A 72089-nucleotide genomic window follows, 5' to 3' on the forward strand; every position below is an offset into this window, starting at 1 on the left:
GACCGAGCCTCCTCCTGCAGCAAAAGCTTCAATTTTTTCTACAGTTAGGGGAAAGAAAGCAGCACTCTGTTCAGTAACACAGGTAAGTTCAGCTCCAGTGTCAAATAAAAAATCGATATAAATGCCTCCCACTCTTAATGAAATATATAGTCCATCATTTTTTTGTTCCACAAGTGCATGTAGAGAAATGGAGAGAATCATCAAGAGTGGGTTCTAGTAGTTTTTTGAATTATCATACAGAAAACTTCTTTGAGCTGGAGGACAGCTGTTTAACATTTCATTCACAGCATTATCATCATCGTATAGATTCCTACGTGGGTACAGCTAGTCCCTACGTGGGTACGGTTCCTCCCTACGTGGGTACAGCTCGTCCCTACGTGGGTACGGTTCCTCCCTACGTGGGTACGGCTGGGAGGGTCTAGAATCCCTGTACACAAGTCTAGGTGTGTCTTGTTGGAACGTAACCCTAGGTGCGTCTTGTTTGTGTGAGTTACGTAATTGACCACGAGGTGGGTATGTATTGTAATGAATATTTTCTACTTCATTATCATCTCTTGAATCCAACGAGGTCCGTTGTTTTTGATAGCATTTTGCCATCCAGTGCCCTACTCTACCACAGAAAAGACATTGTGGTATTTCCTTACGTGATTTTAATGGAGCAAGGGTACATGTTTGCTCTGGCGCTGGTGGTGAAATTGTAGTTACTGCTGATATTCCTGCAGGTGCTGCAACAGCCGCCGCTGGAGCAGCAGGTAACATGGGCTGGATTTGAGCAATAGGCTGCATTTGAGCAGCTGCAGTGTTAAAAGTTGCCTGATTGTGCAAACCACGATCTATCTGAATGCATCGGTCAACTATGTCTCGGTATGTGCCAGCTGTGGCCCAAGCTGGTAAAACCAAATTCAAGGCAGCAGAAATTCCAGGTTTAACACCGGCTATAAAAGCCGTTTTTAATGGACTTAAAGTGCTTGCATCCCATGTGTCATTTTCCTGGTCGAGTGTCATCCCTGAATATTCCATCCAAGTATGTAAAAATCTTTCCTCAAAATCCTGAATATCTTCATCATTTTTTTGAATGCAAGCTGTGATCTTAGACCAATTGGTCCTCGGGGGACGGAATTTTAATAGCCAATTCTTGACTGCTTGCCAACCAGCTTCTAAATTTTGCAAATCGTCTCCAAGGGCAACTTCTACTTCATTTTTAAGGGTTAAACTTATACGAGTACCTAGCATGATAGTCAGAATTTGTACTCCATCAAGTGGGTGGAGACTGTAAATGGCTTGTAATCTGTGAATTCCATCCCATGTGGTCATACCACCCTTTTTAGGGTGTGGAAGACCCTTGGACCATTCGTCAATTTTAGAAGGATCAATTTGTTCATGAACCCATTGGTGGTCAAATATGTTTCTAGTGATAGTTTCACCATCTTCTTCTATTTTTTTGCTTCCAACTCTAACCCGTTTGCGTTTTAAAGGGGCTAGTCGAATTGCTTTAGTATTTTGTATTGTAGGAACACTATCTTCGTCTGATTCATCCGACAGAGAAAATGATTTATTTTTAACAATTGATCTCGGCTGTGCAATTGCCGATTGTGCCACTAGGTGGGTGGCTTGGACTGCTTTCTGAGTTTGTTCAATCTTTTGTACAGAAAGCATGTTTGTCAAAGATTTACAATGTTCATTCACGCTGGTTATATTTCTTTCTAAAACACATCTTTCTTTCACTAACTTGCAATTTTCAAGTTCAATTCGCTCAGTTTTTAATTGCAATTGTCGGTATTTTGACTCCACTTCAAAGACTTGATTTTGGAATTCTGTTATTTGAAAAGATAACTGCTGGAGTTCAGAGGTTTTGTTTTGCAAATCTGTTTTAATTTCATCATGATGCTCAAGTTTGGATTTTGCAACTCGTAAATCTGTTTTAATTTCATCATAATGCTCAAGTTTGGATTTTGCAACTTGCAAACCTGTTTTAATTTCATCAGAATGCTCAAGTTTGGATTTTGCATCTTGCAGTTCTGTTTCAAGTTTGGATTTTGCATCTTGCAATTCTGTTTTAATTTCATCATAATGCTCAAGTTTGGATTTTGCAACTTGCAAACCTGTTTTAATTTCATCAGAATGCTCAAGTTTGGATTTTGCATCTTGCAAATCTGGGGCGAAATTCTCCGTTATCGGCGGAAACTCCGCCGATCGGCGCAAAAAACGGCGCAAATCCCACTTGCGTCACGTCATAAAAATGGGCCGATAGTCTGCGGCCCGAAATGGGCTAGCAGCGACGTAACGGGATCCGCGCTTGCGCAGTGGTTCACGCCGTGCAGCGTCATACGTGCTGCACGGCGTGACGGCTCATAAGGCCGCGCAGCTCCCCCCCACCCGACCGGAACAGCCGACCGCAACACCCGACTTGATGGCTGGCCGTCGCTCAGCCCCGAGGTTCGAGTCACGCGATGTGGAGACGCTCCTGGATGCGGTGGAGCAGAGGAGGGACGCCCTGTATCCCGGGCACGGCCGCAGAGTTGCCCCACGCCACAGCCGGCGTCTGTGGAGGGAGGTGGCAGAGGCCGTCACCGCTGTGGCCCTGACACCACGGACAGGCACCCAGTGCCACAAGAAGGTGAACGACCTCGTCAGAGCAGGCAGGGTGAGCGTCCCCCATATCCCCCATATCCCCTCTCCCCCAAATCCCCCCCTCCCCCATATCCCCCCCTCCCCCATATCCCCCCTCCCCCATATCCCCCCTCCCCCATATCCCCCATATCCCCCCTCCCCCATATCCCCCATATCCCCCCTCCCCCATATCCCCCCTCCCCCATATCCCCCCTCCCCCATATCCCCCATATTCCCCCCTCCCCCATATCCCCCATATCCCCCCTCCCCCATATCCCCCCTCCCCCATATCCCCCCCTCCCCCATATCCCCCCTCCCCCATATCCCCCATATCCCCCCTCCCCCATATCCCCCCTCCCCCATATCCCCCATATCCCCCCTCCCCCATATCCCCCATATCCCCTCTCCCCCAAATCCCCCCCTCCCCCATATCCCCCCCTCCCCCATATCCCCCCTCCCCCATATCCCCCATATCCCCCCTCCCCCATATCCCCCCTCCCCCATATCCCCCATATCCCCCCTCCCCCATATCCCCCCTCCCCCATATCCCCCATATCCCCAAGTGAATCCAGCCCTAACCTTAACCTCTGCAATGCACGCGCAACCGATGGCGTGCATTCATATACCTGCCTAACACTGTTGCCTTTTACCCCTGCCACCACCCCCCCCCCCCCAGGAGAAGCGCGCACACAACAATAGGGAGCATGTGAGGACTGGAGGAGGGCCCGCTGATGAGAGGCCACTGACCGTACACGAGGAAAGGGCCCTGGAACTGGCTGGCGGACCTGACGACCGGGAGGTTGCTGATGCAGAGGTCGGGGCCCCACGAGCAAGTGAGCCACCAACAGCCCGTCCCCATATCCCCCCTCCCCTATATCCCCCTCTCCCGTATCACCTGATCACTGCCTGATGTCTAACCATGCATGCTTCATTGTGTATCGCAGGACCAAACGTCCAGGCACCCATCCCCGCAGATGCAGACCGCCCGCAGGATGCCCCTCCGAGACCACGGGAGACGGAGAGACCCGCACCCTCCAGCATGCGACGCCCGCAGGATGCCCCTCCGAGACCACGGGAGACGGAGAGACCCGCACCCTCCAGCATGCGACGCCCGCAGGATGCCCCTCGGAGACCACGGGAGACGGAGAGACCCGCACCCTCCAGCATGCGACGCCCGCAGGATGCCCCTCGGAGACCACGGGAGACGGAGAGACCCGCACCCTCCAGCATGCGACGCCCGCAGGATGCCCCTCGGAGACCACAGGAGACGGAGAGACCCGAACCCTCCAGCATGCGACGCCCGCAGGATGCCCCTCGGAGACCACGGGAGACGGAGAGACCCGAACCCTCCAGCATGCGACGCCCGCAGGATGCCCCTCGGAGACCACGGGAGACGGAGAGACCTGGAGCAACAGGGAGACGACACCCCCGTCACGTGCGGGAGCGACCACCCAGCGATGAGGGGGGCAGCCACAGGCCCCCGTCACATCCGAGCCAGGACACCACTACCCAGGACACCACTATCCAGGACACCCCTACCCGGGACACCACTACCCAGGACACCCCTACCCGGGACAGCACTACCCGGGACAGCACTACCCAGGACACCCCTACCCGGGAAGACGAAATACCGGACAGTGACTCAGAGTGGATGGGTGGAGACGAACCCCCACCCCAAAGTGCCATGGACTCAGAGTGGGACGAAGAGCACGACACAACGCCACTGCTGTCACCAACACCCTCCACCATCGCAGAAACACTCACCACGGTTGGGCACTTTAGTGATGAGGCGTCTGGTACACTCACTGGTGCGCACAACACAGCCGTCCCGGTACAGCAGGTGGAGGTAGGAGCAGCAGAGGGACCGGGCGGTCGGAGGGCAGCCCAGGCCAAGCGAACATCTGCCGCCCAGATGGATCCCGGGTTCCTGCAGTTACCACACCCACACATAGATCCGATGCAACCACCGACACGGAGACGAGCGAATAGGGTGACGGGTGGCTTGCGGCGGCTGCGGTCGCAGGTGGAGGAGTCCACCCGCGTCCAGGAGCTGGGAGTGGTCCCGGCCATGCGTGCCACCCAGGCTGACACCGCACGGGTGGCGTCCGCGGTGGAGGCAATGGGTGCGACGGTGTCAGACATGGGGAACGGTTTGCGAGGCCTGGGGCCTTCCGTGCAGGCGGCGTCTGTGGCCTTCCGTGCAGGCGGCGTCTGTGGCCCAGGAAATGGCTGCCCTCTCACAGGAGGCCATGAGCCAGTGCCAGCGCCAGATGGCAGAGGCGCTCAACGCCATAGCCCAGTCTCAGCAGGCCATGGCCCAGTCTCAGCAGGCCATAGCCCAGTCTCTGCAGGCCATGGCCCAGTCTCTGCAGGCCATGGCCCAGTCTCAGCAGGCCATCTCTGAGGGCATCGGCGCCAGTGGCCATGTGCGAGCTGGCGTCGCACTGTCGCAGACAGGGTTCGACAACCCCCTGGGCTCCATGGCTGCAAACCTGCAGACCCCTGTCGATACCAGCACGGGCCTCCAGGACTGGCAGCGCCAGATGTCGGGGGCGCGTCGGATGGCCAGTCCGTTCGCATCCCCCACCCATGTAGAGGCCTGGGGGCCATCGGGCACCCCGAGGGAGGAGGAGGTGGTGTGGTCCGTCCCGGCTCCCTCTGTAGGGGAGGTCCCGGTACACCGCGACACCTCGGACTCCCCCCCTTCCGTCCCAGGTGCATCGGGTGGGCAACGGGCAGGACAGGCTGGCAGCTCGCCATCCCAGTCGCCCGGGCCGCAGCCTGGCCCATCTAGGCCAGGACGCCCCAGGAAACGGCCGCCAAAGGGATCCAGTGTCAGAGGGCAGGAATCACAGGAGTCCACCTCCAGTTCTGCTGTACCGTCTGGGGAACCACGTAGACGTAGTCAAAGGGCCCGTAAGGCCAAACAATTAGACACTGAGTAAGTTGGCACGGGTGCAGGGCACAGATGAGTTTTAGGCGCTAGGGCACGTGCATGAACTCCTTTGGTTATTAAAGTCAATGTTACACCTACCGAAGCTGCCTTTGTGCTCTGTCCAAAGTGTGCGGGGGTGTCATGTACGTTGAGCGCAAGTGTGTGTGTGAGGGGTGGTCTTACCTCAGCCCCAGGTGAGTCTGCCCCCTTCCCCCTGGGCCGCCATCAACATCCCCCGGGCAGAGGACGGGACCGTGCGCTGCAGTGTCACAGCCGCATGCAGGGATGGTCCGGGTGGATGGTGGTACTGTGGCCATGGGTCAGACATAGTCCAACGATGTAGAGCCAGGAGCTCATCGGAGGCGGGCTGTCATCATTCTCCATGGCCTGCGATAGACACGCGTCCACCCGCAACTGGGTGAGCCCGGCCCGTTGTGCCGCCGGTGGATCGGCAATTGGGAGTGGGGGGGTGGTGTGCATGCGGGTGGGGTGTGTGGGGTTGGGGAGGGGGGTGATGGTGCTGGGTGGATGGATGGGTGGGGGGTGTGGGTGGTCGGCTGTTGTCATGGTGTGCGGTCTGTGGCCATACTACCCGATTCCCACGCCCATCTAGTCAGTGAAGCGGGCGTCTATCAGTCTGTCCCGTGCCAGCTGGGCCAGCCGGTAACGGTGGACAGCCACCCGTCTGTGTCTACCCCGTCTGCCCTGACCATTGCCCCCATCCCCCTCATCTGGGGAGGACTGGGCCTCTTCCTGCTGCTCCTCCACTCCGCCCTCCTCTGCCTGCGGCACATCGCCCCTCTGCTGGGCTATGTTGTGCAGGACGCAGCACACCACAATGATGCGGCCGACCCTATCTGACCGATACTGGAGGGCCAGAGAGGTCCAGGCACCTGAAACGCATCTTCAGCACGCCAAAGCACCTCTCGATCACTCCCCTTGTCGCTACATGGGCATCATTGTAGCGGTTCTCCGCCTCATTGCGTGGCCTCCGTATAGGCGTCATCAGCCACGATCGCAATGGGTAGCCCCTGTCGCCCAGCAACCAGCCCCTCAGCCGGGGATGGCGTCCCTCGTACATGCCGGGGATGGATGACCGCGACAACACGAATGAGTCGTGTACACTGCCTGGGTAACGGGCGCAGACGTGCAGGATCATCATGCGGTGGTCGCAGACCACCTGTACGTTCATCGAATAGGTACCCTTCCTATTAGTGAACACGGCCCTGTTATCTGCAGGTGGCCGCACGGCGACGTGCATCCCATCGATCGCGCCCTGGACCATGGGGAACCCGGCAATGGCAGAGAAGCCCACGGCCCGGGCATCTTGGCTGGCCCGGTCCACGGGGAAGCGGATGTAGCGGTGCGCCATGGCATAAAGGGCATCTGTCACTGCCCGGATGCACCGATGCACCGATGTCTGCGATATGCCGGACAGGTCCCCACTCGGTGCCTGGAATGACCCTGTTGCATAAAAGTTCAGGGCCACCGTAACCTTGACGGACACGGGGAGAGGGTGTCCCCCGCCAGTGCCACGCGGTGACAGGTGTGCCAGCAGGTGGCAGATGTGTGCCACGGTTTCCCGGCTCATCCGGAGTCTCCTCCTGCATTCCCGGTCCGTGAGGTCCTGGTATGACTGCCGGGGCCGGTACACACGGGGCGCCCTCGGGTGCCTCCGTTGCCGTGGGGCCGCGACGTCCTCCTCCCCCTCCTCGTCCTGTCGGTCAGGTGTCCCTCCAGCCTGGGCGGCTGCCGCCTGCCCCTCTGCGGCAGCCTGCGCCGCCTCTCTGGCACGCTCCTCCTCCTGCTCCTCCTCCTCCTCCTCCTCCTCCTCCTCCTCCTCCTCATCCAGGGCAACATAGACATGAGCGGCTGCCACCACGGCGGCCAACATCGCTGGATGATCTGAAAACATGACGACCTGGTGGGGGGGAGGGGAACGACGACATGTCATCATTGCCCATATCCCCTCCTCCCCCCAGCCAGGTGGCATGGACCGCATGGGTCCAACTGTTGGAGGCTGGCACCTGGCCAGGTGGACCAACTCATTTGCCCTCCCATCACCCACCCCGGCACGGACCCCCCCCCCGCCCCAACCTCCACCCCAGCACGGACCCCCCCCCAACCTCCACCCCGGCACGGAACCCCTCCCCAACCCCCAACCTCCACCCCAGCACGGACCCCCCCCCCCCCAACCTCCACCCCGGCACGGACCCCCTCCCCAACCCCCAACCTCCACCCCAGCACGGACCCCCCCCCAACCTCCACCCCGGCACGGACCCCCTCCCCAACCCCCAACCTCCACCCCAGCACGGACCCCCCCCCCCCCAACCTCCACCCCGGCACGGACCCCCTCCACAACCCCCAACCTCCACCCCGGCACGGACCCCCCCCCCCAACCTCCACCCCGGCACGGACCCCCTCCCCAACCCCCAACCTCCACCCCGGCACGGACCCCCTCCCGGCACTCCCCCGGAGCCCAGCCTACTCTAACCACCCCCCCCCCCCCCCCGCCGCACACACACACAAGCCGAGACACACCTCTCCTCAGGCAATCAGTCTGCGGCCACGCCATTTCCTGCCCAGAGCCAACCCCCCAGGCCGTCACTCACCTCCTCGCTGGTCGGCGTGAGCCTGGAGCACCGGGTCACGCCGATGAAAAGGAGGTTTGATTGACGTCGACGTGAACGGTCATCACGTCGACGGGACTTCGGCCCATCCGGAAGGGAGAATATCGGCAGGCCGAAAATCGGCTGCCTTGCGCAGACCCGTGACATTCTCCGCGGCAGCGGCGCCATTAACGCCCCGCCGACTTTTCTCCCCTCGGAGACTTCGGCGGGGGCGGGGGCGGGATTCACGGCGGCCAACGGCCATTCTCCGACCCGGCGGGGGGTCGGAGAATGACGCCCCTGTTTCAAGTTTGGATTTTGCATCTTGCAATTCTTCAACAACTGTAATTAATTGCCTTTTAGTAGACCTATACTCATCATCACTTCGTTCAGTATTTAATTGCAGCTGTTGGTATTTTGACTCCATTTTAAAAACTTGATTTTGGAATTCTGACTCCACTTTAAAAACTTGATTTTGAAATTCTGCGATTTGAACATTTAACTGCTGGAGTTCAGAGGTTTTATTTTGCAAATCTGTTCTAATTTCATCATAATGCTCAAGTTTGGATTTTGCAACTTGCAATTCTGTTTCAAGTTTGGATTTTGCATCTTGCAAATCTGTTTTAATTTCATCATAATGCTCAAGTTTGGATTTTGCAACTTGCAATTCTGTTTCAAGTTTGGATTTTGCAACTTGCAATTCTGTTTCAAGTTTGGATTTTGCAACTTGCAAATCTGTTTTAATTTCATCAGAATGCTCAAGTTTGGATTTTGCATCTTGCAAATCTGTTTCAAGTTTGGATTTTGCATCTTGCAATTCTTCAACAACTGTAATTAATTGCCTTTTAGTAGACCTATACTCATCATCACTTCGTTCAGTATTTAATTGTAATTGTTGGTATTTTGACTCCACTTTAAAAACTTGATTTTGAAATTCTCCGATTTGAACAGATAACTGCTGGAGTTCAGAGGTTATATTTTGCAAATCTGTTCTAATTTCATCATAATGCTCAAGTTTGGATTTTGCATCTTGCAAATCTTCAAGAACTGCACTTAGTTGGTCTTTAGTGGACTGAAGCTGATGATCACTTTTATTTTTAACGATGATCTCTTGCTGACTGTGTATCTGTCCCGTAATTACCAGGGACCATTTTACACGTTCTGCACCGTGTAATCGTGTGCATTTTCCCCATGCTCTCTTGATATTATTGAAGGACCACTGTCCTCTGGGGATATCATACTTTGATTCAATTTTTTTTGAGGTTTCACATAGGTTAAAATGTCTACGAGTGAAAGATCTACAATCCCCCAACATATCTTCAACAGAAACATCTGGTATTCCAGCACCCCCCTTGGATGTAGTGGGGAGTAATTTTCTGTCTGCTAAAGGCTCTGAATCTACACTTTGATTAGGATCAGCCATAACTTTTCTTGATCGCTGACTGACGTTTTATTTTAGTTACTGCAGTGACTCATCTTCCAGTCACGTCTGATAGTCTGACCGACCGACTGGCACTTGATTTATTTAACACAGTCTATTAAAAATGTTCTTTTCAAGGGTCGAAGTACTGATTGATGCGGCTTTAAGACTTTTAATGGTTGAAAAAGATATTTCTTACCCCAGTCTAGCCGTGGGTTCCGGCTGTCTTCTGGTCCTCCTCCGATTATCTCCGAAGCTTCCCGAAGGTTCCCGACCTCCTCCGATTATCTTCGAAGCTTTCCGTCGTCACCTGGGCCTCCGAAGGTCGTCCTCAGTACTCCCCCCCCCGACTGCCTGACTACGCCAATTAAAGGAAACTATAATTTAAGGGAATCTTAACCTGTCGAACTACGCCAGGTTTGGGGGAAGCTTAGTTGATGAATCAAGTCCTGGCGCAATACGACAAGTTGTAAGATTTGTAATATTTGTAGACTGTGTTAAGTTGTTCGATTCCTTGTATTATTCGACTGTGTAAAGTTGAAGGAATTTATATCATCTCTGCTATTCGGTTATCAGTAGCACTTTGCGAATACTGGAACTCAGCAGAAATTTGCAGTATAAACTCCTCAGGTGCCAAAAAGAATTGTTTTATTTGTAGTCGCTTGATTACAATTTGAAAGTCATTTAAAAGGCAATTCGTAGACAATTCGAAGCTTTCAGAGAATTACAGACATTATCTTTCTTTGCTTAGGCAGACAGCTCGAAAGTAACTTTTAAAAGGTCAAAGTCTGGCAATGAAACATGAAAAGAGAGAGAAAGCTAATCTTCAGCTAAACTCAAACTCAAAGTCAAAAGTGGACTAACATCACTGACACAGACTGTTAGACTGACAGAATCCCCAAAAGACATCTCTAAAATGGAGACTAGAATCAAAGGCAAAAACTGACTAAACTAACAGAAAGACAAAACTTAAGCTAAAATGGCGGGGAGAAACTTTTCAGTTATACACTTTCATATCTGTCTTAAGTCGTCTAATTACACCCCAATATAATCCTAATTGGTTTGGGTTAGACTCAAACACATTTGATTTGATGGCAAGCCGTCCATCTTCAATGTGCAACATCAGCTTTTCTGACCCAGCTGTTATCTGCATTGTGAACAATGTTGCTGTGTATCCAGTCCCTGTCCTTGACAATTAGCACAAGACAGTGTCAAATTATCTTGCAACTGTGCTTTTTTTAATGTCACACTGTTTTTTTAGAAAATATGCATTTGCCAGAACAATGGACTTCAGTAAAAGTGAATTATGCTGTATAAATGGGTATTAAAAACTGGGGCTCAACATTTATGCTTAAACAGCTATCTTTTACCTATACTAGTTGTATTTGAAATACTTGGCTTCTACAGTAACCTCATGCTAGTTCTTATTGAAGGTGTTCTTTGTTCTTCTATTCATTGGCAACAAAGCTAAACATCTCTAATTCTTACATTCTACAATCCAATATTTTTCCATTCAATTTCCTCTTCAGAACTTCATAAAGACACTTTTCATCGAACCTTGAACTTTTAAAACCACAGGTTAATTCAACCAACACATTTCCTTTTTCACTCTCAGCCTTATTAAAATGTTCAAAGTGACAGAGCGCTAGAAAACATCTGCCATTTTTAGCCAGCAAACATGTACAATCATCGAATAGAATCCGGAAATTGTTTCAGCACAGAAGGAGGGCACAGGCCAGCAGTTCGCGCTGTCGGGATCTTCCAGTCCTGCGACGGCGCACCCGTGCGGTGGAATTCCCGCTGGCGAGGGGTGAATTCAACAGGAAATCCCGTTGACAATGGCAAGACCGGAAGGTCCAACCACCGGTCAAGGTCAGGCCTCCTCGGCCAGCTGTCCCATAAAGAAAGTTAGTAAAGTTAGTAAGTTGATGAATGCAGGCAGGTTCAGATAGCAGAGATTGTCCATGGTCGTCTGAAATGACCTAGAACCATAAAACCTGGGGACAGTGGCGGCATTTAGATCCACAGACAGAGCAGTTCAGGCAGATGAATGTGACTGCAAGCTTTTCTGCAATAGTTGATGTGGCTGTCCTTTTCAGGCGAAGCACACTCTTTCCATACATTTTCCATTCAGAAAGGACCAAGAGACCAGTTCTGTGCGTTCTGTGGGAAAGGGCATTCATATCTACTTGTCCGTATTCTCATTGAATGGATCCTGGAACTCTTCTCTCTGCATGATCGAGCTATTGCGCCTCCTCCACAATAATGGTACACAGATATATGTCATACCTGCTCCTGAATGTAGTATAGAAGGTTAATGTTAAATACATAAATATATAGTCACCATCATTAGTGATGTAAGGTCACATGACAACATAGCATGGATAAATCTCTGGAGAGCATTGCTCCAAGCCTGTGTTATACATACTTGGTATAACGTTCACTCAAAGGTAAAGTTTACCAACAGACTTGCCTCCAGCAGTATCCAACTGGGATAGATAGGAGATTCTGTGGGAACGAGAGAGACTCGCGGTTGGTGTGTTGCCTCCCAGGTGCCAGGGTGCGTGATGTCTCGGATCGTGTTTTCGGGATCCTTAAGGGGGAGGGGGAGCAGCCCCAAGTCGTGGTCCACATAGGTACCAACGACATAGGTAGGAAAAGGGATAGGGATGTAAGGCAGGAATTCAGGGAGCTAGGGTGGAAACTTAGATCTAGGACAAACAGAGTTATTATCTCTGGGTTGTTACCCGTGCCACGTGATAGCGAGATGAGGAATAGGGAAAGAGGAGTTGAACGTGTGGCTACAGGGATGGTGCAGGAGGGAGGGTTTCAGATTTCTGGATAACTGGGGCTCATTCTGGGGTCGGTGGGACCTCTACAAACGGGATGGTCTACACCTGGACCAGAGGGGTACCAATATCCTGGGGGGGAAATTTGCTAATGCTCTTCGGGAGGGTTTAAACTAGTTCAGCAGGGGCTTGGGAACCTGAATTGTAGCTCCAGTATACAGGAGGTTGAGAGTAGTGAGGTCATGAGTAAGGTTTTAAAGTTGCAGGAGTGTACTGGCAGGCAGGAAGGTGGTTTAAAGTGTGTCTTCTTCAATGCCAGGAGCATCCGGAATAAGGTGGGTGAACTTGCGGCATGGGTTGGTACCTGGGACTTCGATGCTGTGGCCATTTCGGAGACATGGATAGAGCAGGGACAGGAATGGTTGTTGCAGGTGCAGATATTTCAGTCAGCTCAGGGAAGGTGGTAAAAGAGGGGGAAACGTGGCATTGTTAGTCAAGGACAGTATTACGGTGGCAGAAAGGACGTTTGATGAGGACTCGTCAATTGAGGTAGTATGGGCTGAGGTTAGAAACAGGAAAGGAGAGGTCACCCTGTTAGGGGTTTTCTATAGGTCTCCGAAAAGTTCCAGAGATGTAGAGGAAACGATTGCAAAGTTGATTCTGGATAGGAGCGAAAGCAACAGGGTAGTTGTTATGGGGGACTTTAACTTTCCAAATATTGACTGGGAAAGCTATAGTTTGAGTACTTTAGATGGGTCCGTTTTTGTCCAATGTGTGCAGGAGGGTTTCCTGACACAGTATGAAGATAGGCCAACGAGAGGCGAGGCCATATTGGATTTGGTACTGGGTAATGAACCAGGACAGGTGTTAGATTTCGAGGTAGGTGAGCACCTTGGTGATAGTGACCACAATTCGATTATGTTTACTTTAGTGATGGAAAGGGAAAGGCATATACCGCAGGGCAAGAGTTATATCTGGGGGAAAGGCAATTATGATGCGATAAGGCAAGACTTAGGATGCATCGGATGGAGAGGAAAACTGCAGGGGATGAGCACAATGGAAATGTGGAACTTGTTCAAGGAACAGCTGCTGCGTGTCCTTGGTAAGTATGTACCTGTCAGGCAGGGAGGAAGTGGTCGAGCAAGGGAACCGTGGTTTACTAAGGCAGTCAAAACACTTGTCAAGTGGAAGAAGGAGGCTTATGTAAAGATGAGACATGAAGATTCAGTAAGGGCGCTCGAGAGTTACAAGTTAGCTAGGAAGGACCTAAAGAGAGAGCTAAGAAGAATCAGGAGGGGACATGAGAAGTCTTTGGCAGGTAGGATCAAGGATAACCCTAAAGCTTTCTATAGATATGTCAGGAATAAAAGAATGACTAGGTTAAGAGTAGGACCAGTCAAGGACAGTAGTGGGAAGTTGTGCTTGGAGTCCGAGGAGATAGGAGAGGTACTAAATGAATATTTTTCGTCAGTATTCACACAGGAAAAAGACAATGTTGTCGAGGAGAATACTGCGATTCAGGCTACTAGACTAGAAGGGCTTGAGGTTCATAAGGAGGAGGTGTTAACAATTCTGGAAAGGGTGAAAATAGATAAGTCCCCTGGGCCGGATGACATTTATCCTAGGATTCTCTGGGAAGCTAGGGAGGAGATTGCTGAGCCTTTGGCTTTGATCTTTAAGTCATCTTTGTCTACAGGAATAGTGCCAGAAGACTGGAGGATAGCAAATGTTGTCCCCTTGTTCAAGAAGAGACAACCCCGGTAACTATAGACCAGTGAGCCTTACTTCTTTTGTGGGCAAAGTCTTGGAAAGGTTTATAAGAGATAGGGTGTATAATCATCTGGAAAGGAATAATTTGATTAGACATAGTCAACACGGTTTTGTGAAGGGTAGGTCGTGCCTCACAAACCTTATTGAGTTCTTTGAGAAGGTGACCAAACAGGTGGATGTGGTGTATATGGATTTCAGTAAAGCGTTTGATAAGGTTCCCCATGGTAGGCTACTGCAAAAAATACGGAAGCATGGGATTCAGGGAGATTTAGCAGTTTGGATCAGAAATTGGCTAGCTGGAAGAAGACAAAGGGTGGTGGTTGATGGGAAGTGTTCAGACTGGAGTCCAGTTACTAGTGGTGTACCACAAGGATCTGTTTTGGGGCCACTGCTGTTTGTCATTTTTATAAATGACCTGGAGGAGGGCGTAGAAGGATGGGTGAGTAAATTTGCAGAAGACACTAAAGTCGGTGGAGTTGTGGACAGTGCGGAAAGATGTTACAAGTTACAAAGGGACATAGATAAGCTGCAGCGCTGGGCTGAGAGGTGGCAAATGGAGTTTAATGCAGAAAAGTGTGAGGTGATTCATTTTGGAAGGAATAACAGGAAGACAGAGTACTGAGCTAATGGTAAGATTCTTGGCAGTGTGGATGAGTAGAGAGATCTCGGTGTCCATGTACATAGATCCCTGAAAGTTGCCACTCAGGTTGAGAGGGTTGTTCAGAAGGCGTACGGTGTGTTAGCTTTTATTGGTAGAGGGATTGAGTTTCGGAGCCATGAGGTCATGTTGCAGCTGTACAAAACTCTGGTGCGGCCGCATTTAGAGTATTGCGTGCAATTCTGGTCACCGCATTATAGGAAGGATGTGGAAGCATTGGAAAGGGTGCAGAGGAGATTTACCAGAATGTTGCCTGGTATGGAGGGAAGATCTTATGAGGAAAGGCTGAGGGACATGAGGCTGTTTTCGTTAGAGAGAAGAAGGTTTAGAGGTGACTTAATTGAGGCATACAAGATGATCAGAGGATTGGATAGGGTGGACAGTGAGAACCTTTTTCCTCGGATGGTGATGTCTAGCACGAGGGGACATAGCTTTAAATTGAGGGGAGATAGATATAAGAGAGATGTCAGAGGTAGGTTCTTTACTCAGAGAGTAGTAAGGGCGTGGAATGCCCTGCCTGCAACAGTAGTGCACGCGCTAACACTAAGGACATTCAAATGGTCATTGGATAGACATATGGACGATAAGGGAATAGTGTAAATGGGCTTTAGAGTGGTTTCACAGGTCGGCGCAACATCGAGGGCCGAAGGTCCTGTACTGCGCTGTAATGTTCTATGTTCTATGTATCTGTAAGGCCAGACCATGAACAACCCCACCTAAGACCCATAATGATAACAGAAAACACAATGAAAGAAACAACAAATTAAAAGACCGAGTGACAGAAGAAGCAGCAAGAAAAATGACCGGAGGTGAAGGACAGAACGAGAAAATGGTCGATGGAACTCCAGAAAAGGCTACAGTGAAAGGAAGCCGTGGAGAAAATCCAACCTTTACCAGAGTGCTTTGACCACGTGGAAGGCCTGGATCAAGCTGAGAAGTATCAGAGCTGGCATCGCAAGTACAGAGCAGCTTCAGGACGAACAGAGAAGACTAGCAAGGAACAGGTCAGTATCTTACTCTCTGCGATAGGCAGTAGTGCAGATGATACAATGGTTGCACATTAAGGTACTGCCAGGGTGCCCGGGTGGGAATGCCAAGGTGCCAGGTTGGCAGCGTCAAGGTGCCCTGGTGCCAGTGGGAATGCCAGGGTACCACCCTGCCCTGTCCCAAACCCACTCTCATGGGTTGAACACAGATCCCACTTTCCCAGGTTACAGGTTCGCCAGGTCCCTCCTTTACCCCCCCCCCCCCCCCCCCCCCCACCCCCCCACCCCCACCTACCCTGCTCTCGTTGGAAAGGCCCCTGCTCTCACAGCTTAGCTGGTACATCCCCCGAAGTGAACTGCCATATAAATGCATGTTATTTTTCTTCTTTTAACGAACAACCCCCTGATAATGCTGCACTCCCTCAGGACTGCACTTAAGTAGCAGCCTAAATCATAAAGTTTAATGTCTCCAGGGGTTGAGGTTGCTGCCGACTGAGTTGTTTATCTTAACTGTTTCCTGTGACTCCATTGGCAGATCCATAGAATCCCTACAGAGCTGAATGAGGTCATTCGGCCCATCAAATCTGCACCGACTCTTTGAAAGAGCACCCTACCCACTCCCTCGCTCCCTCACAGCCCCACCTAACCGTCACATCTTTAGACACTAAGGGACAATTTAGCATGGCCGATCCACCTACCCCACACATTTCTGGACTGTCAGAGGAATCCGGAGCACCTGGAGGAAACCCACGCAGACACGGGGGGAAAGTGCAAACTCCACACAGACAGTCACCCAAGGCTGGAACTGAACCCGGGTCCATGACTCTGTGAGGCAGCAGTGGTAACCACTGTGCCACGTGAGACATCCAGAGACTAGCTTTTTCCCATAGAGATGAAAGTGTTAACACTGAAGGAGGTGTTTAACGATGAATGCTCTCAATGTTCACTGGAGAGGAACTGAAAAATTGCCCTTGGGTTGCTCCTTGTTTGCTAAGGTGGAGTTACATCCAAATTTCTCCTCTCAGTGAAACCTATCGGCATGATAAAGATGTTGAGGGATATGGGTTCAACATTGCACGATTACCAATCGGGAAGACAGGAACACGATCGTCCCTGATCAATCTGTATGGAGGTGCGATCTCAAGGGGCCCAGTGGTGTTCTCATGCTGCTCCTCCCTGTGGACCCAACTATCTGGTTCTGGCTGAAAGAACTCTCCGACCCCCATTGGAAGTAAGTGTGAGGGTGTGCGTGCATCCCTGCAGAGATAGGATTTGTCATTGCTTCCAAGTTGCCATGCACAAGGGCTTTCTGAGGGCTTGGTGATGTCTCAATTCTACATACAAGTTTCCCAGGCCACAGAACAGAATGCTGGGCAGGCTCTTATGCACACATCTAGGGCTCTGTATATTAGTGCAGTTTGGTACATGCCAAGGATCAGTGTCTCAGCTGCACAGAGGTTAAGTAGTGCAATTTAATTCAGCTATCATAAATCAAGGAACATTAGAGCAAAGAACAATGTTGGCAACTAGAGTGCAGCTGCGGCCTTCCCGCAAGCAGACGACTGAAAATCAATTAGTGAAAGAAATGTCTCTGCCTGGAATCTCTTAGTTGTCAGGTTGTCATGGATCTGTCTACCATGTCACACACTTACAATGGCTGCGACACGTGGGACCGCGACCATCTGGCCTTTCACTATCTTAATCGTCAAAGACGGTACATCTCGGTCCTCCATGTCTCCCTCAGGCAAGGCACCTCTCTTTGATGCAAAATACTAAATAATCAAGGGGAAAAAGTGGGGGTGGAAACAAATTGAGAAATTATCACTGGAGAAAATACATGAGGGAAATGAATGGGACGAAAGGTCGAGAGGTTGACTGGACCTGATTGGTTGTATCCCAGGTCATTAAAGGAAGTAGCTACAGAGATCGCGGATGTATTGGTAGTTATCTTCCAAGAATCCTTAAATTCTGGAAAAGTCCCACAGAATTGGGAACATCATGGACCGGAATCCCTATCGGCCGATGCCGAACTCGGGAAAGGCGATTGAGCGGAGAATTGGACTTGATGTCAAAATCGTGGCGTGCGCTGGGTATACGCCAAATCACAATTCTCCATTGCTTCGACAGCAGTGTCAATGTGTTCCACTCCACACGTACAGTTAACGCCGTTCGCATCCTAAGTGGGCCTTACCCGATATTCTCTGGGGCTTCTGCGATCCTCCGCCTCCGTCGAGGGAAGTTCCCGATGGCGAGGCTCACTTATGCTTTTAAAAATCGGGAAACAGGCACCATGGCTGATCAGGGAGAGAGAGGAGGTAGGACACGCAGAGATGCGACTGTGGGCTGCCAGTCCTGGCTGGTTTGAGGGGGGGAAGCCATCGGACCAGGGTGTCAGGCATGGACCGCCATTGCCGCTGCATGCAAGGCAGCCATCTTGTTGCACATCCCACTGTCCGCGCTCTCTGGCCCGTGCTTATGCAGAGTGGTACCGGCCGTGTGTGTGCCCACATCCCACCCTCCACTTCACCACCCGCGCATTCAGCCCCCCCACCCACCACTCCCAGCACGCCAGCCCCCACCCTCCATCATACCACCCGCCCGCTCAACCGACCACCACCCACCGACGGAGCTGCACGTGGCCCACCCAAGTGCAACGCCCACAGTGGACCGTACAATATCGCGTCGGACGGGGGCCGCGGAGCATACTGCTAGCATGGACAGAGCCAGCTGACGGTACATCTAGCAGCAGGGACGAGTGCCAGGGCCAGAGGCCTTAATGCGCCAGGCACCAACGGGGCCAGTGGTGCGGAGATGGGGGAGGAGAGGTTTGGAGGGGGCATGCGGATGCAGAGACCTCAGTGCCAACCAGAGCCACCATCTTGCCTGTTGCACCTGGTTGGATACGAGGGTAAGCACCGTGGTAGCATGTCAACCTTTCACCCGCTGCAGACAATGGATATTGTGGGATACACTGAGGTTGTACAAGCTGGAGCAGCTCAAGCAGGATCTTGCAGCAGTGAAGCTTGCCGCAGAGGAACAGGAGGCAGCTGGTGAGGATGGAGAGCCAGCCACCCAACAGGGCGAGGAGGAGGTGGGAAGGAGGTGTCGCATGAGGCCTCGTGTGTACAGGCCATGCCTGCCATTCGAGGACCTGCGAGACTGCAAACCGTCACGAAGACCCTCTACAACAATGTCCATGCAGCAACCAGGGGTGGGATCGAGCACTGCTTCGGCACCCCGAAGATGCAGTTCAGGTGCTAAACCGATCTGGACGGGCCCTCCAGTATAGCACTAGGAGAGTATCCCACATCGTGGTGGCCTCCAGAGCATCGGGCAACAGAGGGACAACGTGCTGGTGGAGGAGATGAACTCCAGTGCTCATCCGACGAGGAGGATTCAGGGCAGGGTGAGGATGGGCAGGATATGGGACCAGGCAGGCACAGGAGGCCTCACAACGTGTGCATCAGGGCAGACACGCAAGGGACGCTCTAATTGCCATACAGGGTCACCGGCTAGGAGGCCAGGCCAGCGGCAGAGATATCCCATCCCACCCTCACAATCCCCCGGCCAACCACCCCCGCCCATGACTACCCTCCCTGTGCCATCACCCCCCTTGCAACCCCCTCCGTGATTCCTACCTGCCTCACTACGAGGTGCGGACCCTGGGTTTGTTTAACAGCAGGTCTGGTTGATGAGATGGTGGATGACGAAAATCCACTCTGGGATGAGCTCTGGTGCTCCGCGCCATTTTACCTACTCATGGTAGTGCCATGGGAGTGTCCTTTTTAGAAAGGTTTTTGTCTTATCACATGGCTTCAGTGATGTCATTTTGTGGGTGGAGCTGAGCTGTGGCTGAGGTTTGTTATACTTTTGCTTTCAGTTTTGACTGCTGTTGACTGCAGACCGAGAAAATAAGTGTTTTGGCCTGTCTCTCTCTATTTTCATTTTGAATATCTATTCCAGTAAAAATGACCTTGGTGGTTGCTTTGAAGATATAATTGCTTTCCAAAAGGAATTTGAATCTGCTGGTTGAAAACCGGATCAGAATCACAGGGACCAAGACCAGTCTTAGTCAACTGAGAATGCAGGGTGCTGGGCCACACCTTTGAATAGGGGCTTTTTGTACTGGATTTTGTTTTTGAATTGGAACAGTTAAGGGGGAGTTCATTAAGTGTTATACATAAATTAATGTAGCTGTGTGGGGTCTTTATGTTTGTAGTTGATAAAAATTCTTGCTGTTTGTTTATATAAATGTTGACTAAATTCTTAGAATAAAGCTTGTTTTGATTAAAGTGTCTCGAGAAACTGTTGAATCACACCTGGAGGGAAGGCTCTTGTGCTCATCCTAGCCAAATTCAACATGAAGTTACAGGTCAGGTGAACTTCATAATACACTTTGGAGTTTTTTAAACCCTCGCCTATAACAGTAGCACTTTTCACCATCCACTTGGGTGACCCCTGCATTCAAGCTAGCTGACCATTCCATTACACGGTGCTACCAAACCCTTGGGGTGGGGGAGGTGGGGGTGGGGTAGGGTGGATGTTGGGGGATGGGGTGGAGAGGAATGGAGGTGGGGCACTGTAGAAGCCAGGTATTTCTAATACAAATAATATAGGTGTAGCTGTTTAAGCATAAATATTAAGCCCCAGTTTTAAATACCCATTTATACAGCATAATTCACTTTTACTGAGGTCCGTTGTTCTGGCAAATGCATATTTTCAAAGTCAGTGTGACATTAAAACACAAGCTGTACCAGTAATCAGATCAAGGACGAAGCAGGCACCATAGCAACATGAAGGCACCATTGTTCACAATGCAGATAACAGCTAAGTCAGCAAAAGACCAGTTTTTGTTGGTCAGAATATCACATTCCATAACATGAAGACATGAAACAATTAAAAGCTGATGTTGCACATTGAAGATGGACGGCTTGCCATCAAATCAAATGTGTTTGAGCCTAACCCAAACCAATTAGGATTATATTGGGGTGTGATTAGATGACTTAAGACAGATATGAAAGTGTATAACTGAAAAGTTTCCCCCCGCCATTTTAGTCTTTCTGTTAGTTAGTGTTGTGTTGTGTTGAATTGTCTTTTTCGGGGTGTTAGTCTGTGTCAGTAATGTAGTCTGTCTGTTAGTTTCTTAGTCTGTCCTTAATTGTCTATCTTTAATTCTCTTAGTCTGTCTGTTAATTTAGTTTGTCTTTTGGGGGTTCTGTCTTTCTGTTTTTGATTCTGTCAGTCTGATAGTCTGTTTTTGACTTTGAGTTTGAGTTTAGCTGAAGATTAGCTCTCTCTCTCTCTTCATGTTTCATTTCCAGACTTTGACCTTTTAAAAGTTACTTTCGAGCAGTCTGCCTAAGCAAAAAGATAATGGGCGTCATTCTCCGACCCCCCCAGCGGGTCAGAGAATGGCCGTTGGCCGCCGTGAATTCCGCCCCCGCCCCCCCGCCGAAGTCTCCGAAGGGAGAAAAGTCGGCGGGTCGTTAATGGCGCCGCAGACGTCGGAGAATGGCACGGGTGGGCGCAAGGCAGCCGATTTTGGGCCTGCCGATATTCTCCCGTCCGGATGGGCCGAAGTCCCGTCGACGTGATGACCGGTCACGTCGACGTAAATCAAACCTCCTTTTAATCGGCGTCAACCTGTGCTCCAGGTTCACACGACCAGCGTGGAGGTGGGTGACGGCCTGGGGGGTTGGCCGCTGGGCAGGCGATGGCGTGGCCGCAGTCTGAATGTGTGGGGGGGAGGTGTGTGTAGGGTTGTGTGTGTGTGTGTGCGGCGGGGGGGGGGGGGGGTGGTTAGAGTGGGCTGGGCTCCGGGGGAGTGCCGGGAGTGGGGTCAGTGCCGGGGAGGGGGATGGGGGGGTCCGTGCCGGGGAGGAGGATGGGGTCCGTGCCGGGGAGGGGGATGGGGGGACGGGGTCCGTGCCGGGGAGGGGGATGGGTCCGTGCCGGGGAGGGGTATGGGGGGGTCTGTGCCGGGGAGGGGGATGGGGGGACAGGGTCCATGCCAGGGAGGAGGATGGGGTGGTCCGTGCCAGGGAGGAGGATGGGGGAGTCCGTGCCGGGGAGGAGGATGGGGGAGTCCGTGCCGGGGAGGAGGATGGGGGGACGGGGTCCGTGCCGGGGAGGATGATGGGATCCATGCCGGGGAGGGGGGATGGGGGGGTCCGTGCCGGGGAGGAGGAGGATGGGGTCCGTGCCGGGGAGGGGGATGGGGGGGTCCGTGCCGGGGAGGAGGATGGGATCCGTGCCGGGGAGGGGGGATGGGGGGGGTCCGTGCCGGGGAGGAGGAGGATGGGGTCCGTGCCGGGGAGGAGGATGGGGTCCGTGCCAGGGATGGGGATGGGGGGGTCCGTGCCGGGGAGGGGGATGGGGGGACGGGGTCCGTGTCGGGGAGGAGGATGGGGGGGTCCGTGCCGGGGAGGAGGAGGATGGGGTCCGTGCCGGGGAGGGGGATGGCGGGGTCCGTGCCGGGGGGGAGGATGGGGTCCGTGCCGGGGATGGGGATGGGGGGGTCCGTGCCGGGGAGGGGGATGGGGGGACGGGGTCCGTGCTGGGGAGGAGGATGGGGGGGTCCGTGCCAGGGAGGAGGATGGGGGGGTCCATGCCGGGGAGGAGGATGGGGGGACGGGGTCCGTGCCGGGGAGGAGGATGGGGTCCGTGCCGGGGAGGAGGATGGGGGGAAGGGGCCCGTGCCGGGGAGGAGGATGGGGGGGTCCGTGCCGGGGAGGAGGATGGGGGGACCGGGTCCGTGCCGGGGAGGAGGATGGGGTCCGTGCCGGGGAGGAGGATGGGGGGACGGGGTCCGTGCCAGGGAGGAGGATGGGGGGACGGGGTCCGTGCCGGGGAGGAGGATGGGGTCCGTGCCGGGGAGGAGGATGGGGGGACGGGGTCCGTGCCAGGGAGGAGGATGGGGGGACGGGGTCCGTGCCGGGGAGGAGGATGGGGTCCGTGCCGGGGAGGGGGGATGGGGGGGTCCGTGCCGGGAAGGGGGATGGGGGGGCCGTGCAGGGGAGGAGGGGTTATGGGCAATGATGGCATGTCGTCGTTCCCCCCCCGCCCCCCAACCAGGCCGTCATGTTTTCAGATCATCCAGCGATGTTGGCCGCCATGGTGGCAGCCGCTCATGTCTATGTTGCCCTGGATGAGGAGGAGGAGGAGGAGGAGGAGGAGCGTGCCAGAGAGGCGGCGCAGGCTGCCGCAGAGGGGCAGGCGGCAGCCGCCCAGGCTGGAGGGACACCTGACCGACAGGACGAGGAGGGGGAGGAGCACGTCGCAGCCGCACGGCAACGGAGGCACCCAAGGGCGCCCCGTGTGTACCGGCCCCAGCAGTCATACCAGGACCTCACGGACCGGGAATGCAGGAGGATACTCCGGATGAGGCGGGAAACCGTGGCACACATCTGCCACCTGCGGGCACACCTGTCACCGCGTGGCACTGGCGGGAGACACCCTCTCCCCGTGTCCGTCAAGGTTACGGTGGCCCTGAACTTTTATGCAACGGGGTCATTCCAGGCACCGAGTGGGGACCTGTCCGGCATATCGCAGACATCGGTGCATCGGTGCATCCGGGCAGTGACAGACGCCCTATATGCCATGGCGCACCGCTACACCCGCTTCGACCGGGCCAGCCAAGATGCCCGGGCCGTGGGCTTCTCTGCCGTGGCCGGGTTCCCCATGGTCCAGGGCGCGATTGATGGGATGCACGTCGCCGTGCGGCCAACTGCAGATAACAGGGCCGTGTTCACCAATAGGAAGGGGACCTATTCGATGAACATACAGGTGGTCTGCAACCACCGCATGATGATCCTGCACGTCTGCACCCGTTACCCGGGCAGTGTACACGACTCATACGTGTTGTCACGGTCATCCATCACCGGCATGTACGAGGGACGCCATCCCCGGCTGAGGGGCTGGTTGCTGGGCGACAGGGGCTACCCATTGCGATCGTGGCTGATGACGCCTGTACGGAGGCCACGCAATGAGGCGGAGAACCGCTACAATGATGCCCATGTAGTGACAAGGGGAGTGATAGAGAGGTGCTTTGGCGTGCTGAAGATGCGTTTCAGGTGCCTGGACCTCTCTGGGGGCACCCTCCAGTATCGGTCAGATAGGGTCGGCCGCATCATTGTGGTGTGCTGCGCCCTGCACAACATAGCCCAGCAGAGGGGCGATGTGCCGCAGGCAGAGGAGGGCGGAGTGGAGGAGCAGCAGGAAGAGGCGCAGTCCTCCCCAGATGAGGGGGATGGGGCAATGGTCAGGGCAAACGGGCTAGACACAGGCGGGTGGCTGTCCACCGTTACCGGCTGGCCCAGTGGGCACGGGACAGGCTGATAGCTGCCCGCTTCACTGACTAGATGGGCGTGGGAATCGGGTAGTATGGCCACAGACCGCACACCATGGCAACAGCCGACCACCCACAACCCCCACCCATCCACCCACCCAGCACCCTCACCCCCCTCCCCAACCCCACCCACCCCACCTGCATGCACACCACCCCCCCATTGCCGGTCCACCTGCGGCACAACGGCCGGGCTCACACAGTTGCCGGTGGACGCGTGTCTATTGCAGGCCATGGAGGATGATGACAACCCGCCCTGCGATGAGCTCCTGGCTCCACATCGTTGGACTATGTCTGACCCATGGCCACAGTACCATGCGGCTGTGACACTGCAGCGCACGGTCCCGTCCTCTGCCCGGGGGGATGTTGATGGCGGCCCAGGGGGAAGGGGGCAGACTCACCTGGGGCTGAGGTAAGACCACCCCTCACACACACACACTTGTGCTCAACGTACATGACACCCCCACACGCTTTGGACAGAGCACAAAGGCAGCTTTTGTAGGTGTAACATTGACTTTAATAACCAAAGGAGTTCATGCACGTGCCCTAGCCCCTAAAACTCATCGGTGCCATGCACCCGTGCCAACTTACTCAGTGTCTAATTGTTTGGCCTTACGGGCCCTTTGACTACGTCTACGTGGTTCCCCAGACGGTACAGCAGAACTGGAGGTGGACTCCTGTGATTCCTGCCCTCTGACACGGGATCCCTTTGGCGCCCGTTTCCTGGGGCGTCCTGGCCTAGATGGGCCGGGCTGCGGCCCGGGTGACTGGGATGGCGAGCTGCCAGCCTGTCCTGCCCGTTGCCCACCAGATGCACCTGGGACGGAAGGGGGGGAGTCCAAGGTGTCGCGGTGTTCCGGGACCTCCCCTACGGGGGGACCCGGGACGGACCACAGCACCTCCTCCTCCCTCGGGGTGCCCTACATGGGTGGGGGATGCGAACGGACTGGCCATCCGACGCCCCCCCGACATCTGGCGCTGCCAGTCCTGGAGGCCCGTGCTGGTATCGACAGGGGTCTGCAGGTTTGCAGCCATGGAGCTCAGGGGATTGGCAAACCCTGTCTGTGACTGTGCGACGCCGGCTCGCACATGGCCAATGGCGCCGATGCCCTCAGCGATGGCCTGCTGAGACTGGGCTATGGCCTGCTGAGACTGGGCCATGGCCTGCAGAGACTGGGCTATGGACTGCTGAGACTGGGCTATGGACTGCTGAGACTGGGCCATGGCGTTGAGCGCCTCTGCCATCTGGCGCTGGCTCATGGCCTCCTGTGAGAGGGCAGCCATGTCCTGGGCCACAGACGCCGCCTGCACGGAAAGCCCCAAGCCTCGCAAACCGTTCCCCATGTCTGACACCGTCGCACCCATTGCCTCCACCGCGGACGCCACCCGTGCGGTGTCGGCCTGGGTGGCACGCATGACCGGCACCACTCCCAGCTCCTGGACGCGGGTGGACTCCTCCACCTGCGACCGCAGCCGCCGCAAGCCGGCCGTCACCCTCTTCGCTCGTCTCCGGGTCGGTGGTTGCATCGGATCTATGTGTGGGTGTGGTAACTCCAGGAACCCGGGATCCAAAAGGGCGGCAGATGTTCGCTTGGGCTGGGCTGCCCTCCGACCGCCCGGCCCCTCTGCTGCTCCTACCTCCACCTGCTGTACCGGGACGGCTGTGTTGTGCGCACCAGTGAGTGTACCAGACGCCTCATCACTTAAGTGCCCAACCGAGGTGAGTGTTTCTGCGATGGTGGAGGGTGTTGGTGACAGCAGTGGCGTTGTGTCGTGCTCTTCGTCCCACTCTGAGTCCATGGCACTTTGGGGTGGGGGTTCGTCTCCACCCACCCACTCTGTGTCACTGTCCGGTATTTCGTCTTCCTGGGTAGTGGTGTCCTGGGTAGTGGTGTCCTGGGTAGTGGTGTCCTGGGTAGTGGTGTCCTGGGTAATGGTGTCCTGGCTCGGCTGTGACGGGGGCCTGTGGCTGCCCCTCTCGTCGCTGGGTGGCACACGCCTGCGTCGTCGCACCCGCACAAGACGGGGGCGTCATCTCCCTGTTGCTCCAGGTCTCTCCGTCTCCCGTGGTCTCCAAGGGACATCCTGCGGGCGTCGCATGCCGTAGGGTCCGGGTCTCTCCGTCTCCCATGGTGTGCGAGGGGCATCCTGCGGGCGTCGCATGCTGGAGTGTCTGGGTCTCTCCGTCTCCCATGGCCTCCGAGGGGCATCCTGCGGGCGTCGCATGCCGGAGGGTCCGGGTCTCTCCGTCTCTCGTGACCTCCGAGGGGCATCCTGCGGGCGGTCTGCATCTGCGGGGATGGGTGCCTCGACGTTTGCTCCTGCGATACACAATGAAGCATGCATGGTTAGACACGCAGGCAGTGATCAGGTGATATGGGGGAGGGGGATATAGGGGAGGGGGTATATGGGGACGGGCTGTCGGTGACTCACTTGCTAGTACGCCCCCGACCTCTGCATCAGCAACCTCCCGGTCCTCAGGTCCGCCAGCCAGTTCCAGGGCCCTTTCCTCGTGTTCGGTCAGTGGCCTCTCATCAGCGGGGCCTCCTCCAGTCCTCACATGCTCCCTATTGTTGTGTGCGCGCTTCTCCTGTGGGGGGTGGTGGCAGGGGTAAAAGGCAACAGTGTTAGGCAGGTATATGAATGCACGCCATCGGTTGCGCGTGTATTGCAGAGGTTAAGGTTAGGGCTGGACTCACTTGGGGATATGGGGGAGGGGGGATATGGGGGAGGGGGGGATATGGGGGAGGGGGGATATGGGGGATATGGGGGAGGGGGGTATTGGGGAGGGGGGATATGCGGGATATGGGGGAGGGGGGATATGGGGGAGGGGGATATGGATATCGGGCGGGGGGGGGGAGGCTCACCCTGGCTGCTCTGACGAGGTCGTTCACCTTCTTGTGGCACTGGGTGCCTGTCTGTGGTGTCAGGGCCACAGCGGTGATGGCCTCTGCCACCTCCCTCCACAGACGCCGGCTGTGGCGTGGGGCAACTCTGCGGCCGTGCCCGGGATACAGGGCCTCCCTCCTCTGCTCCACCGCGTCCAGGAGCGCCTCCACATCGCGTGACTCGAACCTCGGGGCTGAGCGGCGGCCAGCCATCCAGTCGGGTGTTCCGGTCGGGTGTTCCGGTCGGGTGTTCCGGTCGGGTGGGGGGGAGCAGCGCGTCCTTATGAGCCGTCACGCCGTGCGGCGTGTATGACGCTGCATGGCGTGAACCACGTGAGCAAGCGCGGATCCCGTAACGTCGGTGCTAGCTCATTTCGGGCCGGAGACTTCGCAACATTTTTGGCGGCGTGATGCAGGTCGGATTTGCGCCTTTTTTGCGCCGATCGGCGGACTTTGCGCCGATAACGGAGAATTTTGCCCAATGTCTTTGATTCTCTGAAAGCTTCGAATTGTCTACGAATTGCCTTTTAAGTGACTTTCAAATTGTAATCAATCAACTACAAATAAAACAATTCTATTTGGCACTTGAGAAGTTTTAACTGCAAATTTCTGCTGAGTCCCAAAGTGCTACTGGTAACCGAATAGTAGAAATAATATAAATTCCTTCAACTTTACACAGTCGAATAATACTAGGAATCCAACAACTTGGCATAGTCCAGAAATATTATTAAATCTTACAACTTGCCGTTTTGCGCCAGGACATTGATTCATCAACTAAGCTTCCCCCAACTTGGTGTAGTTCGTCAGGTTAAGATCCTTTCACGTTAAGATTCCCTCAGTTGCAGATTCCAACAATTGGCATAGTCATGGCAGGAGGGGAGCAGTGCTGAACGACCTTCGGAGGCCCAGGTGACGACGGAAAGCTTCTTAGGTAATCGGAGGAGGTCCGGAACCTTCGGGAAGCTTCGGAGATAATCGGAGGAGGCCCAGAAGACAGCCGGAACCCACGGCTAGACGAGGATAAGAAATATCTTTTTCACCCATTAAAAGTCTTAAAGCCGCATCAATCAGTACTTCGATCCTTGAAAAGAACATTTTTTATAGACTGTGCCGGTCGTTGAAACTAAAATAAAACGGGACTGAAAAAAAATAGACACGGCAGTCAGCGATCAAGAAAATCTATGGCTGATCCAAATCAAAGTGTAGATTCAGAGCCTTTAGCAGGCAGAAAATTACTCCCCACTACATCCAAGGGGGATACTGGAATACCAGATGTTTCTGTTGAAGGTATGTTGGGGGATTGTAGATCTTTCTAGACAAATTGTAGACAATTTGACCTATATGAAACCTCAAAAAAAATTGAATCAAAGTATGATATCCCCAGAGGACAGTGGTCCTTCAATAATATCAAGAGAGCATGGGGAAAATGCACACGATTACACGGTGCAGAACGTGTAAAATGGTCCCTGGTAATTACGGGACAGATACACAGTCAGCAAGAGATCATTGTTAAAAATAAAAGCGATCATCAGCTTCAGTCCACTAAAGGCCAACTAATTGCAGTTGTTGAAGATTTGCGAGATGCAAAATCCAAACTTGAGCATTATGATGAAATTAAAACAGAATTGCAAGATGCAAAATCCAAAACTTGAGCATTATGATGAAATTAAAACAGATTTGCAAAACAAAACCTCTGAACTCCAGCAGTTATCTTTTCAAATAGCAGAATTCCAAAATCAAATTTTTGAAGTGGAGTCAAAATACCGACAATTGCAATTAAAAACTGAGCGAATTGAACTTGAAAATTGCAAGTTAATGAAAGAAAGATGTGTTTTAGAAAGAGATATAAACAACGTAACTGAACACTGCAATTCTTTGACAAACAGGCTTTCTGTGCAGAAATTTGAACAAACTCAGAAAGCAGCCCAAGCACCCCACCTAGTGGCACAATCGGTAATTGCACAGCCGAGATCAATTGTCAAGAATAAATTAGTTCCTTTGTCAGATGAATCAGACGAAGATAGTGTTCCTACAATACAAAATACTAAAGTAATTCGACTAGCCCCTTTAAAACGCAAACGGGTTAGTGTTGGAAGCAAAAAAATAGAAGAAGACGGTGAAACTATCACTAGAAACATATTTGACCACCAATGGGTTCATGAACAAATAGACCCTTCAAAAATTGACGAATGGTCCAAAGATCTTCCACACCCTAAAAAGGGTGGTATGCCCACATGGGATGGAATTCACAGATTACAAGCCATTTACAGTCTCCACCCATTTGATGGAGAACAAATTCTGACTATCATGCTAGGTACTCGTATTATTTCAACCCTTAGAAATGAAGTAGAAGTTGCCCTTGGAGACGATTTGCAAAATTTAGAAGCTGGTTGGCTAGCAGTCAAGAATTGGCTATTAAAATTTCGCCCCCCAAGGACCAATTGGTCTAAGATCACATCTTGCATTCAAAAAAATAATGAAGATATTCAGGATTTTGAAGAAAGCTTTTTACATACTTGGATGGAATATTCAGGGATGACACTCGACCAGGAAAATGACACATGGGATGCAAGCACTTTAAGTCCATTAAAAACGGCTTCTTTAGCCGGTGTTAAACCTGAAGTTTCTGCTGCCTTGAATTTGGTTTTACCAGCTTGGGCCACAGCTGGCACATACCGAGACATAGTTGACCGATGCATTCAGATAGATCGTGGTTTGCTCAATCAGGCAACTTTAAAACTGCAGCTGCTCAAATGCAGCCGATTGCTCAAATCCAGCCCATGTTACCTGCTGCTCCAGCACCTGTTGCAGCACCTGCAGGAATATCAGCAGTAACTACAATTTCACCACCAGCGCCAGGGCAAACATGTACCCCTGCTCCGTTAAAATCATGGGCGAAATTCTACGGAAATAGCACGATGTCCGCCGACTGGTGCCCAAAACGGCGCAAACCTTAAGGGGCTAGGCCCGCACCGGACGAATTTCCGCCCCGCCAGCTGGCGGGTAAGGCCTTTGGTGCTCCGCCAGCTGGCACGGAAATAACATCTCCGGGCGGCGCATGCGCGGGAGTGTCAGCGGCCGCTGACGGCATTCCCGCGCATGCGCAGTGGAGAGAGTCTCTTCCGCCTCCGCCAGGGTGGAGACCGTGGCGGAAGCGGAAGGGAAAGAGTGCCCCCACGGCACAGGCCCACCCGTGGATCGGTGGGCCCCGATCGCGGGCCAGGCCACCGTGGGGGCACCCCCCCGGGGCCCGCGCCCCCCCCTGGACCCCAGAGCCCGCGCGCGCCGCCTTGTCCCACCGGTAAGGTAGGTGGTTTAATCTACGCCGGCATTTTAGCGACGGGACTTCGGCCTATCCGGCCCGGAGAATCGCGGGGGGTGGTCTGCCAACCGGCGCGCCGCGTTCCCGCCCCCGCCGAATATCCGGTGCCGGAGAATTCGGCAACCGGCGGGGGCGGGATTCACGCCAGCCCCCAGCGATTCTCCGACCCGGCGGGGGGTCGGAGAATCTCGCCCCATGTAAGAAATTACCACAATGTGTTTTCTGTGGTAGAGTAGGACACTGGATGGCAAAATGCTATCAAAAACAACGGATGGATTCGAGAGATGATAATGAAGTAGACAATGTTCACTACAATACATTTCCACCTCGTGGTCAACCATGTAACACGTACCAACAAGGCACACCCAGTTTGGCTTCTGGTCAGCAACACTGGCTAAGCAACTACAACCATGGTTTGCTTTTACAGTTAATCAACAACAGTATCATAATAGCCCAACTGTTTACCACATGGCTTTACAGAATCATCTCAGGCAACTGCCTGTTCGGCCTTCCACCATTATCCAATATGAAGATGATGTTCTGATAACCTCCATCAGTAAAGATGATCATGACAAAGATTTACGGATGGTCTTGAACCACCTCAGTGCTAATAGTCACAAAGCTAGCTTTGCCAAAGCACAAATTCCCCAGAAAGAAGATGTTTACTTGGGACAAAAATTTCCAAAGTAAAAAGGGAACTTACTCAGAACAGAAAGGCTGCCATCAAAGCAGCTAAAGAAACCTCAATGTATCGCTAAAAAGTTGCCAAGAACTGTCAACTTAAGAAAACTGTCATTATTCTGAACGTTGCTTTATTAATTTAAAGAAATTAACATATCTTGTTAGCTGTGTTTCCTTTAACAGAATCGACAAATTCATCTACAGAAAATCAAGGTACAGCACAAGATGGTTCAGTTATATATTTAATAAGTTATTGTATTTGATATTTTAAAATAAATGTTTAAAATTAGCCTGGAAATTAAAACTTCAAACAATGTGGAAGCTGTTTTTTTTTAAAAAGCAACTCAAATCTATGTTCCAAAAGAACAGATCGTTCAAAGACATTTGATAACGGGAATTTGGCAGCAATCCAATTTTTACTCCCAGTCCATTTGAGTGACAAAAAAAACGTTTAGAGATGCGAATGGCATCATTCCAAGCTATACTCCCCTTTTTTGTTTCGGCAAGAAAATTAACTCTTTCAACAAGCTTTTGTGTATAATCCAGAAGATGTCAAAGACTTGACATCAATTTTGATAATCATTTTACCATTTATTACTAGATCATATGTTCAACCTTTTATTGTATAATCATTTTATTTGTATACATGAAGTTATTATTAATTGTTTATTGCTGAATTATGTAATCATGATATCAATTTTCAATCAGTATATCAATGTTAAGATCTGTAAAATGTTAACCGTAGTATTACAAAATCGAATGGCACTTGACTATGTGCTAGCTGAAAAAGGTGGCACCTGCGCCCTGATTGGTGCAGAGTGTTGCACTTTCATTCCCGATAACTCGAAAGAAGTTAAAGATTTGGCATTACATATCCAAAAAGAAATCAAAAAACTTGATCCACCCCAATTTATCTCTCTGGGATAAAATTTGCAGGTGGCTTGGACACACTGGTATGTCCACAATAAGAATAATCCTATTCTCCTGTATTCATCTGTATTCATCATTTACATAACATACCAATGTGCTAAGTGCATAAAAATCTATTCGCTAAACGCAGGGGACCAATTATCAGAATGATTCAAACTAACCCAACTGTACCCACAATTGATGAACTTGAGCTGAAATACTATTATTGAAATGTTACTGATCAATCAACTATTTGACTGTATTATTAACATATTGTATAATTTATTAATACTGAATCAGTAGTATCAAATTTGATTAATTTATTAATTATAATAATTATTTCGAAATGCTTGTTGCAATGCTAAGTGTCCATTCTATTATTTAAAACTGTAATGACAATATGAATGAGTTATTCTTTGCGCTTTTACCTATCCTATCGCATTAATGATGTCTTTTATCTTATGGTGATATATCTCACTAAATCTTTCGATTTATCAAAGGGCCGACTGTAGAAGCCAGGTATTTCTAATACAAATAATATTGGTAAAAGATAGCTGTTTAAGCATAAATATTAAGCCCCAGTTTTAAATACCCATTTATACAGCATAATTCACTTTTACTGAGGTCCGTTGTTCTGGCAAATGCATATTTTCAAAGTCAGTGTGACATTAAAACACAAGCTGTACCAGTAATCAGATCAAGGACGAAGCAGGCACCATAGCAACATGAAGGCACCATTGTTCACAATGCAGATAACAGCTAAGTCAGCAGAAGACCAGTTTTTGTTGCTAAAGATTTAGCAGAATATCATATTCCATAACATGCAGACATGAAACAATTAAAAGCTGATGTTGCACATTGAAGATGGACGGCTTGCCATCAAATGTGTTTGAGTCTAACCCAAACCAATTGGGATTATATTGGGGTGTGATTAAATGATTTAAGACAGATATGAAAGTGTATAACTGAAAGGTTTCCCCCCGCCATTTTAGTTTTTCTGTTAGTTTTGTTTTTGTTTTGTGTTGTGTTGTGTTGTCTTTTCAGGGGTGTTAGTCTGTGTCAGTGATGTAGTGTACTTTTGACTTTGAGTTTGAGTTTAGCTGAAGATTAGCTCTCTCTCTCTCTTCATGTTTCATTTCCAGACTTTGACCTTTTAAAAGTTACTTTCGAGCTGTCTGCCTAAGCAAAAAGATAATGTCTGTAATTCTCTGAAAGCTTTGAATTGTCTACGAATTGCCTTTTAAATGACTTTCAAATTGTAATCAAGCGACTACAAATAAAACAATTCTTATTGGCACCTGAGAAGTTTTAACTTAAATTTCTGCTGAGTCCCAGTATTCGCAAAGTGCTACTGGTAACCGAATAGTAGAAAAAATATAAATTCCTTCAACTTTACGCAGTCGAATAATACTAGGAATCCAACAACTTGGCATACTCATTTAAAACTGAGAATTTCAGCACCCATAAATTCAGGTCTTCAATAGATACATGAAACAGCATAAGATCCCTTCAAATTAAAGACTCCAAGAGGCACCCGAGCATGAGCACTGGCTGCACTGGAGCCTCTGACCCAAGATTACCCCTACCATCTGCCCATCTCCCTCCCTCTCCCAGCACACCCTCTGTAGCTAGCCAAGTCCATCCCTCATACCCATCTGACAGAGCACCGAAGCTGGCTGAAATTGTGTGAACAGGTGTTTATTGTGAATCGGTGAACATATATAATCCAAGTTTGTGCCCTAACCCCTATCGCCATACTGTGTGTTGCATCCATGCCAACCTAACTAGTGTCTACCTTTCTGGGCTTACGGGCCTTCACGCTGCGCCTAGGTGGATCCCAGATGGTACATCAGGAGTGGAGAAGGCCTGCTGTGGTTCCTGCCCTGTGACATGAGTCCCCTTTAACGACCATCTTTTAAAAAATTAATTTACGGGATGTGGGCGACGGGGGTTAGACCAACAGTTATTGCCCATCCTTAGTTGCCCTTCAGAAGGTCGTGGTGAGTTGCCTTCTTGAACCGCTGCAGTCCTTGAGGTGCAGGTACACCCACTGTGCTGTTAGGGATGGAGTTCCAGGCTGTTGCCTCAGTGACAGTGAAGGAACAACAATATATTTCCAAGTCAGGGTGGTGAGTGACTTGGAGGGGAATCTCCAGGTGGTGGGGTTCCCAGGTATCTGCTGCTCCTGTCCTTCTAGGTGGTAGTGGTTGTGGGTTTGGAAGGTGCTGTCTAAGGAACCTTGGTGAGTCACTGCACTGCATCTTGCAGATGGTACACACGGCTGCCATTGTTGGTCGGTGGTGAAGAGTTTGAATGTTTGTGGAAGGGGGAGCAATCAAGCCGGCTGCTTTGTCCTGGATGGTGTTGAGCTTCTTGAATGTTGTTGGAGTTGCACTCATCCAGGCAACTGGAGAGTATTCCATTACACTCCTGACTTGTGCCTTGTAGATGGTGATCAGGCTTTGGGGAGGTCAGGAGATGAGTAGGATTCCTAGCCTTTGACCTGCCCTGGTAGCCACAGTGTTAATATGGCTAGTCCAGTTCAGTTTCTGATCAATGGTAACCCCCAGGATGTTGATTGTGGGGGGGGGGGGGGGGGGGGGGGGTCAGCGATGGTAATGCCATTGAATGTCTTCTGGGGTGAGAGGGCCTGGATGGGCATGACTGCTGCTCAGGTGTCCCAGATGGCTGTTCTGCCCGCTGCTCATCAGATGCATTGGGGACAACAGCGAGGGGGGGGGAGTGAGTCTGAGCTGCTACAATATTCCGGCACCACCTCTACGGGATTGCCCAGCAGGGAGGGCCGGCATCGCCTTCTCCTCCCTCTGAGTGTGTGACGGCCCCCAGGCTACTCCATGGGACAGGGGTGCAAGCCGACCTAGGCATAAGGCCCGTGAGGCCAGAAAGATAGACACCAGTTAATTTGGCAGGGGTGCAGCACATAGGATAGCGTATATATATATATATATATATATATATATATATATATAAATATATAAATTCACTTGTTCACAATAAATACATGTTTAGGAGATTTGGCATGTCCACATTGACTCTTACCAATTTTTACAGATGCACCATAGAAAGCATCCTATCTGGCTGCATCACAGCCTGGTATGGCAACTGGTCGGCCAAGACCATAAGAAACTACAGAGAGTCGTGAACACTGCCCAGTCCATCACTTGAGACCTCTTCCTATCTATTGACTCTGTCTACACCTCCCGCTGCCTTGGGAAAGCGGGCAGTATAATCAAAGACCCCTCCCACTCGGGTTATTTGCTCTTCCAACCTCTTCCATCGGGCAGGAAACACAAAGGCTGAGAACACGCACAAACAGATTCAAAAACAGCTTCTTCCCCGCTGTTACCAGACTCCTGAATGACCCTCTTATGGACTGAACTGATCTCTCCTCACATCTTCTCTACTGAGTAGTTCTACACTTTGTATGCTGCACCCGATGCCTGTGTCTATGTATTTACATTGTGTATTTATGTATGTCCAATGCTTCTTCATGTATGGATCGATCTATCTGGACTGTATGCAGAACAATACTTTCCACTGTACCTCGGTACACGTGACAATAAATCAAATCCAATCCAATCCAAATATTCACCAAGTTGCAACCTGCCTCAGTGCTCTGTCAGAAGGTTGTGAGGGATGGGCTGGTCTGGGGTGGCCGCAGCGGTGGCGCTTGGGCGGTGGGTGGGGAGGGATGGACGGGTGTTAGAAGTGGGCATGGTCAAGGACCCCAGTTCAGCCAGCGCTCACCATTCCCATCCCTCTCCCTGCACCCCTCCCCCAACCATACCCACCTTCCTCACCCCACTCTTTCTGCGGGATCATGTGATGGAATGGCCAGCTCGCATGCAGGGATCATCCAAGTGGACTATAGAAAGTGCTTCCGTGAGCAGGGGTCAGGCATTGAGCTCTCCCAGAGCGGGTCGTCATCATCCTCCACCAGACCTGCTATTACTGCCAGGGGCCGCACCTCATAGTGTGACAGGTAGGAATCGCAGAGAGGGTTGTGGGGGTGGGGGGAGGGTGTTCATGGGAGGGTATAGCTTGGGGGGGGGGGGGGGGTGATGTGGGGATGGGATGGGATGCCCGTGCCTCTGGCCAGGCTCCCTAGACGGTGAACCTGGAGGTGATTAGAGAGTCCCGTACGCGCTGTCCCAGGCGCACATGTTGTGTGGCCTGTCCAGGCCCCATGTGCTGCTGTCCTCGCCTTCCCCCGCATCCTCCTCATCGGATGGGGCCTGGCATTTATCCTCCTCCTCCAGCACACGCACCCCTCTGCTGCGCGATTTTGTGGAGGATGCAGCAGTCCACCACGGGAGGTGGGAGACTCTCTCAGTGCTATGCTGCAGGGCTCCTCCCGAACGGTCCAGGCCCCTGAACCACATCTTCAGGATGTCGAAGCACCACTCAATCACGCCCCAGTCGCGGCATGGGCGATGTTGTAGTGGATCTCCGCATTGCCTCCTGATAGGCATCATCAGCCATGACTCCAGCAGATAACTCATAGAACGATAACCCCTACAGCTACAACGGCGCCCATGCCGTGACTAGGGCCGTGACTGGGGTGTGTCTCAAAGAGGTCAGGTACCGTCGAGTGTGCCAGGATGAAGGTGTCATGCACACTGCCCGGGTATTGAGCGCAGATGTGCAGGATGTGCAGCCCGTCGATCACTCCCTGGACCTGGGGTATCTCAGCAATGACGGCGAACCCCGGGGTCTATATAGGGCCTATATGACGGCGCGGATGCAGCTGTGCACCGAGGTGTGTGAGATTCCAAACAGGACCCCATGAAAGGACTCCGTGGCGTAAAAGATCACCGGGATGGGGTGTCCTCCCCCATACCCTCACAGTGCCAGGTGTGCCGTGATCTGTCAGATATGTGACATTTTGCATTTTCTGTCTCCAACCCCCAGGAAAAGGTGGTGCATAATCCCAGGGAGTGAAAGAACAGTGGAGGGGTCCGCTGTCATCATCCTCCATCCCATGGACCAGGTGCATTGTATATCCCCAGATTGGAATAACAGAGGGGTTGTAGGTGCAGGGGTGGGGTGTTCCGGGGGGTGGGGGGTGGGGGGGGTGCGCATGAAGGGTGACCATGGGAGGCAGTGGGTCGATTGGGGGTAGGGGGGATTGTGGGGGTGAGTCGGGATGTTCATGCTGCCGTTGGCTAGGCCCCTAGTCGGCAAACCTGGAAGCGATTAGAGTGTCCCGTTTGCGACAGCCCTGGGCCACTGTGTGGCCTCGCGTGTCTGCCCAGGCCCCATCTCCTGCCCATCCTTGTTCAACCCGCAACCTCCTTGTCGGACGAGGCCAGGCGTTCATCTCCCGCCTCCATCACATCGCCCTCTGCTGTGCCATGTTGTGGAGGATGCAGTAGGCCAGCATTTTGTGGGAGACTTTCCTCATACTACAAAGGAGGGTCCCTCCAGAGTAGTCCAGGCACCTGAACTGCATCTTCTGGATGCACTGCTCGGTCATGGCACTATTCACGGCATGGGCGTCGTTGTAGCGGATCTCCGCGTCGGTCTTTGGCCTCCGGATAGGCATCATCAGCTACAACCGCAATGCATAGCACCTGTCGCCCAGGAGCCAAACCCACACCCAGGTGTGCGTCTCAAAGGTGTCGGGAACCATCGAGTATGCCAGAATGAAGGTGTCATGCATGCTGCCCGGATATTGGGCGCAGACGTGCATGATGTGCATCGTGTGGTCGCACACCAGCCGGTGCTGTGGGGCGAACTGCATCCCGTGCATCACCAGGGCATTCTGGGGATGGCGGCGGATGCCGCTGCCCGGGCATCCTGGTGGGCTCGGTCCAGGATGAAGCAGGTCCCCAATGACAGGCGCTGCTCGTACACATGAGACTTAATGCAGCACCTCCTTCCCACCTCCTCCAGGCCTGTTGGGCAGCCAGCTCTCCATCCTCACCCTCTGGCTCCTCTTCCTCTGGGGCAGATTCTGCTGTTGCAGAGTCTTCCCCAAGCAGCTCATTCAGCCTCAGTGCATCATGCAGGGCTGTGGCAACTAGGACGATGGCAATCATTCCTGGTTGGATTCCGATGTCCATTGTCTGCAAGGGGTGAAAAGCAGACATGTTAGCATGGTGCGTACCCCGTGCCAAACCAGGTCGAATGAGATTCACGGTGGCCTTGGCCTGCATTCTAGCCCGTGCCCCTGCATATGTCCCCCACTCCTCGACCATCCCCACACACACCTGCAGCCGTTCCCCCCGGGACTCTGTCCTCTGCATCACAGCCCTGACCCCGTCAGTGCCCTGCACTGCGAGGGTCTCTGGCCTCTGGCACCCGCCCCTGCTGGCAACGATACCAGTGGCTTGTGCTACCATGCAGGAGGTACACTCTACGCCCCCGTCCGGTGCCCTCCTGTAGGAGCTACCATGGGCGTTCCCTTGGGTGGGCCGCGTGATGAACCACTGGCGGGTGGCTCCCGGTGGTTGGTGGTGGTGGGGGAGGGGTTTGGTGGGGTGGAGGGAGGTATTGGGGGTGTGGGGTGGGTGCACCCATAAGGCCAATGTCTCTCTATGCAACCATGGGCCACTGTGGGCGGTCAGTAGGGTGCGCAGCAAGGTGGCTCCCTTGCAGGCCGCAGCAATAGCGGTCCATACCTGGACACCCAGTTCCCAGGGGTCACCCTAACACCATGGCCCATCCCCTGGTCACCCTCTGCACTCCTCCCGGCCCTGGCAGATGCCTCCCGCCAGCCAGCCATGCCAGGCTTGCCAGCGGCAGGACCTCGGCGATCATGACCTAGCTCCGTTCTCTCCCTCACCAGCCACTGCGCCCGTTTCCCAATTTTTAAAACCATAGGTAATACTTGCCATCCGTAATTCCTGCTGTCAAAGGGGAGCCCTGGAGAATACTGGGATGGGCCCATTAATGATATGCCAACAGTGTTTACTGTATATGTGACGTAGAATGCATCCATGCCGCTGTCGAGGCGCCTGGCATTCTGATGGGTGCCCGGCGCCAGCCTCGATTTCCGGCTGATGTGCGATTCTCCGCCTGATCGCGTTTCCCCATTCCGGCTTCGGCCGACGCAGAATCCCATCCTAAATTCTCCCACCGGAGGTGAATTGGAACTGATTTGTGCTCCCGGAGCAATTCCCTATCCCTCGCCATGCAAATTTATGCATGGTGAGGAATGCGAGGGATTCCCGAGGGATTGCTGATATTGGGCCACCATTTTGAGTGAAGGCATTACTGTGTTAAAGGAGCAAAGACCGCCAACAGAACTGTGAAAGAGATCTGGGACGGGATCCTCCTCTACCCGGCGGGGCAGGTCGTACTGGCACCGAGGAGTTGCGTGAACCTCCGCACCTTCGGGGCAAGGCTGGCGCCGGCGGGGTTGGCACCGTGGCAACCAGCGCCGAAGGGCCTCCGCTGGCCACGCAGGTTGGCGCATGCGCGTGAGTGCCAGCATGTGCTGGCATCATCCCAGCGCATGCGCAGTGGGGTTCTTCTCCGCGCCGGCCATGGCGGAGGTTGACAGCATCCGACGCGGAGCGAAACAGTACCCCCACGGCACGGAACCCGCCCGTGGATCGGTGGGCCCCGATCACGGCCCAGGCGATCGCGGGGGCAACCGCCGGAGCCAGATCCCCCCGCACCACCCCCCCCCCCCCCCCTAAGTGATGTGTTGGGTGCTCTGCTACACAGACGAACCAACACGGTTGCGAATGGTACAACTCAGTTTTATTACTACATTTATTTACAGTGGTAAACTGGTTACTGAGGTTCGATCATAACCCTAGAATCTGTGGACCTATTCCTAATACTATCTTGGGGTGGCACTCAGCACATGGTGAATGTCTGAGTGGCTTGTAATGAGTTCTGTGCCCTGAGCTGTCTCCTGCTGGAATGCCCAGGAAATGTCGTGTTCCCTGTTTTGTACTGTGTATGTTCTTGCCTGTGATTAGCTGTGGTGTTGCGTGTGTGTTGTTTGGTCCGTTGATCTGTCCATCAGTATGTATGTATGTCTGTACTAAGATGTTTACCTGAATATCATGGCATCCCCCTTTTTTACAAGAACATGTGCCTATGTGGTTATAAATAGAGATGTGTACTGAGTGCAGCTGAATGTGTGTGTGTGCAATATCTACAGCATGTACATGGGGCTAAACTATATACAAGGGGCGATGTCGGGTGCGACATAGCAACGAGGTTGTACCATAAACAAAGAACGGGGAAATGTTGAACGACAAAACAAACTCCTGTAACGACAAGGAAGAACAGAAACATATTAACACAGTAGTATTATGAGTTCAATGTACAAACAGGCTCATAAGTCCAGTCTAGTAGGTGGGTGACGAATTCAGGTTGACCGTTAGGGTGGCACACCATTCATCACCCGGATTGACAGTGTTCACTTGCAACGATCCGGCCGCGTAGTACCCCTGCCGCGCCGATTCAGCCGCTTGAAATTAGGTATAGCGGCTAGTCGCGTTTTCATGCAGGACACAGGCTTCGATTGCGGAGGCTAGGGTGAGGCCTTTTATTTTTAAGAGCTGCTGGCGTAGGGTGCCCGAGGTGACCCCAAAAACGATCTGGTCCCGAATCTTGGAATAGGAGGTGGTGTCGTAACCACAGGACTGCGCGAGGATACGGAGATGCGTAAGGAAGGATTGAAAGGGCTCATCCTTACCTTGCAGGCGCTGCTGGAAGAGATACCTCTCGAAACTCTCGTTGACCTCGACGTCGAAGTGTTGGTCGAGTTTGAGAAGGACCGTCTTGTACTTGGTCTTGTCCTCACCTTCCGCGAACACCAGGGAGTTGTAGACATGGATGGCGTGTAGACCTGCCGTGGAGGAGGATGGCGATCTTTCTGGTGTCCGAAGCGCTCTCCTTTTCGTTGGCTTCCAGGAAGAGCTGGAAGCGCTGTTTGAACAGCTTCCAATTAACGCCGAGGTTTCCAGCGACTTGCAGCGGCTGCGGTGTGCTCACTGTGTCCATGGCGCAGGATGGCAGATTCCAGAGGATTTGTAGGTAGGTCCCACAGTTACTCCTGGTACTATGATGATGTGTTGGGTGCTCTGCTACTCAGACAAACCAACACGGTTGCGAATGGTACAACTCAGTTTTATTACTAACATTTATTTACAGTGGTAAACTGGTTACTGAGGTTCGATCATAACCCTAGAATCTGTGGACCTATTCCTAATACTATCTTGGGGTGGCACTCAGCACATGGTGGATGTCTGAATGGCTTGTAATGAGTTCTGTGCCCTGAGCTGTCTCCTGCTCGAATGCCCAGGAAGTGACGTGTTCCCTGTTTTGTACTGTGTATGCTCTTGCCTGTGGTGTTGTGTGTGTGTTGATTGGTCCGTTGATCTGTCCATCAGTATGTATGTATGTTTGTACTATGATGTTTACCTGAATATCATGACACCAAGGACTCTGCAGGCCGCCCGCAGAGCCAGGTCTCGACGACACGGACCTGGTTTGATTTACGCCGGCAGGACCAGCCGAAAATGGGCGGCCGCTCAGCCCATCGCGGGGCGGAGAATCGCCGGGGGGGGCTGCTGCTAGCGGCCGCCGACCGGCGAAAGGCAATTCCCGCCCCCGCCAAAACTCCAGCGCCGGAGAACTCAGCAGTGGTGTCGGGGTGGCGGGGCGGAATTCACACCGCCCCCCGGAGATTCTCCGACCCAGCGGTGGGTCGGAGAATCCCGCTCCTGGAGTGTGAAAATACATGTTTTCCCAAAGGTCAGTAACCTTCGAACTGTGTGGGTCAGGGACTGGGAAGAGCTGAAGAATTGAAGATTAAAGTGGGAGCATTTGTGATAAAATCGTCTTGTACAGGAATCAGGCCAGTAAAACGGCTAAACTCCAGGATTCATAGATACATAGAAGATAGGAGCAGGAGGAGGCCTTTTGGCCCTTCGAGCCTGCTCCGCCATTCATCATGATCATGGCTGATCATCCAACTTAATAGCCTAATCCTGCTTTCTCCCCACAGCCTTGGATCCCATTCTCCCCAAGTGCTATATCCAGCCGCCTCTTAAATATATTCAATATTTAGCATCAACTACTTCCTGTGGTAATGAATTCCACAGGCTCACCACTCTTTGTGTGAAGAAATGTCTCCTTATCACTGTCCAAAATGGTTTACCCTGAATCCTCAGGCTGTGACCTCTGGTTCTGGATGCACCCATCATTGGTGACATCTTCCCTGCATCTACCCTGTCTAGTCCTGCTGGAATTTTATAAGGATCAGGGGTGAAATTCTCCGGTATCGGCGCGATGTCCGCCGACTGGCACCCAAAACGGCGCAAACCAGTCGGGCATCGCGCCGCCCCAAAGGTGCGGAATACTCCGCATCTTGGGGGGCTGAGCCCCAACCTTAAGGGGCTAGGCCCGCGCTGGACGGGTTTCCGCCCCGCCAGCTGGCAGAAAAGGCCTTTGGTGCCCCGCCAGCTGGCGCGGAAATGACATCTCCGGGCGGCGCATTTTCCGGGAGCGTAAGCGGCCGCTGACGGCATTCCCGCGCATGCGCAGTGGAGGGAGTCTCTTCCGCCTCCGCCATGGTGGAGACCGTGGCGAAGGCGGAAGGGAAAGAGTGCCCCCACGGCACAGGCCCGCCCGCGGATCGGTGAGCCCCGATCGCGGGCCAGGCCACCATGGGGGCACCCCCCGGGGCCAGATCGCCCCGCGCCCCCCCCAGGACCCCGGAGCCCGCCCGCGCCGCCTTGTCCCGCCGGTAAGGTAGGTGGTTTAATCTACGCCGGCGGGACAGGCATTTTAGCGGCGGGACTTCGGCCCATCCAGGCTGGAGAATCGCGGGGGGGGGGGCCCGCCAACCGGCGCGGCGCGATTCCCGCCCCCGCTGAATATCCGGTGCCGGAAAATGCGGCAACCGGCGGGGGCGGGATTCACGCCAGCCCCCGGCGATTCCCCGACCCGGCGGGGGGTCGGAGAATCTCGCCCCAGAGCTGTATTGTTCCCCGAGTCAGGTCAAAGTTCCATCTGGTGGTAGAAAGGCAGAAGTGCACCAGCCAGTGACAATAACTGCACTGATCTGAACCCTTCAGACATAGCTCCATCTTGTGGCCGAAGGGCAGGATCGCGCTGACCTGGAATTCTTAGGTGAAACACCATCTGGTGGTCGAAGTGCCAATCTGAACCTCTCGAGTAAACCTATTTTCCAGAGGCTGCAACCACAGTAGTGAAGACTCATCTCAGAACTACCCCTTTAATCCCTATTTTATTTTATTCCCTGCTGACCCTTACCTTGTGTCTGTCTTCAGAGAATCATAGAATTTACAGTGCAGAAGGAGGCCATTTGGCCCATTGGGTCTGCACCGGCCCTTGGAAAGAGAACCCCACCCAAGCCCACACCTCCACCCTATCCCTGTAACCCAGTAACCCCACCCAACCTTTTTGAACACTAAGGGCAATTTATCATGTCCAATCCACCTAAACTGCACGTCTTTGGACTGTGGGAGGAAACCGGAGCACCCGGAGGAAACCCACGCAGACACGGGGAGAACGTGCAAACCCCACACAGACAGTGACCCAAGCTGGGAATCGAACCTGGGACCCTGGAGCTGTGAAGCAACTGTGCTAACCACTGTGTTACCGTGCCCCCCCTGTGTGTATCTGGGTAGAGGGTGGGATGGAATCTTGGGATTAGGTAGTCTTGTAGATGGTTATCCTGTTATTTCCTTATATGTTTATCTTTTCTCCTTTTTATTAATAAATAGTTTGTTAATGTTTTACTTATCAATCTGGTGCCTGTAACGCATTTGAGCAGTCAAGGGTTAAAGATCTTTGGAAACTGCAAATTATTGGTTCATTCGCTTATGTTGGGCTGGAATTGCCCGTGCCCTCGCCCAGGCTGTCATAACCTAAAGGGCCAACCAACCTAAAGGGGATGTTTTGGGACTAGCCCATCATAAGAGCAGGGAGGGTGTGGGGTGGTGTGGGGATGGTTTGTGTGCCCAAAGACTGCAATTTAAACACAAATTCCAAAAGGTGCAGTAACATTGTCGCAGCTACCCCAAAGAATGTAAATCAGGACGGGCAGCAGGGTGGGCATTAAAAGGGAACACAGGACAGACAGTATCCGAACATACCTCCCCCCCCTAAAAGAATGGAACATCAAGACATGGGTGTTTCATTGTGAGATATGTAAGACACACCGGTCTAAACTAGCCCCAATACAATCCCCTGTCCAGCTTCGGCATTAATGGCAATATGACTATTAACACACACAGAAAAAAATACTTGCACTCACATTATTGTCTCCAGGAAATACATACACAGCCCTCACAACAGATGATTGTAGTGATGACTCAGATAAAACTCTTGCATTCTTTTTTAAAAAAGTCTCTGTAAACACAAGTAGTCAACGGTTTGGAGAAGTCTGGGCATGGCTCTCAACTTCCCAGACTCTCCTTGATGTTCCATGGACTACAGCAGGGGTGCGTGTTCATGCAACATGGCTAACATGCATCGCTCCTCAGTTTACAACTGAGCCAATCTCTGTGCTTGCAGTCAAGACGGAGGTGGCTTTGGTGGCTCCAAACGTTGGAGGTCAACATCAGGGGTGGTTAACAAATTGCCTGCTGGAGCTTTCCTACAACTCCACCTACACTCTTTGGGCACCTGTCTAGACCTGTCTGTTGCTCACCCTCTGGCAGCGCGAACAATCCTTCCTGACTGACGAACTTCTGCACAAACGTTGAGGGTTTCCTACAAGTAGGGTTGTCAACATTGTATGAAGTAGTGGATTCACTGGTAACCAATAGAATTTTTCATCCCCACCTGTCTTTCATTCTCTCTTGGCCTTCACTGGGCCACATTCAGCAACAGGTGACTTTGCCCTTCGACACAAAACCGCCATGGCTTTCGTTTACCTCATTCTCAAACCTGCTCCCACAGCAGTGTTCACCGTGGGTCTCCTAACTGCAGTTAATGCTACCATCTGCACCAGAGCGTACTCCACCTTCACTCCTTTCTCAGAATCCTCCTTCCGAACCCCCACAACTCCCATGGGCTTTCCTTACAACTTCCAACAGGCTGAACGAACATGTCCCACTTTGGTACAATGGTAACATTTAGGCTTCCAAGTCTCACTTTCACACCCAGTACCTTCCTTCCTGGTCTGAGGAGGAGATCTTGGAGTCTTCCCAGCTAACCATTCCCTACCTTGGCTATCTGCGTCATCTCACTCTCCCACTTCCTATCCTTTTCAAAATTATGGGGGTGATGGAACAAAGGTTTAAATTTATGGATTAGCTCATAATCATCAGCCGTAATTGCAGCTTGCTGAGCAGTTTGTACGCTCTGGTCTTCAACATGGGTTCTTATTATCAACGGTAAAGAATTCTTCAACTCCTCTAAGAGAATGACCTCTCTCAGAGCCTCACAGGTAGCCACAACTCCCAATGCTCGTTCAATTTCACTTTCTTCAAATTCTGGAATTTGAGCCTACATGCTTTAGGAACCAACTCATATGGATCTAGAATAGCCTTCTTCAACAAGTCATAAACCCGAGAGTCCTGCTCCGACAAGGCAGCATAAACTTCTTGTTTCCTCCCTGTCAACCTACTCAGGACTGGTAATGTCTACTTCTCTTTTGGGTTGCAATTTTCTCGAAAGCCTACATCTTTCTCTTCAAATTTTGGGAGAGCCTATATAAAGTTAAACATATCCCGCCCAGTGAAGCAGTTGAGGCTCCTTCATTAAATGTTTTTAAGATAAAGATAGATCGTTTTTCGAAGAATAAAGGGATTAAGGGTTATGGTGTTCGGGCCGGAAAGTGGAGCTGAGTCCACAAAAGATCAGCCATGATCTCATTGAATGGTGGAGCAGGCTCGAGGGGCCAGATGGCCTACTCCTGTTCAAAGAACAAAGAACAAAGAACAAAGAAATGTACAGCACAGGAACAGGCCCTTCGGCCCTCCAAGCCCGTGCCGACCATACTGCCCGACTAAACTACAATCTTCTACACTTCCTGGGTCCGTATCCTTCTATTCCCATCCTATTCATATATTTGTCAAGATGCCCCTTAAATGTCCCTATCGTCCCTGCCTCCACTACCTCCTCCGGTAGTGCGTTCCAGGCACCCACTACCCTCTGCGTAAAAAACTTGCCTCGTACATCTACTCTAAACTTGGCCCCTCTCACCTTAAACCTATGCCCCCTAGTAATTGACCCCTCTACCCTGGGGAAAAGCCTCTGACTATCCACTCTGTCTATGCCCCTCATAATTTTGTATACCTCTATCAGGTCGCCCCTCAACCTCCTTCGTTCCAGTGAGAACAAACCGAGTTTATTCAATCGCTCCTCATAGCTTATGCCCTCCATACCAGGCAACATTCTGGTAAATCTCTTCTGCACCCTCTCTAAAGCCTCCACATCCTTCTGGTAGTGTGGCGACCAGAATTGAACACTATACTCCAAGTGTGGCCTAACTAAGGTTCTATACAGCTGCAACATGACTTGCCAATTCTTATACTCAATGCCCCGGCCAATGAAGGCAAGCATGCCGTATGCCTTCTTGACTACCTTCTCCACCTGTGTAGCCCCATTCAGTGATCTGTGGACCTGTACTCCTAGATCTCTTTGACTTTCAATACTCTTGAGGGTTCTACCATTCACTGTATATTCCCTACCTGCATTAGCCCTTCCAAAATGCATTACCTCACATTTGTCCAGGTTAAACTCCATCTGCCATCTCTCCGCCCAAGTCTCCAGACAATCTAAATCCTGCTGTATCCTCAGACAGTCCTCATCGCTATCCGCAATTCCACCAACCTTTGTGTCGTCTGCAAACTTACTAATCAGACCAGTTACATTTTCCTCCAAATCATTTATATATACTACAAAGAGCAAAGGTCCCAGCACTGATCCCTGTGGAACACCACTGGTCACAGCCCTCCAATTAGAAAAGCATCCCTCCATTGCTACCCTCTGCCTTCTATGGCCTAGCCAGTTCTGTATCCACCTTGCCAGTTCACCCCTGATCCCGTGTGACTTCACCTTTTGTACTAGTCTACCATGAGGGACCTTGTCAAAGGCCTTACTGAAGTCCATATAGACAACATCTACTGCCCTACCTGCATCAATCATCTTAGTGACCTCCTCGAAAAACTCTATCAAGTTAGTGAGACACGACCTCCCCTTCACAAAACCGTGCTGCCTCTCACTAATACGTCCATTTGCTTCCAAATGGGAGTAGATCCTGTCTCGAAGAATTCTCTCCAGTAATTTCCCTACCACTGAAGTAAGGCTCACCGGCCTGTAGTTCCCGGGATTATCCCTGCCACCCTTCTTAAACAGAGGAACAACATTGGCTATTCTCCAGTCCTCCGGGACATCCCCTGAAGACAGCGAGGATCCAAAGATTTCTGTCAAGGCCTCAGCAATTTCCTCTCCAGCCTCCTTCAGTATTCTGGGGTAGATCCCATCCGGCCCTGGGGACTTATCTACCTTAATATTTTTTAAGACACCCAACACCTCGTCTTTTTGGATCACAATGTGACCCAGGCTATCTACACCCCCTTCTCCAGACTCAACATCTACCAATTCCTTCTCTTTGGTGAATACTGATGCAAAGTATTCATTTAGTACCTCGCCCATTTCCTCTGGCTCCACACATAGATTCCCTTGCCTATCCTTCAGTGGGCCAACCCTTTCCCTGGCTACCCTCTTGCTTTTTATGTAAGTGTAAAAAGCCTTGGGATTTTCCTTAACCCTATTTGCCAATGACTTTTCATGACCCCTTCTAGCCCTCCTGACTCCCTGCTTAAGTTCCTTCCTACTTTCCTTATATGCCACACAGGCTTCGTCTGTTCCCAGCCTTTTAGCCCTGACAAATGCCTCCTTTTTCTTTTTGACGAGGCCTACAATATCATTCGTCATCCAAGGTTCCCGAAAATTGCCGTATTTATCTTTCTTCCTCACAGGAACATGCCTGTCCTGTATTCCTATCAACTGACACTTGAAAGCCTCCCACATGTCAGATGTTGATTTGCCCTCAAACATCCGCCCCCAATCTATGTTCTTCAGTTCCCGCCTAATATTGTTATAATTAGCCTTCCCCCAATTTAGCACATTCATCCTCGGACCACTCTTATCCTTGTCCACCAGTACTTTAAAACTTACTGAATTGTGGTCACTGTTACCGAAATGCTCCCCTACTGAAACATCTACCACCTGGCCGGGCTCATTCCCCAATACCAGGTCCAGTACCGCCTCTTCCCTAGTTGGACTGTTTACATATTGTTTTAAGAAGCCCTCCTGGATGCTCCTTACAAACTCTGCCCCGTCTAAGCCCCTGGCACTAAGTGAGTCCCAGTCAATATTGGGGAAGTTGAAGTCTCCCATCACCACAACCCTGTTGTTTTTACTCTTTTCCAAAATCTGTCTACCTATCTGCTCCTCTATCTCCCGCTGGCTGTTGGGAGGCCTGTAGTATACCCCCAACATTGTGACTGCACCCTTCTTATTCCTGATCTCTACCCATATAGCCTCACTGCCCTCTGAGGTGTCCTCTCGCTGTATAGCTGTGATACTCTCCTGAACAAGTAGCGCAACTCCGCCTCCCCTTTTACATCCCCCTCTATCCCGCCTGAAACATCTAAATCCTGGAACGTTTAGCTGCCAATCCTGCCCTTCCCTCAACCAGGTCTCTGTAATGGCAACAACATCATAGTTCCAAGTAGTAATCCAAGCTCTAAGTTCATCTGCCTTACCCGTAATGCTCCTTGCATTAAAACATATGCACTTCAGGCCACCAGACCCGCTGTGTTCAGCAACTTCTCCCCGTCTGCTCTGCCTCAGAGCCACACTGTCCATATTCCCTAGTTCTCCCTCAACGCTCTCACCTTCTGACCTATTGCTCCCGTGCCCACCCCCCTGCCATACTAGTTTAAACCCTCCCGTGTGACACTAGCAAATCTCGCGGCCAGGATATTTATGCCTCTCCGGTTTAGATGCAACCCGTCCATCTTATACAGGTCACACCTGCCCCGGAAGAGCTCCCAGTGGTCCAGTGGTTCCTAGTTCTTATGTTCTTATATCACCACTAATTTCTGTTCTAGGACTAGGCTCCCCTTCATGTTCTGGAAGATTCTAGCTTCCTCATTTCCATCTCCATTTCTTTTTCCTTTTTCTCTCTCTCCCTTTCTCTTTCCTTTTCTTTTCTCTCATTCTCTCTGTCCTCTCTCTTCATTTCCATTTCCATTTCACTCTGTTTTTGCTGCATTTCTAACTATTTCATCTGTAACAGGATCTTAGCCAATTCTACTGACTGTGGACGGGCCTAGGCTGCATTGCCTTCAAATTCAAAAGTTGTATCAATTGCCTCCACCTTCTTAGCTCTTGCTGGTACAACCAGTTTCAATTCCCTTGCCAATTCGATGAGTGGGTCTTTGCGAAGCTCCTCCAAAAATACCAGAGCTATGTCGTCCACCTGGAGAAATTTCTTAGCAGCTTCCATAGCCATCTTGTTATATTACTACAAACCTGGTGCCTCTTCATAATTTAATCTGTAACCTCAAATTTGCCATCTAACGTTTCCAATCCCGGACAAGCCCCCAATTTATGTTACAGCACCCTGGCCGAGTGCACGGTCAATTACAGTCCCACAGACCCCGGAGTCCCAACATAAGTTAATTAACCAATAATTCATATTTTCCGAAGATCTTTAACCCTTGACTGCTCCAATGAGTTACAGACACCAAGTTTATAAGTAAAACATTGACAAACTGTTTATTAATAAAATGAAAAAAAGATGAACATATAAGGAAATGACAGGATAATGGTCTGCCAGACTACCTAATCCCAAGACTACCCTCCTGTCTACCCAGACACACACAAGACAGACATAAGGTAAGGGTCATCGTGGAATAAAATAAAATAGGGGTTAAAGGGGTAAGTCTGAGATGAGTCTTCACCACTGTGGTTGCAGTCTCTGGGAAATAGGTTTACTCGAGAGGTTCAGGTCAGTGCGATTCCGCCCTTCGGCCACCAGATGGTGTTCAAATCAGTGCAGTTTTCATCGTCGGCCACCAGATGGTGCCATTCACAGGTTTATCAGGTTGGTGCACGTCTGCCTTTCTACCACCAGATGGAACTTTCACCTCCCTGTGGGAACAATACAGCTCTGATCCTGGAGTTTAGCAGTTTTTACTGGCCTGATTCCTGTACAAGACTCTGGCGTTTTATCACAAATGCTCCCACTTTAAGCTTCAACCCTTCCACTCTTCTCAGCCCCTGACACACTCAGTTCGAAGATTACTGACCTTTAGGAGAACTTTACTTTCACACTCAAGATCTCTTTCCCAGTTCTGTTGGCTGTCTGTGCCCCTATAAATAGGAAAGTCTTGACAGATTTGGCTACAATGCCTCTTAAAATTGTCCATCAGAGAGGGAGACAGAGGAGGAGAAAGAGAGACTTCGGGATGCTTGCTCATTGGCATTCCATACAGAACTGAACCAAAGATGTCACTCTCGAGAAGACCCGCCTTCTTCCCTGAAAGTTTCTGACTAGCGTCACCAACCACAGGCGCGATATGAGCTGGCTGAAATTCCTATATACACTGACTGGCTGCTTGCCAAGTCCACCAAACAACATCACGGGTTCTGCCACAGACCTAAGGGGGATGTTTTGGGACCAGCCAAACAGAGGGCGGGGGGGGGGGTTCCAGTGCCCAAATACTGCAATTTAAACAAAAATCCGAAAGGGTGCAGTAACTTTGTAACAGCTACCACGAAGAATGTAAATCATTTGATATCATTTGATTCTCATGCCTCCTGTCCCACAGTCAAACTCCCAACGTTACGTCTGGTTTAGTCATGTCGAGACTGTTGCAAATTTGTTGAATGTACCCTTATATCGCTTCTCTAGACATATTTGTACAGCACATCTTTTGCAACATTTTTCAGTATCTATAGACAGTCATGGCCAGGATTCAATAGTTTAGTCAATTTTTATAACTTGATCAGGGACTTTTCACAGTAACTTCATACTTGTGACAATAAAAGGTTATTATTATTATTATATTTCTGCAGATTCAGTAATTTTCAAGAATCATTTTATTTTCCTGTATATTTTAGCTAATTCTCTTAAAGGACCCCCACTATAATTGTTCAATCCAATATACTCGGTGTGGACTCCTTCGTGGCTTTATCAAATTACCCTATTTATTTTTTCCGCTAGAACACTGGTCCCAGATCGGTTTAGGCGGAGCCCGTCCCAACGGTCCAGATCCCTCCTGTTCCAATACTGATGCCAGTGCCACACGAAATGAAACCCCTCTTTCCCGCACCACTCCTTTAGCCACCTGTTTACTTCCCTAATCATTTTAACTCTGTCAGTTTGCACGTGGGTCAGGTAATAACCCAGAGATTACAACCTTTACCACCTACCCGTATATTAAACCAGAGTTTTAAAAAATATGACTGCAACAGATATTAATCCAGGTTTCTAATAAAATTGCTGCAACAGATATATATATAATACAATCTATATTAAAAATTGCTACATTCATCGCAGATGGAGAATGGACCAGCTAAACTGGGTTGGGATAGGAGTCCTGGAAATGTCCTGCCCCTGAATTTTGGGAGCAAGACTCCATCCTTTGCTGTGGGTGATTGACTATTCATTCCACAATACATACACTGGTCCACCCAAACATTTCCAGTCGTCTTTAAGCAAAGTTGAAGTTGCTGAATGGGAGCCAGTTTAATCGCAAATAAAATGATTGGGTTTTTTAATTTTGAACTTTATTCTGCAAGTTCTCTCAAAACAAGCTGGATGAGCAAACTTCAGAATCCTTGCTCTCTCTATCCTGTTTCTCTCACCACTTGTATCAATAGGTTGTCCAAGCCTTTGTCATCTCTCACCTTGAACAAAGCCTGTGGGCTAATGGCTCTACACATTTTATTGATCTAGCAGCAGAAGTATGTGGTTTCTGAAGAAAAGAAAATTATCTTTTTATTTCAACCAAAGTGAAACAGAGTTATCATTCATTCAGCTCTTCTGCTTCTTTACCCTTTCTGCCTGATATTGAAATCCAATAAGATCCCTCTGGATGAATATGTTTCAATGATCTGGGATTTTACCACAACTGTGCGGAGGTGTTTTTCATTGTCAATCAACAAGATAGCTCATCCTGATCTTTAGAAAAGCCTATTGAGTATGTCACCAGATGGTTCCTTTGTCATGATGTTTGCAATTTCTTAGTCACCAGTGTCTGAACATGTGGGTTCTGTCCATACTCTTAAAGGGATATTAGCACCAGAGGAATGACCTGATAAAATGACTTATCGGCCTCAGGTCTTAAGGAGAGCACAAGGATGCAATGAAAAATGTTGGTGATTGCAAAACTAGAAGCATCAGCTGTTAAAATATATTGAAAATATAAGATAGAAATCAGTGGTACAGAAGACTATTCCACTTTAGCAGATTAGGGAGGACCAGGGGCATGGGTTTAAACATAGGAACAGACTGGATGTCGGGTGGTTCTTCTTTTTTCAATGAGGAATTAATGTTTTAAATGCATTGCCAGCCGATGTGATGGCATTGACTTTCTGTATACCTTCAGAGAAAGGTGCAGATGTCTTTGACTCAGACTGAGATTGCATCATATCGAAGGTAAATGGCTTTAAGGGTGACACAAGATCCATGGATCTGCTGGATTGGGATTTGATTGCCTGACATGGTCAAAGAAGAGGATTATGAAGTACTTTTCCCATGTTAGGCCAGGGTGTTTGTCCGCTTCCGAGGTTACATGGCCACATCTGTACTGTGGGAGGTGGGGAAGGGAGTGATCGGGGAGAAGGTTGGAATAGTCCAGACATGACACTCCAGCCATCGTGAGTGTGGGCCAGCTCTGATGGTCCAGTTGGTCCTTTCTTGCATATTAGTTTTGTACATTCAAAAGTTCAAACACTGAAAGTAGTTTCAATTTCAGTGTAAAGATCAATGAAATGCAACAGACAATTCCTGCCAGCCAATCAACTTAAAAACTGAACAGTCATATAATGATCTTTTATTTTGACATTATTCAATCAGCAATACATGATTCAAGCCTTGTGCACAGGAGAATACTTCTCACAGAATAAATCTCACAGCTTTCCTCCCTTGTGGTCCTCTCACATCGGTGATACATCACATTCAAAAGTCGTGGTTTTAGTCATTTGCAACCCAACATGACCATTGAAATTTTACCTATCACCCAGAGGAAGAGCATATTTTCAAGGCTGAAGCTCCAATGAAGGGGGTGCAGTCCTGCTGGAGACAATAAATCAAGCTGGGGATAGGCCATTCAGCTGTTCGAGCCATTCATTCAGCCCTTCGTGCCATTCAGTATGACCATGGCTGATCCTCTATCTCAGCACCATACTCCTGCACTCTCACCATACCCCATGACACCTACAGAGTATAGAAATATACCGAGTCTATCGGAATAACATTTATTCCTCAATCCGCATCTTTTAAAAAAGAGTTTAATTGGTCATTGCTGGTTGTGGGAGCTTGCTTTGTGCAAATTATTTACAGAGTTTCCAACATAACAGGCATGATCGAACGGACACATTGGCCACTGCGCAACGTGGCCGATAGGAGCTGGGAGACCCCAGTACTTGTCTCCACAAGCGGGAAGCAGATGGGACGGCACATGTGGGGGCCTCCCAGGGGATCGAAGACGCCTAGGTGCATGCCCTTTGGGTGCCCTGCTGGTGCCACCTGGGCACCCAAGCACTGCCAGCCTAACACCCTGTCAGTGCCACCTGAGTGCCAACTTGGCACTGCCAAGGTTCCCAGGTGGCACTGCCATCTGGCAAGGACACTGCCAGGGTATCAGGTTGGCGTTTTACATGTGGTGACGATTGGGCCGGGGTGCCCTGCGCGGGTGTTCTGGGGGTGTGGAGGAGCTCGGGGACCCCATCATAGTGAGTTGGGATTGGGGGGGGGGGAATCGGGGGTTGGGTTGGGGCTCCAGAGATCGGGACACGATGCTTAATGGGGTGGAGCTCCACCCCATTAGTGCAGAAAACGGGGCTATGTGCGGCCTCGTCAGCGCAATCCTTGCTGAGGCCCCCGACTGAACCCGAGTGCCATTCAATAGCATTGTGTTTCTTTTTTAAAATGTATTTACGGGATGAGGGCGTCGCTGACTAGACCAGCATTTATTGCGCATCCCTAGTTGCCCTTCAGAAGGTGGTAGTGAGTTGCCCTCTTGAACCGCTGCAGTCCTTGAGGTGTAGGTACACCCACTGTGCTATTAGGGAAGGAGTTTCAGGATGTTGTCCCAGCGACAGTAAAGGAACAGCGATATATTTCCAAGTCAGGGTGGTGAGTGACTTGGAGGGGAACCTCCAGGTGGTGGGGAGCCCAGGTATCTGCTGCTCTTGTCCTTCTAGATGGTAATGGTCATGGGTTTGGAAGAAACTATCTAAGGAACCTTGGTGAGTTACTGCAGTGCATCTTGTAAATGGTATACACGGCTGCTACTGTTCGTCGGTGCTGGAGAGTTTGAATGTTTGTTGAAGGGGAGCAATCAAGCGGGCTGCTTTGTCCTGGATGGTGTCGAGCTTCTTGAGTGTTGTTGGAGCTGCACTCATCCAGGCAACTAGAGAGTATTCCATTACACTGCTAACTTGTGCCTTGTAGATGGTGGACAGGCTTTGGGGAGTCAAGAGGTGAGTTCCTCGCTGCAGGATTCCTAGCCTTTGACCTGCCCTGGTAGCACAGCATTAATGTGGCGAGTCTAGTTCAGTTTCTGATCAATGGTAACCCCCAGGATGTTGATTGTGGGAACTCAGCGATGGTAATGGCATGGAATGTCAAGGGGTGGTGGTTCGATCCTCTCTTGTAAGAGATGGTCACTGCCTGGCACTTTGTGGCATGAATGTAACTTACCACTTGTCAGCCCAAGCCTGGATATTGTCCAGGTTTTGCTGCATTTGGACATGGACTGCTTCATTATCTGAGGGGTCGGGATTGATGTTGTTGAACATTGTGCAGTCATCCGCAAACATCCCCACTTCTGACCTTATGATGTAAAGGAGGATATCTCGCTGCTACGGGAAACACGTGGCTAAATGCACTCACTGTGGGACCTGGTTCCCATTTAGTTAAATCTCGTACAACACAAGTGAAAGTACTTCACAACTTATTCCATTAACTTAGAAGTGCTTCATGGCACCCTTCGATGGTGAAAGGACAACAGAAATGCAAATATTTATTTTCTTCCATCATTGCACACTGGCCATTTCATTTCTCCAATATAGTCAACTTGGCGTCCTGGTTATTATCTAGTATGTTTTCTGCGCAACAAGTTTGAACATGGCACAAGTTTTCATTCTGTGCTGTAATCAGTGCGAGCCATTAGTACCACGGGAAATATAGATTGGACACTAGCCTTGTAAACTCTTCATGTCACAACCCACGGTATAGGTTCTGTGGCTCACCAGGAACAATGCAATGAAGAGAGTTAAACATCATGATGAGAATTTTGAACTTGAGATGCTGGGAGGAGGAACCAAGATGATGGGGAAGACAGAGGTCTGGGTGAGCAGGACCTAATCTTTTGAACAGGATAACTTTGTTTGAGCTTCTTGTGAACAATGTTTTAGGGAAGTGGAAGATGAGACACCAGCCTTGGAATAGTTGAGTCTCGGTGTAACAAAGGCATGGATAAGGAATTCAGTAGCAGCTGGGATGAGGCAGAAGCAAAGGCATGTTGCAGAAGTGAAAGCAGTAGTTGGAATTTGTATTTGCGAGTGTACAAATCAGAAGCTGAGCTGAGTGTTAAATACAGCATCAAAGTTTTGAACAGGTCCTTTCAACCTGAAACCCTGGCTCGGGAAAGGGATGGAACAGGAGCAATGGTATAAAGTTTGTGGTGGGTGCAAAACCTAATGACTTCTGTTTCCTAATGTTTAAATGGAGGAAGTTGCTATTTACCCAATACTGGCTGTGGGATAAGCATTCTCATAATATCCGTAGAATCCATAGAATCCCTACAGTGCAGAAGAAGGCCATTCGCCATTCGCCCTCTTCCGGGGTGTCAGTGCTGACTTGATGGACCGAATGGCTTTCTTCTGCACTGTAATAATTCTATGAACACTAATCTAAAAATATTGGATGTTCCAAGGACAGTGACTGCAAAAAGCCCTGGGCCAATTTTAAAATCTTACGACCATAATCTAAATTAAAACATACAAACACTTTTAAACATACGACACGTAAAGTTATTTAATAACATAGTGCAGATTTAAATAGTTTCACAGGTTTAAAACAAATAGCAAAGCTATGTTCACTTATAAATAATCACCTTTAATCATAAAAAATTAAAAGTTACTTTAAAAGAGCCAACAATTGTAATGCCTGTTTAAAAGAAAGAGCAAAAAAAAGGTCTACATACCTTTAAAATACTTGTTAAAATAATTGCCTGTTGTTTTCTATCAACATCTGCTATTTAAAAGCCTGCCCTCAATGGGTGTTCCCAGGCTGCACTTTCCCTGCGCCACGGCAGAGCCTGCGCAGACCGGGGCACTGGAGGCCCCAGGCAGCAGAAAAGAAATCAAGGTTGTGGGGTGGCACGGTGGTGCAATGGTTAGCACTGCTGCCCCATGGTGCTGAGGACTCAGATTTGATCCTGGCCCCGGGTCACTGTCCGTGTGGAGTTTGCACATTCTCCCCATGTCTACATGGGTCTCATCCCCACAACCCAAAGGTGTGCAGGGTAGGTGGATTGGCCACGCTAAATTGCCCTTTAATTGGGAAAAAAAGAAAGGAAGATTGGGCGTATCATCAGAGTACAGGTAAGTGTGCTGATTTTCTTTAAGGAAAGCAGCCTATATCTTTAATTCAAGCAGAAGAATCCAGAAGTTCCTGGGGAGAACATTCTGCTCGTCTGAGCTGGTTTAAACAGAACTGCAGATATGTTGGCACCAGTGAGAAAGATGGGGTTGGGACTCAGTTTGACTGATTGGCTGGTGGCTAATGATGCTTTTGAGAGTCCCAAAGTTTCAGTTTTGATTCTAGCAGCACTGAAGGAGAAGAGGCAAACCTTTCTCCAGGAATCCTGCTGTAAGTGCTATCTCTCTCCAGAAAGCCTGCTGTGAGTGTTATCTCAATCCACAAGGCCTGCGAGTGCTGTATTTCTGAAACTACAGAGGCCTGAATACAAACCACGAATTGAAAGAAAAGTTTTAAGGGAAGTAAGATGCCTCCCCAGAAAAGTTGTGAGTACTGCATTTGTAAACTACAGAGAATCTGAGTGAAAGAATGAATAAATGAATCAATCAATGAATCAATCAATCAATCAATACCAGCAGCACGGATTCAATTCCTTACAGAAACCATTCCAGGATACAAACAGAGACTTTAACCTGCAAGCTTGCTGTGAAGAAAAGTTTGCCAAAAAACCATAATCTGAAACAAAGACACTTTTTCCTTTCACTTATAATTTCTTTACCCCTTTCCACCGCTCTGTGTTTGTTTGTCCTGTGTGTGTGTAGAGGGTGGAGGGAAAGTTAACGTGGGAGTTAGGTATTATTCAATAGTTAACCAGTTGTATTTGCTGCATATTTCATTATAGTTCTTGTTATAAATAAACAGTAATTGTGTTTCCATTTACAAACTTGATGACTGTAATTATTGGCAGCCTAAGGCCATGGACTATGGGTACTTTTATAAGAATTATTGATTAATTCACTTGTGTTGTGACTCCAGGGCATGTGGGGCTGGAATTGACACTATCACAGGTTGTCTTAACATAATTTGGGGGCTAGGATCCAGGATTTTTGGAATGGTCGATGATGAAATTTGGGTTACAATATCAATTAAAAAGAGACAGCAGGTTTGTAGTGATATAACAGGATGGCTTTGGAAGCTGCGAAGCATTTTCTTCAGGTGGATGACTTATCTTTGGTTTATTTAAAAGAGCTTTGAAAAGACAAGCTAGTGGAATTGGCAGGTGAATTAGAAATAGATGTACCAACTAGAGTTAGGAAGGTGGAGGTAATAGGAGTGATTGTTCAACATTTAAATTTGAAAGAGATGCTAGTAACACAAGAGAGCCTACAAAGTATTGCAACATCAAGGACATTGGCTGGTTGGGGAAATTCAGCTGGACTGAATGCGGTTGCAGTTTGAGTATGAAAGGGAATTAAAAAGAATTGGAAAATAAATGGAGATACTGCAGAGAAATAATAATAATAGCTTATTGTCACAAGTAGGCTTCAATGAAGTTACTGTGAAAAGCCCTAGTCGCCACATTCCGGCACCTGTTCGGGGAGGCCGGTACGGGAAATGAACCCGCGCTGCTGGCATTGTTCTGCATTACATGCCAGCTGTTTAGCCCACTGTGCTAAACCAGCCCCTAATAGGGCTAAATAGAGTTGAGGCAAAAAGAAAATGAAATGGAGATGGCAATGCGGAAGTTGGAATTAGAGAAAGAGAGGAGAAAGCAAAAGAGAGAGAGGACAAAGCCAAAGGAGAGAGACGTCCAGCTTAACGCATTAGAAATGAGTGGGAAGCTGCCAGAAATTAGAGGAGAGTTTAATCTTAGGAGGGAACACAGTGGCGATATGTTTAAATTTATACAGGCCCTCCCAAAATCTGAAAAGGAGGTAGAAACATTTTTTACGGCTTTTGAGAAAATAGCAACCCAAATGGAGTGGCCAAGAGAAAAGTGTACGTCACCCACACAGCGTAAATTGACAAAGCGGGCACAGGAAGTTTATTCTTCCCTGTCAGAGGGGGTGTCTAAGAATTATGATGAGCTAAAATGGCTATTCTGGGTACATATGAATTGATTCCTAAAGCATATAAGTAAAAGTTTGGGAATTTAAGGAGACAACTAGGACAGACGTATGCCGAATTCGAAAGGGTTAAGCAGAACAATTTTGATAGGTGGGTACAAGCATTGGGAGTTGCAAATACCTATGAGGCTCTAAGAGAGGTCATTCTCTTAGAGGAATTTAAGAATTCCCTACATTCTACAATAAGAACCCATATTGAAGACCAAAGGGTGAAAATTGCGAGGGAAGCTGACTATTATAAGCTAATCCAGAAATTTAAACCTTTTTTCCATTACCTCCATAATTTTGAAACGGAAAGGAAGTGGGAGAGTGAATGGAAAGCAGGTCGCTAAGGTAAATAATGGATAGTTGGGAATGCTCCGGGATCTCCTCCTCAGACCAGGAAGGAAGATACTGAGGGTGGAGATGATACTCGGAAACCTAGATGTTACCGTTGTAGCAAGGTGGGACATGTTCATTCAGCATGTTGGAAGTTGCAAGGAAAGCTCATGGGACTGGTGGGAGTTCATAAGGAGGATTCCAAAAAGGGACCAAAAGTGGAGAATATTACAGGGCAGACTGTAGCTTTAACGGGACTTAGTGGACCACAGGTAACACGGCTGTGGGAGCAGGTGAGAGGAATGAGATGGATGAGAAATATATTGGGTTTGTGTCGAAGGGGAAGATCACATTCTTTTCCTCATGATATCACCAAACTAACTGTCTTAAGGGACACAGGTGCTACTCAAAGTCTTTTACTGGAGAAGGATTCGGTTTTCCCTCCAGAGAGCTCAATAAATGCTGAGATTTAGTGAATGGAATAAGTGGAGATTATATCCCAGTTCCATTGCATAAAGCACAACTGGAGTGTGATTTAGTGTCAGGTCCAGTAGTTATCGCAGTGACATTCCCAGTGGATGGAGTAGACTTACTTTTGGGTAATGATTCAGCAGGAGTGAAGGTGGTAACTTCACCTCACCCATGAGAGTCCAAGGGAAGTACTGTGGGTAGCACATGAGATACCAATGGTAAGACATGTTGGAATTAGGAAAAGTTATTGGTCATTAAGTGACTTAAAGAACAAAATGTTGACAGATGATGTTCACATATCAAATGACAATGGCAGTGAATCTGATTCTGCAGATACTGATGAAAAAATCTCACAAGAATTATTCCTCACAGAGATTTGCTAAAGATAAAATCTAGTAGAGAACCAGATCCTGAGAACTCCAAAACTGAAGGTGACCATAAAATAGAGGAGTCCAAATTTAATATTAATTCAATGATGAAGAGTCAGATGAGAATTCTGAATCCGACTTGGGTTCTGATTATGAAGTAATGATAAACAACTGCTACCAAATAGACCTGTCACAAACTCATCTTGAACAAATGGTAAGTAATTCTTCAAAGGCTTAGGAAAGAAGACAGCAAATTGGAAGAAGAAAGTGAATTGGACTTTATTAAAAGTAATTTGTTACAGCCTTGTAAACCCATAAACCCATTGCCATTCACTTAGGTGCAAATAGTTCTCAGGGCATGCCTGTTTTGAAGGAAAATATACATGACAGCATGGCTTCAGTTAGTCAGGTCAAGGGCAGTAAGGACTGTGAAGTGATACCCAGCAAACAGCTAGTTAACCCACATCCTTTTATAAGTCCACAGTGCCTCTTCAAGGTAAAGGAAGCAAATAGCAAACGAGATGAAAGAATCAGTCATCAATTTGTTTAAAAAAATAAGAGGAAGGTGGGTGGAGAACCATGGAGAGATTCTGTCACCGCATATGTTAACAAAAAACAGAAAGTTCATGGAACCAATAACAGGCCATCCTCTAATTCTGATAGTAAAGAAGAAAAGTTGAAATCGGGAAAGCACAAATTGTTTCAGTTTGCATTACTAAATGGAGATAAGAGCTATGATTATAAAAACTCCGATGAGGAAGTAAATGCTGTAATACATAGAATGGTGCATTACAGCCAATCAACTCTGTAGAGAGTGAACCCTCAGCTGCACTTGTCTCTGAAGATAATCATGTGAAGGACCAGAGAAAATGTAAAGTTGGACGTGTTGTAGAGTGTTTATTGATTAAAAATGAAACAAATATTTCCCTCTGCATTGACAGCACTGCTTGTAGTTTGGTTGTAGGAGATCCTCGAGAATTGAATAAGCATTCATTGGACAATCAGAAAAAACTGACTACATTGCACAAGAGACTGGAAAAGACAGAAACAATAAAGATACTGAAAGAGTATAGACAGAGTTATAAGGAAACACCAGGCAGCACGAGTCATGATATAGACATAAGAAACTCTGAACCAATAAAACTGCATCTGTCTCAACTAAAACCATAGAGATTAGCTCAGTTCGAGACTGAAATGCAGTGCAGGTTGAACATGATGCAGCAACAAGCGAAAATACTGTGATTCGCAGAACAAAGAACAAGAACAACAAAGAACAAAGAAATGTACAGCACAGGAACAGGCCCTTCGGCCCTCCAAGCCCGTGCCGACCATGCTGCCCGACTAAACTACAATATTCTACACTTCCTGGGTCCGTATCCTTCTATTCCCATCCTATTCATACATTTGTCAAGATGCCCCTTAAATGTCCCTATCGTCCCTGCTTCCACTACCTCCTCCGGTAGCGAGTTCCAGGCACCCACTACCCTCTGCGTAAAAAACTTGCCTCGTACATCTACTCTAAACCTTGCCCCTCTCACCTTAAACCTATGCCCCCTAGTAATTGACCCCTCTACCCTGGAGAAAAGCCTCTTACTATCCACTCTGTCTATGCCCCTCATAATTTTGTATACCTCTATCAGGTCTCCCCTCAACCTCCTTCGTTCCAGTGAGAACAAACCGAGTTTATTCAACCGCTCCTCATAGCTAATGCCCTCCATACCAGGCAACATTCTGGTAAATCTCTTCTGCACCCTCTCTAAAGCCTCTGGTAGTGTGGCGACCAGAATTGAACACTATACTCCAAGTGTGGCCTAACTAAGGTTCTATTAGAGCGGAGAAGGATGAGGGGCGACTTGATAGAGGTTTATAAGATGATCAGGGGAATAGATAGAGTAGACAGTCAGAGACTTTTTCCCCGGGTGGAACACACCATTACAAGGGGACATAAATTTAAGGTGAAAGGTGGAAGATATAGCAGGGATATCAGAGGTAGGTTCTTTACCCAGAGAGTAGTGGGGGCATGGAATGCACTGCCTGTGGAAGTAGTTGAGTCGGAAACATTAGGGACCTTCAAGCAGCTATTGGATAGGTACATGGATGACGGTAAAATTATATAGTGTAGATTTATTTGTTCTTAAGGGCAGCACGGTAGCATTGTGGATAGCACAATTGCTTCACAGCTCCATGGTCCCAGGTTCGATTCCGGCTTGGGTCATTGTCTGTGCGGAGTCTGCACGTCCTCCCCGTGTCTGCGTGGGTTTCCTCCGGGTGCTCCGGTTTCCTCCCACAGTCCAAAGATGTGCAGGTTAGGTGAATTGGCCAATGATAAATTGCCCTTAATGTCCAAATTGCCCTTGGTGTTGGGTGGAGGTGTTGAGTTTGGGTATGGTGCTCTTTCCAAGAGCCGGTGCAGACTCAAAGGGCCGAATGGCCTCCTTCTGCACTGTAAATTCAATGATAATCTATGATTAATCTAGGACAAAGGTTCGGCACAACATCGTGGGCCGAAGGGCCTGTTCTGTGCTGTATTTTCTAAGTTCTATGTTCTATGTTCTATACAGCTGCAACATGACTTGCCAATTCTTATACTCAATGCCCCGGCCAATGAAGGCAAGCATGCCGTATGCCTTCTTGACTACCTTCTCCACCTGTGTTGCCCCTTTCAATGACTTGTGGACCTGTACTCCTAGATCGCTTTGACTTTCAATACTCTTGAGGGTTCTACCATTCACTGTATATTCCCTACTTGCATTAGACCTTCCAAAATGCATTACCTAACATTTGTCCGGATTAAACTCCATCTGCCATCTCTCCGCCCATGTCTCCAGACAATCTAAATCCTGCTGTATCTTCCGACAGTCCTCATCGCTATCCGCAATTCCGCCAACCTTTGTGTCGTCTGCAAACTTACTAATCAGACCAGTTACATTTTCCTCCAAATCATTTATATATACTACAAAGAGCAAAGGTCCCAGCACTGATCCCTGTGGAACACCACTGGTCACAGCCCTCCAATTAGAAAAGCATCCCTCCATTGCTACTCTCTGCATTCTATGGCCTAGCCAGTTCTGTATCCACCTTGCCAGCTCACCCCTGATCCCGTGTGACTTCACCTTTTGTACTAGTCTACCATGAGGGACCTTGTCAAAGGCCTTACTGAAGTCCATATAGACAACATCTACTGCCCTACCTGCATCAATCATCTTAGTGACCTCCTCGAAAAACTCTATCAAGTTAGTGAGACACGACCTCCCCTTCACAAAACCGTGCTGCCTCTCACTAATACGTCCATTTGCTTCCAAATGGGAGTAGATCCTGTCTCGAAGAATTCTCTCCAGTAATTTCCCTACCACTGAAGTAAGGCTCACCGGCCTGTAGTTCCCGGGATTATCCTTGCTACCCTTCTTAAACAGAGGAACAACATTGGCTATTCTCCAGTCCTCCGGGACATCCCCTGAAGACAGCGAGGATCCAAAGATTTCTGTCAAGGCCTCAGCAATTTCCTCTCCAGCCTCCTTCAGTATTCTGGGGTAGATCCCATCAGGACCTGGGGACTTATCTACCTTAATATTTTTTAAGACACCCAACACCTCGTCTTTTTGGATCACAATGTGACCCAGGCTATCTACACCCCCTTCTCCAGACTCAACATCTACCAATTCCTTCTCTTTGGTGAATACTGATGCAAAGTATTCATTTAGTACCTCGCCCATTTCCTCTGGCTCCACACATAGATTCCCTTGCCTATCCTTCACCAAGTAGAGTTTGAAAGATCGACAGCCATTTTAGTGGGCGAACCAATGTTGGCCGCCCCAGACATTTCCAGACCATTTAAAATGTCCACAGTTGCCAGTGACCTGGGGGTAGGGGCAGTGCCACTACAAGACAACAATGCAGCAGCATAGAGGCCAGTGGGATATTTTTCCAAAAGACCGTGCCAAAGAAAGTATTTCACCATTGAAAAGGAAGCCTTAGCCTTGCTACCGGCCCTTCAGGACTTTGTGGTTTATGTCCGACAGGACAATAAACAAAGCTTAGTTTACACAGACCATAAACCACTTGCATTTATAGCAAGATTATTCTATTGGAGTTTACTATTACATCTGCTCAATGTTAACAACTATACACATTCTGAAAAAGGAAAATGTGATTAGGAATGTTTTGTCATAGGTTTAAGGGCTGACTAGTTACCAATGTAGAGACTGGGTAGGAAACTTACATGATGGCGATGGAGTGGATGGAGATGTGGTTGTGATTTATGTCTTGAACACCTCATAATGAAGCACCTATGTCCCGAATTTTCATTCTGTTAGGGAGAGAGGTATGTAAGGGTGCTTCCTGTTTATTCCCTGTTTACCCTTATTTCCCCTTTTGTTTATTTTACTATTACATTTTTGATCCATGGATGATTAATGGACATGTCTCTTTCAGGCATACAGCCTGTATCTTTAATTCAAGCAGAAGAATCCATGCTTACTTGGAGAACATTCTGCTAGTCGGAGTTGGTTCAAACAAGAGCTGCAGATGTGTTGGCACTCGTGAGAGAGATGGGGTAGGGACTCGGTTTGATTGATTAGTCAGTGGCCATTTAATTGGCCCAAAAGGCTGTGCCGTGCCCAGTAACAGGTGGTGATTGGATCCCACTGGAATACTTTTAAGAGTCCCAAGGTTTCAGTTTCGATTCTGGCAGAACAGAGGGAGAACCAACTAACTCTCTCCGAAAGACTGCTATGTGAGCTATCTCTCGCCAGAAGGTCTGTGAGTGCTGTATTTCTGGAATTACAGAGGTCTGAATACAAACCACAAACTGAAAGTAAAGTTTGAAGGGAAGTAAGATGCCTCCCCAGAAACAATGCGAGTACTGCATTTCTAACCTACAGATAACCTGAATGAAAGAATCGACAGAGATCATTCCAGGATACAAACAGAGACTTTAACCTGCAGGTTTGCTGTGAAGAAAGGTGTCCTAAAAATTCATGTGGGCAGCATAGTGGTTAGCACAGTTGCTTCACAGCTCCAGGGTCCCAGGTTCAAATCCCGGCTTGGGTCACTGGCTGTGTGGAATCTGCACGTTCTCCCCGTATCTGCGTGGGTTTCCTCCGGATGCTCTGGTTTCCTCCCACAGTCCAAAGATGTGCAGGTTATGTGGATTGGCCATAGTAAATTGCCCTTGGTGTTCAAAAAGTTTGGGTGGGGTTACTGGGATAGGGTGGGGGTGTGGGCTTGGGTAGGGTGCTCTTTCCAAGGGCTGGTGCAGACTCGATGGGCTAAATGTCGTCTTCCTGCATTGTAAATTCAATGATTCTAAGATTCTATAATTCATCATCTGAGACAAAGTCTCTTTTTCCTCTTACTTACAATTTTGCCGCTTTCCACCTCTCTGTGTTTGCCTGTCTTGTGTGTGTGTGTGTATGTGTGTGTGCAGAGGATGGGGGGAAATTAAGATGGGGAATTAGGAATTAAATAATAGTTAACCAATTGTATTTTCCTTATTTCATATTTCATTATAGTTCATGTTATAAATAAACAGTAATTGTGCTTACATTTACAAACCTGGTGACTGTAATTATTGTGCAGCCAAGGGCCAATGACTTCCGATATTTTCATAAGAATTATTGATTAGTGACTTGTGACTCCGGGACATGCAGGGCTGGAATTGACCACACACTAGTCCAGTATATCATAACAAGAATGAGAAGATAAACTATGTGTGTAAACTAACAAGTAATATAAAAACAGACTGTAAGAGCTTTTTTAAATATATAAAAAGGAAGGAAGTGCCAAAGTGAAAATAGGCCCCTTGGAGAATGAGACTGGAGAAATATTAATGGGGAAGCAGGGAATGGCAGAGAAGTTAATTAAACATTTTTTATAACATTCCAAAATATTAAACAACCAAGGAACAAGGGGGAGGAAATAAATACAATAACCATCACTAGGGAAAATGTATTAGGAAATCTAATGGGCTTAAAGCTGATAAGTCCCTTGGACCTGATGGGCTGCATCGTAGAATTTTAAAGGAAGTGATAGCAGAGCATTTCGTAATACATAATGTCATAAAGCAGAGTCGGCAGGGCTATATGAAGGGGAAATAATGACAAATTTATTAGAATTCTTTGAGGTGGTAACTGGCAGGATAGATAAAGATACATAGATACATAGAAGATTGGAGCAGGTTTAGCAGGTAATAGGAAAGGCAAAGTAAATATTGACCTTTATTTCAAAGGGAATGGAGTATAAAAATAGGGACGTCTTGCTCAAACTATACCAGGCACTAGTTAGACCACACCTGGAATATTGTGCACATGTTTGGCCCCCTTATCAAAGGAAATATATGCTGGCATTGGAGGCAGTCCAGAGAGGGTTCACTGGGTTGATCCCGAGTATGGAGGGATTTTCTTCTGAGGAGATTTTGAGTAGGTTGGGCCTGTACTCATTGAAGTTTTAGAAGAATGCGAGGTGACCTTATTGAGACATATGGGATTCTCAGCAGACTTGACAGGTTAGATGCTGAGAGGTTGTTTCCTTTTGTTGGAGAGTCTTGGATCAAAGGACATAATCTCAGAGTGAGGGGTCTCCCATTTAAGACAGCGATGAAGAATTTCTTCTCTCAGAGAGCAGTGAATCTGTGGAATTCTTTACTGAAGAGGGCTGTAGAGGCTGGATCTTAGTTATCTTCAAAGTTGAGATAGATAGTTTTAAATCAGTAAGGGAATCAAGGGTTGTGGGGATAAGGTGGGAAAGTGGAGTTGAGGATTATCACAGATCAGTCACGATCTCATTGAATGGCAGAGCAGACTCAATTGGCCGAATGGTCTACTTCTGCTCCTACATCTTATTGAATTGTGGTCTCTGTGGTGGGTTCCCCGGCAACATTGCAGGAAAACCAAACAAAACTCCATAGAAATCAGTGGGATTGGAAGATCCCGTCAGTGGCCAAAGGCAAGCGACATTCCCCGCTGGAAAACACGCTGCAGGGTGGCGCAGGGACATCCCACCCACTCACCACTTATTAATTTACTTACTTAACGATTAGTAAATGGAGTTAATAGTATTTAATATATTTAATAAATTTAATGTTATTTTAGATTAGTAAATCACAGAATAATACAGCACAGAAGAGGCCTTTCCGCCCATCAGGTATGTATCGACACATGAAAATCATTAACTAAACCGGTTATTTTTAACTTTCCTAATTCACCTCTTCAGTCCTAGGCCTTTTAGTCCTAGGCTCTCACTGAGCTCTCCCTCTGATGTTATTGATAATGTCGCTTTCTTTAATATTCTCTGAGCTTCTTGTTCAATAAATTCTGTCAATTCCGCTGCTGTCACTCCACATGTTTCTGTTCAAGTCTCTCTCAAACTGTTCTGACCTCTGCCTGCGCCGCTCACCCCGTAAGCTCTCCTCCTGTTCCTATTTCTTGTGTTCTTGTGTGTTGAAAATACAAGTAAGTGAGTTACAAGTGGTTGAGGTCAATTCTGAGCCTTTTTTTTACCTGCCGCCCTCCCCAACTCAGCCATCTATGGAGGTTAAATACCGAACAAAACTTTCAGCATAAAGCAAGTGAAGAAAATAATTTTGCCATAAAATCCTTCCCTCTACAGACGAAGGATAAAACGATGGAGGCTATTCGGCCCATCAAGTCTACTCCGCCATTCAATGAGATCATGACTGATCCTGGGAAGGATTCTCCATTTGGGAGGCTGTGGGTGGGATTCTCCGGCTGTGTCCGCCCGGTGACCGGAGAATCCCACCCAAGGCCAATCGACTTCTCCAATGTCTGCATCTCGCTCGTGGAATTTTTGCAGCAGACGGGCCGGAAAAATCTAGCCCTAAAAGTTGACCCAAGGACTGATTTGGGTGCCGTTCCCATTCCCGTTGGGGGCACTATTCGGCAAGAGACGCAAGGCATGCAAACGGGCCAGCACTCTGCTGGCGCAAATTCCCAGTGAGTCCCGGCCCAGCGGGCATTTTAACCGCTAGGACGGAGTGAACACACAAGGGCCTGGCAGCTGGAGCTGTTTATAAGCACTCCACTTACCACACACTCACTGCAGCCACCAAGGTGGCTTAGAGAATACCTCCCTCCGTGTTCAGGAGTCTGAGGCAGACCCACAGCTCCATGCCAGTGAGGAGCAGAGTGACACCCTCTTTCCCAGCATGAGCAGCAAACTCAAGCCTGCCCTCCTGAACACTCCTGGTGGAAGAGGCAGTCAGTGCTGCCAGTCTCACCAGGAGGAGACAGCTAGGGATAGGGGGGGGGTGGTCACGAGTGAGGCCTCTGCCCTGAGGGGGGCAGAGAACCAGAGAGGGCTCCAATGGCCATGGTGCAGGTGTCCTCTGGTTGGGGTGAGCTGTGCTAATCCACTGCTTCATCTGCAGTGGGGCGCGCTTCTGAGGAGTACCATCACCTGGTGGGCACCTGATTGAGCTTGGCCATGCCCATCACCTTAATGATACAGCTGGTGTATGAGGATATCCAGAGGAATGGCTCGGTGGGCTTCGGATCATTTAAAGTCACACGCAGCACTCAGCAGTTTGAGCAGCCAGGCACCTTGTAAGCAGCACCAGAGATGTGTGTTTAAAAGACACACTGCAGCAATGGCAGTCTGAGCCAGGCCACCCCAGAGGTGGGCACCCTGAGCCAATGGATCCAACCCCAGGTCACTTCCCGCTACTGCCCGGCCTGGGAAGCAACTTCCCAGCAAGCCCAACAGTTTTCAATGGTTTTTCAGTGTTTATTTAGCCTCCTGCTCCCCCTCTATAGCCATGGTGCCCAGTCTCCATGTGTAAGTACTTGCAGTAATTCGTCCAGGAGACATTGACTTGAGAGGAGCGGGCATTGCAGAAAGGCGGAGCATATTGTGTACAAGCCACTAATCACATTTAAATGCATGAAAATGCCAGTTTTGCATTCCCCGCCGGTGCGGGGTACAAACCTCATCTTTTTGGCCATGGAGGGACGGGAGCATGGTGCCCAAATCAGCGGCAGGCGCAAACCTTGATTTTTGACAGACGTCCAACTCTCTGCCCGATCGCGATTTGTGTTTCCTGCATCACGAGGCAGTGAATCCAGCTCCTTACTGATGAAAAATCTCTCTATCTCCGTCTTCAACAGTCCAGACCCAGCCTCTGCAGCCCTCTGCAGTAAAGAATTCCACAGATTCACCACTGTCTGAGAGATGAAATTCCTCGACTCTGTATTAAAAATGTGACCCCTTACTCTGAGATTATGTCCTTTCATCCTAGGCTCTTTCACAGCGGAACCAATCTCTCAGCATCTATCCTGTCAAGCCCTCTGAGAATCCTGTATGTCTCAATCAGGTCGCCTTTCATTCTTCTAAACTCCATTCAGTATAGGCCCAATCTACTCAAACACTCCTCATAACAAAATCTCTCCATACCTGGGATCAGCCTCGTGAACCTTCTCTGGACTGCCTCAACTGCCAGTATATATTTCCTTCGTGTTAGGAGCCCATGGGCTAGTGGGTGGTTAATTCCAGCCTTTCTTGATCCGAAGCCGCAATACAATTGAAATTGATAAATAATTTTTAGAATAGCACACAAAATGTCTTTAACCCTTGGCTGCCTAATAACTGTAGTCGCCAAGTTTGTAAATTTAAACACACTTCATTTTTTAAAACAACAACTATAATTAAACATGCAGCAAATACAATACCCTCCCCCAACTTAAACTCACTCCACTCTTTACACACCACAAGACAGACATCACAGAGGGGTGAAGGAGGTATAACAATAATAATGAAAATAAACAAATGAGAGTCTTTGTTTCAGATGGTTTTTCTAGCCCCTTACTTCAACCCAGGCTTTCAATTCAAAATTTCTATTTCCAGTCTGTAGTGGTTTTCACTGTGGACTTATTCAGGTACGCATGGTTTCAGAAATGCAGCAGCTATACAGTTTTTCGAGAGGAAGACAGGAGAGAGAGAGCAGGTCTTATCCTCTGAGGTTCTAGGTCTCCAACTGTCTTTCCCCTGGCTCTCTGAAAACCATCCCACTCAGGCAGGACCCGATCAGGTTCCACCAGCCCCGATCAGGTTCCACCAGCCCCGATCAGGTTCCGCCAGCCACGATCAGGTTCCGCCAGCCACGATCAGTTTCTCACCTACAGAATCACACCCCTTTGCTAATTTTCCTTTTAAGTGGACTCCATAGGGGTTTACTTATCTGGGTGTGTTGCTCCTTTTAGCCTTAGTTTATTTATTCTTATTCTGTCACCTTTGCTCATGAGTCGCCAGGTATCTTTCTGATACCGCCACGTGGTTCAAGTCCAAGTAATGATTAATAATGCAACACACCGCTTAGTAAGAGTTAAATCAACGCTCGTTTATTATATACAGCAATTAATACTTATACAATAATTCTACTTCTAGACTACTACCTACCACTAAAGGCCAATACTTAACTTTGGAAATGGCCCACCAGGTCAGGGAAACGAATGGTCTTTCGAATTAGTCCTGAGCCTGCGGGATTCAAAAGCTGGTACAAGTCGATAGTCAGGAGTGCCTATCTGGTAGCGATCGCTGGAGTAAAACTTACGGTTTCTTGTAGAAGGGTCTCGAAGGTTGCGAGCAGGAAAAGAAGGGTCGAGTTGAACTTGGCCCCTATTCTTATAGTCCCCAGGGGCTTCCCGCCTCTCGGGGCGGACCTTGTACCTGGTTCCAAGTGATTGGACTTGGTCCCAATCACTTGGTTCAATATGCTCCAATACTGGAGCGATTCTTTGATCGGGGGTTGGTCATTTACCTTTCTTTGTGTTAGTCCCTGCTGGCGCCGAAAGGTCTGGGTCGGCTTTGAGTTGCTAATTTGTAGCAATTGTTCCCGGGGATGGCTGATTAAAATGCAGATGGCTGGGTTGTTGTGATGTTGATGGCTGCAGGTATCGGTCTGGACTGACTTCCCCAGAGGCGAATACACTGTTTTACCTGCAGCTGTCCGTTTGAGTCCTGTTGGCTGATTTTCCCATCAGCCTCTTCCGTTCGCCATTTTAAATCGGGGTTTGACCATTAGAATCGGGAGTCAGCCATTTTACATGGCTACATTTCCTCCTTGTGATCCTAACGCGAAGCGTGAAGGATCACATTAGTTTGTTACTTTCCATTCCCTGATCGGGGGGGGACATCTCCTACATGGCCTCTGCACTGACCATAGCTACGCACAAAAAATTTTAACTAACAATTCTAAGGGCGCTATGTCAGACAGGGACATGCATTACTAAATAACAAACTTGGAACCTCTAATTTATCCTGAATATACTACCCTCGCTAAACATTCCATTATTCTATCTTCCCTAATTATACAACAAAATCACAGCATTTCATATAATCTTTCCTGGCTTGGCAGTCAAGCTCAGGATCATACAATTTTTATTTTTTTTGCTCATGAAAAAGTTTTGTACATCTCTTTATTTACAACAATAAATGCAGGTGAATGCACTTTATTATTTTATTATAGATCGCGGGGGTCGGGGGTCTGGTCGTCACCGAATATAGGGGATCGGATCCGATATACTGGGGTTCGAGCGCGGTACGCTCTCCTTCTCCATTTACGTAGGCGCATAGTCTGCACTACACAGCAGAGTATCGCCAAAGCTAACAGTGCTTCAATCACGTAGGACAGGGAGTACCAGGTTATGAACCTGGCACACCAGGAAGATGCAGTGTCGCTGGTGACTGGGCTCTGGGTACTGCGGGGTAGTGAAATATTAACGGCTGGGAGGTTTGAAGTCATGGGGTTCGCGTTCATGCGCAACCAAATGTCCAAGAAAAAAATGTTGATCACGATGAAGGAAGTCCTCATGGCTGTCCTCTTTCCTTTTCTTTCTTTGAGTTCTTATTTTCTCCGATCCTGGAGCTTCTGGAGTTCTGTAAAAACAAGCATAGTATCTGTAACTACCTTGGTTTAATATCCGGTAAGCTAGTGTGTCTGTCCTTTGGTGCCAATTATTCCCTTATAATTGGTCACTATGTGTGACTCCCTCATTATTTTTTTCAAAAACAAATCTTAGGACACGGCACACTTCCCAATGACGGACCACTGCTGATTTACCATCCAGATGTTCCAGGATGTAAATAGCAGGTGGGGGGCAACCTAAAGGTTCCCTAAACAAACCAAAAACTTTTTGAAATGAAAAATGTCAAATGAGGTGCGTATGGGCCGCGACAGGTAA

This window comes from Scyliorhinus torazame, chromosome 1 (genome assembly GCF_047496885.1).
Source record: "Scyliorhinus torazame isolate Kashiwa2021f chromosome 1, sScyTor2.1, whole genome shotgun sequence".
Lineage (NCBI taxonomy): Eukaryota > Metazoa > Chordata > Chondrichthyes > Carcharhiniformes > Scyliorhinidae > Scyliorhinus > Scyliorhinus torazame.